At 47.2% G+C, this 65,190-nt stretch overlaps 1 protein-coding gene across 1 annotated transcript; it reads left to right on the top strand.

Moving 5' to 3' along the window:
- The first annotated feature begins 39,286 nt into the window (after positions 1-39,286).
- On the top strand, positions 39,287-58,512 carry Nrros (negative regulator of reactive oxygen species). The gene is made up of 3 exons (XM_052740483.1): positions 39,287-39,511; positions 53,680-53,800; positions 56,299-58,512. Exons 2-3 carry the CDS (start codon positions 53,693-53,695, stop codon positions 58,267-58,269), a joined length of 2,079 nt encoding a protein of 692 aa, XP_052596443.1. The 5' UTR covers positions 39,287-39,511; positions 53,680-53,692; the 3' UTR covers positions 58,270-58,512.
- Positions 58,513-65,190: the final 6,678 nt, after the last annotated feature.

The following is a 65,190-nucleotide window of genomic DNA, read 5'->3' as shown; positions in this document are numbered from 1 at the left end:
CAATTGGAAGGCACGAGTGAGAGCTATCAGCTCAGCCTGTTGGTTGGTGGTGTGTGTGGGTAATGCCTGTGCCTCTACTATCTCAGTATCTGACACTATGGCATAACCCGCTTTCCGGGTCCCTTCATATAAGAAGGAGCTGCCATCTGTGTACCAAGTATAAGTAGCCTGAGGCAATGTGCCCTCCTGTATGTGTGAAGGGTGAGGTAGCAGCTCTTCTAAAGTTTCAGTGCAGGAATGAGAAGGAGAATAGTCAGCGTTAGGTTGAGGAAGGAGGCTTGAAATATTGAGAGGTGGACAGGTCCGGAAAGTAAGGGTCGCATCCTCTAGTAATGCCACCTGGAGAGAAAGAACTCGGGAAGGAGGTAAAGTTTGTAAGCCTTTATAAGTTAAAAGATGGGACAGATTATGGTGAGAGAAAACAGTAATAGATGACCCAAAACTTAGCTTCTTTGATTCCCGAATAAGGAGCTCTGCAGCTGCTAAGGCACGGATGCAAGGTGCCCAGCCTTGACTGGTAAGGTCTAGCTTCTTTGACAGATAGGCTACAGGTGCAAAGGAGGGTCCCAGCTGATGCCCTAGAGTTCCCAGGGCAAATCCCTCTTTCTCTGCTACATAGAGGGAAAAGGGACGGGTTAAGTCTGGGAGATGGAGCGCTGGAGCCTGAAGAAGAGCCTGCTGGAGCCTTTGGAAAGGTTTAGTGACAGGATGAAGGAGGGGCTTGTGCGGTGAGCCCTGAGCTGCCTCGTATAAGGGGCGAGCAAGGAGAGAAAAAGATGGAACCCAGGACCGTACAAAACCCGCTATTCCTAGGAAAGACAGAATCTCCTGTTTAGTAGAAGGGACTGTGAGGGACTGGATTAGACGCTTTCTGTCTACAGTAATAGCCTTGTGAGTTGGAGTAATGGATAGGCCTAAATAGGTGACCTGGGGAGTTGACAGCTGAACTTTAGAAGGAGATACCCTGTAACCCCGGCTGGATAAGAAATTTAGGAGAGCAGAGGTGTTAGTTTGGCTAACCTGTAAGGATGGGCTACAGAGTAAAATATCATCTACATACTGTATTAGTTTAGAGCCAGGGAGAGACAGAGAAAGCAGGTCAGAGGCCAGAGCCTGACCAAACAGGTGTGGACTGTCTCTGAATCCCTGTGGCAGAACAGTCCAGGTCAGCTGTGTGGACCGGTGGGTGTCAGGGTCAGTCCAGGTAAAAGCAAAGATATTTTGAGACTGAGGACTGAGAGGGATAGAAAAGAAGGCGTCTTTGAGATCTAGAACTGAGAAGTGAGAGGTTCCTGAAGGGATAGTGGACAGGAGAGTATACGGGTTAGGCACTACAGGATGGAGAGGGACCACTGCAGAGTTAATGAGCCGGAGGTCTTGAACCAGGCGGTAGGTTCCGTTAGACTTTTTAACTGCAAGAATGGGAGTGTTAAAAGGTGAAGAGGTTAGGCGAAGCAGCTTTTTCCTGAGAAGGTCAGAAATGATAGGCTTAAGTCCTCTCAGGCTCTGGAGTGAGAGAGGATACTGAGCTTGGGTGATATACCTTGCAGGATCTTGTAGCTGGATAATAACAGGCTGATGGTGTCTAGCAATAGAAGGGTTCTGGGTATCCCAGACTTTTGGGTCTACCTGAGAGGCTGGTAGGGGAAAAGAATTGTTAGAGTCAGAAGAGTGAATGGCTAGAAGTAAAAGTAAAGGAGCTGCTGGCGCGTCTGGGATGGAGCGAATGTGTGGAGCGAAAGAAATGGACGCTCCTACCTTAGCTAGAAGATCCCTCCCCATTAAAGGTACAGGGCAGCTTGGCACCACTAAGAACGTGTGTGTGAGAGGGATGCCTCTGAAAATGCAATTGAGTGGTGGTGTCTGATGAGGTAGATAAGGCTGTCCCCCAACCCCGACAATAGGGAGACGAGCAGGAGAGGTGGGCCCCCAAAACTCTCTCAGGACAGAGTAGGTAGCTCCGGTGTCCAAAAGGAACGAGATGGGGCGCCCATTGACCTTTATAGTTACCCTAGGTTCCCTGTGTGAGATGGGAGTGGCCGGGGCGGAAACCGGGCAGCGTCAGTCCTCGCTGTAAGCCAAGCCTACAAAGTCAGCTGAAGGGTGGTCTTCATCTGGCGTTCCTACGTCACTTGGGACGTTAGGACAGTCAGCTGACCAGTGACCCTTTTGGTAACAGTTTGGACAAGGCTTTGTTGATGCCCTTCGTGGGCCGGCGGTGCAAGCCCGGGCCCAATGGCCTTCTCTCCCACATTTGAAACAGGGACCAGACGGCTTTCGGGGAGCCGGTCGGACAGTGCTTGCCAGCATCTGGCAGCTCCTTTTATGGGCTTTTTCATCTCTCCCATGGTACACCTTAAATGCTATCGCCAGCATATCTGCCTGTGGAGTTAGAGGGCCGTTCTCCAAACGTTTAAGTTTATCCCTAATGTCAGGGAAGCTCTGTGAGACAAAGTGGGTCATTAGCAGCTGCCTGCCCTCAGGGCTCTCTGGGTCTAAGCTAGTGAACTGAAGTAGAGCCTTGGTGAGCCGCTCTAGAAAATGAGACGGATTTTCATCTTTATCTTGAATAACCATTTTTAGTTTCTCATAGTTTACTGGTTTTAGGGCAGCCTTACGGAGACCTGTCAGGAGACAGGTAATAAACCTATCTCTGGCTAGACAGCCACCCTGGGTGTTATAATCCCAGTGTGGCTCTCGGTCAGGAACCGCCTCAGCTCCTGGAGGGTGTGAGAGGTTAGTTTGATGAATTTCGTCTGCATGAATCCTAGCCTGCTCCCAAACCCGCCTGCGCTCCTCAGGAAGTAAGTTATTAGAAAGTATCATGAATATATCATGAAAGGTGAGACTATAAGATTGAGTTATATATTGAAACTGTTTAATAAAGGCAGCAGAATTAGAAGTATAAGAACCCAGCTTACTTTCTATCTGAGAGAGTTCTGCTAGAGAGAATGGAACATGAACTTTAATCAGTCCATCCACACCAGCCACCTCTCGCAAAGGGAGAACAGTGGAAGGTTTTGGATGGCTGGAATCCGGCAGTTTAGCAGCCCGAGAGCGGGTGGTAGGAGGAGTGAAGTTTGGAGCTAGGGCAGGGCCTTTGGAACCGGCCGCTGCCGAGGAAGGAGCAGCTTTAGAATAAGAATCTGGAAGGGGAGCGGAAGGAACGGTTTTCTAGGAGTTGGAGCTGGAGGTCGAATAGGTGGAGGTTCGTTAGCAGGATCTAGAGTCAGAGATTCCGGAGTCAGAGAATCCTCCAGTTTAGGCATAGCTAAGAGCATATGAGCAGGAGAGAAGGAATTCAGAAGAGACAGTTTAGCACTGAGAAAGAAAAATGCTATAACATAGGGCAACTCTTTCCATCTGCCTGAGCGCTGACAGTAATTAGATAACTCCCGTAAAATATCGGGATCTAAGGAGCCGCTCGGCGGCCATTTTGTTGTTTTCTAAAGAATACTTTGGCCATTTTTTAGAACATAGACGAGTTAGCTTAGGAATCTTTATGTAAGGCATTAAACTGAGAGGTTTTAAAGCTTCAACAAGACAGCCTAACGGAGAGGAAGGACTAACAGGGTTGGAAGCCTTGTTTCCCATGTCTGCAGCGGAGAGGCAGAAAAAAATAAAAAAGAAAAAAAACAAACGTGATCCGGAGCCAAGGCCCCAGGCGTCCCCAAGGCCAAGGACGGATCCCGGGCACAAGCCGCTCCTTGGCTCGTCAGCCACAGAAGCGGGGGCCCCTGCCACGTGAGGAAAGGATTCCCCGGGAATCCAGACAGCATCTGCCGCTTAGTCAAGTCGGATGAACGTGTCGGCCCCACGTGGCCCCCAGGACGCACCCATCGGCGGTGGTCCCAACGCGAGAAATATCTCAGGCTGCAGACGTGGGAGAGGGCTAGAAATCTGAGGCCTGCGATAGGGGCCGACCGTAGTCAATGAAGACCGTGGTCGGGGGTTCCCCGGTCTCAAGAATACTGGTGAGGCGCCGGATGATCAACGGTCATTCTCACAGATTCAGGAAACCGTTTACACTGGCCGAAAATGGGGGGACTCACCAATCGGAGAAAGCGGTGTTGCATGGAATTTTTGCGGTCAGGCGAAATGGAGAGCGGTCTGTCGCGTACGGAGCAGAGTGTTGCAGTCCCCGGCTTACGGGTTTCCAGGCGCCAGGCGCCGGGCGCCCGGAAGCGCCCGCTCGGTTTCGGCACCAAAAATGTTAGTTTTTCGACTGCGTTGTGTGCTTACCCTGCAAGGAAATGCCACGAAACACGACAGAATCCGCTAACAAGAGTTTTATTAAAGGGACAGAGAGTGAGCAGGCCTGCAGGAAACACGTGTATGGAGAGGAAGAAGGAACCGGGAACATGGCGCCTGATTTTAAAGGCTGGGCGTGGACAGATCAGCGTCACTACTACACGCAAGCGCGTAGATCACATGGCCACGTTGCACGCTTACGTGGCTAGTGGGACGTCATGGATCTTGGTCCCGCGAGATGCCCTGACCCGGAAATGGCTATCTGGACCTGGACCTAGCCAGGCGGAAGTATCCGCCAGGCATAGGCAGACACGCCTGACCGTGGGGGCTTGTTGTAAACCTTTCACATGATAATATATATAATCGACCCCAAAAATTCTACCAGGGAACTCCTACAGCTGATAAGCACCTTCAGGGAAGTGACTGGATACAAGATTAACTAAAAAAAAATCAGTAGCCCTCCTATATACAAATGGCAAACAGGCTGAGAAAGAAATCAGGGACCCAACAGTCTTCACAATAATATAATATATAAAGAGAGAGACAGGTGACTCCATGGTTAAGAGCACTGACTCATGTTTCAAAGGACCTAGGTTCAATATATAATATAATAATGGAATTTTCCCAGGGGCCTGCCCTGAGAAGATTCCTCCCAGAGTCCTGGGGAAGATCCTATGTCTGTCATGGGGTTATCTGAGGGAAGAGAATCTATGTACACCATGCTCTTTTGTTTGTTTACTTTATTTCTCTAAGACAAAATTCTATCTATACAGCTTCAGTTCTGTCTTGACATTCAATTCCTCTCTGTACCTACTTTTTCTGTTTTCTCATAGTTCTAACTAAGCTCCTATGTTTTTGACCTCATCTTCGTCCTCTGTTCATTCACCCTCCATCTTTCCTTCCTTGCTCCTTGCCCCTGGCCCTGAGAAACTCTGCCTTCTTCTCTTCTCTCCAGTCATGCAGCTCAGTCTACAATCTACAGAAACTCTCCTTGTTCTCTTTTCCCTGTCTGCCTCTGGAATCTGCTCCAGTCCTTACTGCACCTGGTTATGCAAAAGGCCCTATTGTCCTGAGTCAATCTCTCTGCAATGCTACTAGGCCTGAAGGCAAGGGATGGTCTGAGCTTCATTTGCACAAGAAACAAAGCTATGTATCTGCAGCCCACCTGTCTCCTACGCCCTGCAGGGGTGTTAGTTACCTAGTGGATCAGCAGTAGATCTGAGAAGCTAAACTATTTGCCAAATGGCCTAGTAGTATATGGGCGCACAAGAATTTCATAGCAGAAGATAGCTGATATATATTAATAAGCTAAATAACACCAAATATTCCTTGGTAAATGGCTTCCTCTTGAAGGACAGCTTGGTTGATCAAGGTATAGCTTATTATATACAGCTGAATAGAATATATTCTTGTGGCTCGCTGCAATACATAATATATAAATAATATAAAGTATCTTGGGGTAACTCTAACCAAGCAAGTAAAAGACCCATATGGCAATAACTTCAAGTTTTTGAAGAAGGAAATTGAAGAAGATATCAGAAAATATAAAGATCTCCCATGCTCATGAATTGGTAAGATTAACATAGCAAAAATGGCAATCTTACCAAAAGCAATCTACAGATTCAATGCAGTCCCCTTCAAAATCCCAACACAATTCTTCACAGACCCTGAAAGACCAATATTCAACATCACATGGAAAAACAAAAAACAATCCTGAATAATAAAAGAACTTCTGGATGTATCACCATCCCTGATTTCAAGCTGTACTACAGAACTATAGTAATAAAAACCCTGTGGTGCTGGAATAAAAACAGACATATTGATCAATGGAATCAAATCAAAGACCCAGACATAAATCCAGTACCCTATGGACACCTGAATTTTGATAAAGAAGCCAGAAATACACAACAGGAAAAAAAAGACTCTTCAACAAATGTTGCTGGTCTAACTGGATGTCTGCGTGTCGAAGAAAGCAAATAGATCCATATTTATCACCCTGCACAAAACTCAATTCCAAGTAGATCAAAGACCTAAACAAAAAAACAGATAACTGAACCTGATAAAAGAGAAAGTGGGGAATAACTTTGAACACATTGATACAGGAGACAACTTCCTGAACAGAACACCAATAATGCAGATATTAAGATCAATAATAAATGGGACTTCATGAAAAGCCTCTATAAGGCAAAGGACATGGTCAATAGACAAAAATGGCAGCCTACAAATGGGAAAAGATTTTCAACAGTTCCACATCTGACAGAGAACTAATATCCAAAATATATAAAGAACTCAATAAATGAGATACCAACAAACTAAATAATCCAATAAAAATGGGGTACAGATCTAAATAGAGAATCCCCAATAGCAGAATCTCAATGGCTGAGAAACACTTAAATGTTCAACATCCTTCGCCATCAGGGAAATGCAAATCAAAATGACTCTGAGATTCCACCTTACATCTGTTAGAATGGTTAAGATCAAAAACACAAGTGACAGCTCATGCTGGTGAGGATGTGGAGTAAGGGGAACACTCCTCCATAGGAATGCAAACTTGTACAGCCACTTTGGAAATCAGTATGGTGGTTTCTCAGAAAATTGGGATTCAATCTACCTCAAGGCCCAGCTATACCACTCTTGGGCATATACCCAAAGGATGCTCAATCATACCACAAAGACACATGCTCAATTATGTTCATAGCAGCTTTATTCATAATAGCCAGAAACTGAAAACAACCTACATGCCCCTCAATCAAAGAATGGATTAAGAAAAAGTGGTACATTTATTTACACAATGGAGTATTACTTAGCTGTTAAAAACAACAGCATTGCTGGGTGGTGGTGCATGTCTTTAATCCCAGTACTCAGGAGGCAGAACCAGGTGGATCTCTGTGAGTTCAAAGCCAGTCTAGTCTACAGAGCGAGAGCCAGGACAGGCACCAAAACTACACAGAGAAACCCTGTCTCAAAACAACAACAAAACAAAACAAAACAAAAAAAAACCAAAACAAAAAAGCAAAAAAACAATGGCATCATGAAATTTGCATGAAAATGATGGAACTAAGAAAAAAAAAAAATCATCCTGAGTGAGGTAACCCAGATCCAGAAAGACAAACATGGTATGTACTCACTTATAAGTGATATTAGCTATAAAATAAAGGGTAACTATGCTACAATCCACAGACCCAGAGGGTTCTTGGGGGGACACCCAAACTCCCTGGGAAGGGGAAATAGAATAGATTTCACTGTGGGGGGATAGGGGGTGGGAACAGGAGGGATCAGGTGATCAGGTGTAGCAGGGGAATACTGGGAGAAATGACCGGAATTAGGGGCATTTCCTGGGTGAGGTAGAAACCTAGTGCAGTGGAAACTCCATGGAATCTACAAGAATAACCCTAGCAAAGACTCCTAATAATGGGGGACACAGAGCCTGAACATGACATCTTCTGTAACCAGGCAAGGCCTCAAGTGGACACCATCAAGCCACAAAACCTTTGACCTAGTGTGTCCTGCCTGCAGAGTGTCCTGGAATTGGACCTAGAAGAATTGTTATCAAAGAGATTTATTTCATCTAGCAACCGATGGGAGCAGATGCAGAGTCTCAAACCCGAACATTAGGCAGAGCTTGGGGAGTCCTGCCAAGGAGGGGGAGGAGGGATGGAGGAACCAGAGGGGTCAGGGACATCATGATAACTTGATAACACAGCTCACAGAATCAACTGACCAGAACCCCTGGGGGCTCGCAGAGATCAGGGAGTCTGTATGGGTCTGACCTAGGTCCTCTGCATATATGTTATGGTTATGTAGCTTGGTGTTCTTGTAAGACTCCTAACAGTGGGAGCAGGGGCATCTCTGACTCTGGTCTGCTTGTGGGACCCCTTTCCTCCTGCGGGGTTGCCTTGTCCAGCCTTGATGTGGTGGTTTGTGCCTGGTCTTATTGTAGCTTGTTATACTGTGTTTGGTTGATGTCCCTGGGAGGTCTGCTCTTTTCTGAGGGGAAGCAAAGGTGGGGATGGATCTGAGGAGAGGGGTGGTAGGAGAGTCTGGAGGAAGGGAAGGGGAGGGGAAACTGCAGTTGGGATGTAATACGTGAAAAAAAAAGAAAAAACTAGCCAGGAAAAAAGTGAACAACACCACCACCAAAAACAAAACAAAACCAGGCAGAGGGGGCACACCTTTAATCCCAGCACTTGGGAGGCAGAGGCAGGGGGATCTCTATGAGTTTGAGGCCAGCCTGGTCTACAGAGAGAGTTCCAGGACAGCCAGGCCTACATAGAGAAACCCTGTCTCGAAAAACCAAACCAACCAACCAAACAACCGACCAAACAAAAACACCCACACCCACACCAAAACCAAACCAAACCAAACCACAAAAATTTACCTGTTCTGGCTAGGCATAGTGGTGTGTGATTTTTTAATTCCAGCACTCGGGAGGCAGAGGCAGGGGGATCTCTATGAGTTTGAGGCTAGCCTGGTCTACAAACGGAGTTCCAAGACAACCAGGGCTACACAGTGAAACTGTTCTTTTTTCATTTTTGTTCAGTTTTGTTTCATTCGTGTGTTTTGTAATATATATATGTGCATATACATATATACATATATATTACTATTAATAGATTTGTAAGTGTGGGTAGGAGAGAACACACACTAGAGCGACTGTGGGAAGAGAGGAGGCAGAGCGTGGGCTCTGTGAAGAGTACAGTTGGAAGCACAGCCCATGCCAGGAGGGAGAGTGGGAAGCAAGGACCCACAAGCTAACACGGGGGGAGGGGCTAAGTCCGGAGTCTCTGGGATAAGAGAAAGGAAAGGATCACTGAAGGACCTGAACGCCACTCTCTTAGCCATGGAATCTTCGCAAACCTTCCTGGCGAACTGTACCACTGCATTTGGGGAGGGGAGTACACTTGGGACGTACCCAAGGCGTGAGGCAGGCAGCCTTTAAGCCTCCACCTCAGGAGGCTCCCTGCCCCCGATTCTCTCTTGCTCTTCCCTTTTCACAAGCTTGTATTGATCACTAGCCAGAGGTTTTAGACGTTTCCAGAACAGATTTATTTTGGTCTCTGGCTATATTTAAATACTGTTTTACTGCCTGCCTCCTACAGTTCCTGCCTGGATGTGGAAAGAGGCAGCCCTCCAAAGGGGGTCCTGCAGGGCTCGTCCAGCAGGGGGCAGCAGCAACACACTTCAGGATGGGGTAGGTTGGGGTGCCAGGGGTAACCCGCAGGGAGGAGCTTGCAGGAGGAAACTCATGAAGTGGGGAAGGCTGACTGTTCCTCAGCTCCACTTCCCAGTCAGACCCACACCCTGTGGTGAGTTCTGCCCACATGTTTTCTGCAGAGCTGAGGAGTCTTCTGAAAGGATCGACTCGACCCTTTTGAGAACCCGACTTTCTGTGCTTCGGTTTTTTTTTTTTTTTTTTTTTTTTTTTTTTTTTTTTTTAAAGGTTTATTTATTTATTATGTATACAATATTCTGTCTGCATATGTTCTTGCAGGCCAGAAGATGGCACCAGATCTCATTATAGATGGTTGTAAGCCACCATGTGGTTGCTGGGAATTGAACTCATGACCTCTGGAAGAGTAGTCAGTGCTCTTAACCGCTGAGCCATCTCTCCAGCCCCTGTGCTTCGGTTTTTACCTAATACATTATCATCTGCTTCAGCCAGAAAGTTCTGGTTTCTCTCTCGCTGCTCCTCTTCCCTTCTGCAGTAGTTTCTTTTTCCTCTTGCTATAAGATGACGTGGCAAAAGTAACCTAAGGGAGAGGGTTCACAGCACGGATTTCAGCACCTCGGGAGCCTGAGGGCAGCGGTCACATTCATCCCCAGTCAAGAGGCAGAGACAAGGAACGCGCACACAAGCTGGTGATCTGCTCACTGTCTCCACCTGATAGAGTCCAGGATTCCCTTCCTGGGGAATGACACTGCCCACAGTGGGCAGGAATTCCCTTTCCATTAACTCAATCCAGATAATTTCCCAAAGTCATGCCCAGAGGCCCATTTCCCAGGGGAATTCTGGGTTCTGTCAAGTTGACAAGACTAACCATGACATCTTTCATTTCTGACATTTTTTTTCCTCTCACTGTCAGGATTGTGGGTCAATCCATGTGACCTTGCAATCACCGTGGAACTCAGAGACACAGCATGAACTAGAAGGCTGTTTGCCCTGACCCATCACATTTACCTCCAAGATTACAGTCATCTGGAAGGCAAGGGCTCCTCCAGTTTCTCATGTCTGTGCTCCTCTCTCAATTGCTGGCTCTTCTGTTGACAGGGCAGGGCATGGACTCTGCCTGCAATCATGCATGTAGCTTTGCACACACATGGACGCCACAGGGAAGGTGCCTGGGAACAGGACATGCATGATTAGGGATCAAAACAGAGTGGCGATGAAGAGTTCTGTAAAAGTCCCCAGAGAATCTGATCGTAGGCCCTTCTGTTCTTCTCCAAAACCCACAGGCACAACACCCTAAATAACCTCTCCACAGCGACGTCACAGTGGAGGCAGTGTGCAGAACGTCTCTCTACTGATTGCCTAAGTCAGTCACGTGCCTAGTTTTACCTGCTGGATTTCAGGTGAGTCGCTTGTCCTTTCTGAACCTCTGCTGTCTGGTCTGTGAACGGGTAGTAATGACACATTTCACAACCACCTCACGTGATTGAGGTACTAGAGTGAGTAAGGTAATGATGGGAGAGAGTTTCACACATAATGGAGTGCTTCAAAACATTTTCTACAAGGTTTATATGTGTGTGTGTGTGTGTGTGTGTGTGTGTGTGTGTGTGTGTGTGTGTCTTCATGAACGTATGTGCACTTGTGTATTGAAAGGGAATGGTATCGATTAGGACACCCCAAGACCAAGTTCTCAGCACAAAGATTTATTTGCCCCACAGGGACAGAGGGCAGGGAATGAGAGACAAAGACAGGAGACAGAGGACGAGGGAGAAGAGAAGGGAACAGGGAGAGGAGGGAAGGGTATTCGTCCTGGGGTGGAGGGTGGGGGGTGGGGGCAGCAATGACAAAGGTCTGCCTCTGGATAGAGAGAAGACAGACATGACCCACAGGAAAATGGCAGTTTATAAAGGTACAAGGGGAAGCCCTGTGTTAGGATGAGGAGTTTAATTTTAACTGGGCATGTTAATTAGGGCAGCCAAGGAGGGCTTTTCATAGCTGGACCTTGGTAGTCAGCCTCAGGAGGAGGAAGTGGCCAAATAAGGGAATAGATCTTGGTGGCTAGTCTTAGGAATGCAATCTAATGTTTTTTAGCAAGGCAGAGGGAATGGGGGAGAAGAGCAAGGCCCGCCAGAGCCATGTTTGCCATGCTCGGGCTGGCTAGAGTCCCTTCATGTATGTGAGGTATAAAAGCCAGAGAGGGTGTTGGACCCTAGGATCTAAGTCTCAGGTATTTGCAGGATAGTCACTAGGCATGTTACATGGCTCCTGAGAACTGGACTCCCATGCTTACGATGTCCAAGCAAGTGTTCTTAAGCACTGAGCCATCTCTCTGGCTCTTTAAAATAATCATTTATCCTTAAGAGCACACTGGCTTCTGTTTCATTGAACTAAGCCCTGAAATCAGATGTTAGGAAAAACTGGATCCTTGCTAGTTGGGGGGTCTACCAAAATCAAGACAGGAATGACAGGGTAGAATTATTTCTGGACATTTGGCTTCTAGCTCTTTCTTTTCTTGGGGCCGTGGCAGACTAACAGGGAGACCTACTTTTAAAACTGGATTTGGAATGATTGGACCAAAGGGACACTGGTTTTAGACTATTTCTGAGGGGCTCTCTGAGGCTGCATCTAAACCGCCCGGGATGGCTAAGACGGATATGGGATATAGTCTGTTTGCTTGCAAATTTCCAGGGAGATTCCACTTCATCCCTGGCAATGCAGGACGAAGAATGTTTTATAGGGAGCTGTTCTTTATTATTTGATGTTTAGCTTTCTAGTGCAATTGAAGGCTGCGAGTGTTTTGAGGGTAAGAAAAAAAGCTATTCATCTTTATATCCTGTCCAGCACAAAGTGGCCCTGGGGTCCCATTTCTTGTCCTGACTGCATTGTTCTTTCCTCTCTGGAACTCGGAAATATGCTGGCCGGGGTTCTTTGTCCGATTTACAGGCAGCATTTGCAGAGTTCAAAACAACCCTTGCTTTAATTAGGCTTGCAATTCCTCTCCTGTTAAATTCCCCTGTGGTCCATGTGGGATGGGATAGGGCAGGAAGCTTTGACATGGAACACCTGCTTCTGCTTCAGGGCCATCGCTGTTCCCTGCGGTGCCTGGTTCCACGCCCCCATCCCGTCCTTATCAAGTGAAATCAGACACTGGGGAGGAAGCAGGCCAAGAAGCTGGGGCCCTTCAGGGAAACCAGGAAGCACCGAATGAACTCGGAGCGCAGCTGGGTCAGGGGCCACCTCCCTTTCTGCCTCTCCATCATTTTCTCGGCACCTCTGGATCCACCGTCCTAGCCTAGCCTAGGGGTTGGCATCTGGGGCTGCAAAGCGCTTTAGGGGTCTTCAAGGCCTATTCCTTGCTCCAGTTCCCTCCTGACCACGCTTTTCGCTGCAGTTGACATTCCCAGGGCTGGGATTTTGCCGCTTCCCCAGAAGATCAACAACATTTGATTTTGTTGCCCCGCAGTCTGCCTCTGTGGGTCCAAGAGGACCCCTCTGCCCCATGGGACAGTCCTGGAGACCTTTGTTTCTAGTTCATCCCTGGGAACAGCCCTGCAAGGCAGGACTTTCTCAGAAACTTACAAACCGAAAAGGGAGTCAGGAAGGAAAAGAGAACAACGCAGTGATGGCCTTCCTCCTTGGGGTCTGAGCGGTAGCGTAACCTTGGCGTTTAGCACATCCGTAGCTGCCCCGCCGCATTCTTCTGTGTGCCAGGTGTGCTGTGGGACAAGCGGTCACTCCTACCTTAATACCCTTTTGTTTGTCATAGTCTCCTTGTGTGGCTCCAGCTGACCTGGAAGCCACTATGTAGCCCAGGTGGACTAGAACTCCCAATCAGATCCTCCTGCCTCAGTCTCCAGAGTGCTGGGAATGACAGGTGTGTACCATCATCCTACGCTCATTTTCTTGCTTTTTGTTGAAACTTTAAAAGTCTGTTTAAAGGCATTGCGATCATAGTGACAAATATTAAACATTTCAGTATACACAATGTAGAGCATATCACCTTGAACATAAAAACGTAAGTGAACAAGATTAACGATAATTCTCTAACACTGATACCTCATCTATATTCAAACATCTACAGTTGTTCCCCAAGTCTTCTCTGCTGCTGTTTTGTCCCAAGCCAGAGTCTGATCCAACACTTAAGGGCTCTTCTGTGTAGGACCGGGAGGAGTGGAGGAAAGGCCTCATTTCCTCCTGCTGCCGGAAGGCCAGCCTTTCTGTCCTATGCAGGTCTGGGGTCAATAGCAATCTGCTTTGCTCAGAGTCTGCTGGGGAATATTATTTTAAGGTGTGTTATTTTTGTTTATGTTGCATTTGTTTAACTCTGTGAAGCTGTGTTACTGTGCCTGTCTAAAACACCTGATGGTCTAATAAAGACCTGAACAGCCAATAGCAAGGTAGGAGAGAGAAATGGGCAGGGCTGGCAGACAGAGAGGATATATAGAAGGCGATGTCTGGGAGAAAAAAGAAGTAGCTAGAGAAGGAGGTGGACTCCAGGGGCCAGCCACCCAGCTACACAGCAAGCCACGGAGTAAGAGTAATAGAACTGTAGGTATGTTGGGTAGTGTCTGAGGAGAACAAAGTGATGGAGATGTGGGGACTGAGCACATGGGACCTGAGCAGGCATCTTCAGATGGATAGCATTCACACCTGACCACAGGATAGAATATTAGTCTGGAGCTCACACCTTGAATCTGGACACACACTGGATTTTTCACTGATGCTCAATGGTGAACCCCGGGGCCTTTGCACATGCTAGACAAGCTCCAGCTCTGGTCCTTGGCTTTATTTGTTTGTTTTGTTTTGGGTTTTTTTTTTTGGGGGGGGGATTCTTTGTGTATCTTTGGAGCCTGTCTTGGTACTTGCTCTGTAGACTAGGCTGACCTTGAACTCATAGAGATCAGCCTGCCTCTGCCTCCCAGCTGCAGGGATTAAAGGCGTGCACCACCACCACCTGGCATGACCCTTGCCTTTTCAAGACAAGACCTCACTATATAGCTCAGGCTGGCTTTGAACTCACTTTGGTGCCGCAGCTGTTCTTGAATTCCTGCCTCCTGCTTCACCTCCTGAATACTGAGATAGAAGGGGTAGACCATCACCATGCCCAGTTTAGAGACTAAAAACAACTAATTTTCAGGTTTATTTATTTTATTTTATGTGTATGGGTGTTTTGTCTGCATGCGTGTATGTGCACCATGTGCATGCCTGGTGCCCCTGGAGGTCAAAAGGGGGCCTCAGATCTCCTGGAACTAGAGGTACAGATGGTTATGAACCACCATGTCAACGAAAAACAATTGCTTCCAATGAAAAAGATTCCATATGACTAAAAATAAAAAAAATTAATAAAATTGTAAATAATGTCCAGATGTGGTATGGCACGTCTTTAATTCCAGCACTTGGAGGTGAGGCAGGCAGATCCCTCGGTAAGCTAGGGACTAGCCTGATCTATCTATATAGTAAGTTCCAGGCTAGCCAGGGCTACATAGTGAGACCCTGTCAAAGGAAAAAAGAAAGTAAGAAATATCTCAAGTGTTATGGAAAGACAATGAGAAATTAAATTTTCTTAAAAGGGAGTTTGTTCCAGAAAATACAGTTCTGATATAAATAATTAATGCTGGCATAATTCGTCTGAAATGCCTGTGGTATTGGGATATTGGGCCTGTCATCACAGTACCTGGGAGGTGGGAGCTGGAAGATGTTGAGCTAGCTCAAGGGCAGCCTGAGCTACACAACAAGGCTCTGTTTCAAAGATGGAGAGGGACCAAGACCCTCCTCAAGGACAAAAGTGACAGGAATTGAAATGTCCAGCCCGCTCCCCTGACCAGGAGGAGGCTGTGTCACACAAGGAGTGATACATGCTTTATTAACTTTCCAATTAGGTCTGGGCTGCATGAACACAAGGCTTACGGTTCCTGGAATTGAGTTTCCTCAGTTTGGAAAATTACAGTGTCTGCCTCCAGAACTCTACCTGCTCCTTAGACAATGCCTGAGGACCACGCCACTTCCCCCCCAATCTACACCCCCCCCCCACACACACACACACATTGAAGCATAATTTACTCGGTCAGCTCTCTGGAGTCTACACAGGGGCCCCACAGCAATGTGTTGCAGTCTTTTTTCCCATCTTGGGTTGACTTTTCCTCTGGGCAACTCAGTTCTCAGAACAGTCTTTCCCTTTGACAGAGAAAATGGAAGCGAAGTACACATCCTGCAGTTCTGCTTTCTGTCAGCGCCAACAGGACAGCACCAACCACAAGCAGCCCATCCCTTTCTGGCCTTACAAAGCTCCTCCCAGGCCCCTTCCTGTGTGGCTTTCACTTTCCCAGAGGACTAGTGCGCTCCTTCCCCTCACCTTCCTTTGTGGTTGCTCTCCCTTGTCCAGCCTGGCCTCACTTTCTCCCACAGCCAGAGAAACGGCTGAAGCCAAGATGCTTCTTCAAGCCCTTCCCTTTGGAAACTGCACTTGAAATCTCACAGGTCAAGAGAATGTTCTTTAGCCGTTACAGGGATTGAGCTCAGTGGTGGACATCTTGCTTGGATTGTGCAAGGCCCTGAGTTGGGGCCGGGCGGTGGTGGCGCACGCCTTTAATCCCAGCACTCGGGAGGCAGAGCCAGGCGGATCTCTGTGAGTTCGAGGCCAGCCTGGGCTACCAAGTGAGTCCCAGGAAAGGCACAAAGCTACACAGAGAAACCCTGTCTCGAAAAACCAAAAAAAAAAAAAAAAAAAAAAGGCCCTGAGTTGGGCCCCTCGTGGTCTGACAACCTCCTACCCCGTCAAAGTTATGAAAATCTTTGGCTTTCTTCCAATGTGGTATTTCCTCAAGCTGCAGTGTGTTCTTTTCATTTTAAAAGGATTTATTTATTTGTCTGTATATGTGTGTGCCAAAGTCTGCTTGTGTGGACCCCATGCATGCAGGTGCCTGCAGAGAGTAGAGGGTGATGGATTCCCTGAAGTTACAGATAGTTGTGAGCCGCCATGCGGATGCTGGGAACTGAACCCAGGTTCTCTGCAAGAACAGAAAGTGCTCTTCACTGTTAAAAGCCATCTCTCTGTCCCCTAATTTAATCGTCTCTGTTTTCTGAAACAGAATCTCATACAGCAGTTTGGGCACAATACAGCCAAAGATAGCTTGAACTTCTGATCTTTTTGCCTCCCCTGTCAGAACTCTAGCAAGCACATCTAACTGTCACACACTTGAAGGCACAGCTGCTTTCTCCCAACCTCCCTGTCACTTCCACTCTGCCACCCAATTCCTCCTTCCGGCCAAAATTAGGTGCAGAGTGGCAGTTCCCCTCATCACTTCCCCTGGCTCTCTGGAAGATGAAATTGTCAGTCAGCATTAATAATAGCCAAGATCTCCCGAGCTCTTGGTGTGTGAGAGGCACCTTTCCCACAGGATGTGTAGGCAAACGGAAGCCAAGCACTTTGCTGAAGTTCATCCATGGCAGGTAGTGGAGCTCTGGCATTACAGCCGGGCTCTGACGGCAGAGCCCAAACATAGGCTCCTGTTCTGACTACCTATCAGAGTCTGGATAGACCAGGGGAGTAGGGGTCTGCAGATACCAGGTCCAGCAGAGTGTCATCTACATGAAGCAAGAAGGAAATCTGGTTCAACGAGACCCAAAAGCTGGTGTTGGTTCAAACCTCTGGAGTCTGGCCCCAGGCAGTTTACTTTGGGCATATTTTTTCCAAATAGAAAAAGGTTTCCTCATGTTAATTAACTCAGTCTTGTGTGTACAACGAAGCTGAAGGTGTGATTAGACTGAGTATCTGTGGCCTCTTCCTTGCAGGGAGGTTCTATTGACTGAGAAACAATGCTCAACGGTCTAGGGAGAAAGAGTCTGGGATAAGACGTAAGAGTCTGGGGGAGTCAGGTGTGGCCTGGCCCTACAGATAGCTAGGTCACCAGGCTACTAACTACATCCATTCCCAGCCTTCTGGGCGAGAAACGGGTATACACCTCTCCCTTGGAAGAGACAGCCCTGTGTGTTTAACATTCCTGGTTCCCCTAGCGCTGATCTGGGAGCACAAGGCTCTCGTGGCCTCCACAGCAGACTTGCAGCAGTTTGAGAAGTCAAGCTCTGCCTTGGGTACCACTCTGCCTTGGCTACTTTTGCCACGGCATGGAGAGGTGGAGGAGTTTGTGCTTCATGTCCTGAGCTTCTGGTTCTGGGATCTCTATTAATCCCCCCTGAATCTCTGTAATACCTCTTTTCTGGTATTTCTCCTGCCACTCTTGGCTGCCTCTTTTCCTCATCATCCTTCTCTTTCTCCTCCTCTCCCTCCTCCTTTTTAATCAAGCTTCATTTTGACCAACATTTATTGTTCTTTTACAAACTACCAAAGTTTTTTTTTTTTTGTTTAGAAACTGCTTTTAACTAGCTTTCCAACAGTAACTCAGAAAGTATCAACATACTCTCTCTATAAAAGCACCCAGCAGCCACGCTCCCCTCCCAATCTGCCAGTCAGTTTCTCTACTAGAAAGGAAGGGTCGGGCAGCCTTGAGAGGCTCGCAGACGCTCTACTGTGGTGGTGGGTAGATTACCTGCACTGCTCCAGTTTTGGGCTCAGAGAACTGCAGCCCAGCCTCACTGCACGACCTTCCCTCTGCCTCCCAAGAGCTGGCATTACAGGCATGTATCACCATTCCTCCTCAGCACACTTAACTTTCGATCCTTGTGACTCGGGTGCCCCTCTGTTCCTCCCAGGAGTGCCTTGGTTACTCTCCTGGAGTCCTCATCCTGCGAGTTCACACTGAGGCCCCAGAGTGTTAGGTCCCTCTGCTGTGCATACCTCTGGAGACTAAATTAGTGGTGAGTTCCAAAGACAAAGCCTGTGCTGTGGAGCCTCCTCTAAAAGGTTGTGTGTTTTCCTCCCCAAATGTAGGTGTTTGTGCAATGCCACACTACTAGGTTTCTTTGGTTGTTTTTGGTTCTTGGAGACAGGGTTTCTTTGTGTAGCCCTGGCTGTCCTGACACTCACCCTATAGACCAGGCTAGCCTGGAACTCAGAAATCCGCCTGCCTCTGCCTCCTGAGTGCTGGGATTAAAGGTGTGTGCCACCACCATCCGGATTTATTTTTTTTAATTGTGTGTGTGTGTGTGTGTGTGTGTGTGTGTGTGTGTGTGTGTGTGCGCGTGTGTGTGTGTGCGTGCTCACACATGCTTCTGCTTCTAGTAGCAACTCAGAGTACACTGAACTTCAGGCCAAGTAACCAAAACCCCAATGGTCATGATACAAACAGCTAATGGCCACTGAGTTACCAGGGTTGACAGTGGCCACATTTAATTTTCTTAATGACTCTGTGAAGTATGTTCCACTATCAGATGCCTTATATATGTAGACTGAAGCACCAAAAAGCCAACGGGACAGAGCCATGCTCCAGTCTACACAAACCTGTCAGTTCCCCCAACAAACTTTCTGTTATTATTTTCAAATAGTCCACGTGGTTGATGCATTTAGGTAGAAAACACTATTTCATGAAAATAGTCTGAAATTTACTATTATCAAACTGAGTCTGACAACTATCATAAACCCAATACTCTTTTCTTATTAATAATTCTAATGATCATGTTCAGAGTTACAGTGATACAGAATTGTAATTTCAGAATGGCTTTAATGATGTCTGTAACCCAAACTACAAATGTGCCTGTCTCATAATCAATTATGAATCGATTCTGTTCATTCTTTTTTTTTTTCTTTTTATTATTTACCCAGACATGTGTATGTGTCCTATCCAACCTCCTGCTATATCTCACATGTGTGCTGGGACTTGAACCCAGGTCCTCTGGAAGAGCAGCAGGTGCTCTTAACCACTAAGCCATTTCTCCAGCCCCCGATTCTGTTCATTCTTCTTTTTTTGAGTCTGCTCAATGCAGACTGGTAAATGCATTTATTGTCTACTGATGTTTCTGCTGACATTTTGGGCATGCTTTGAACATGTCAGTTCTTCCGATATTATTATTCAGTCTGAGATAATACTGAACTTCTAGGTGTTTCCAGGCCTTACTTGCCCTCCCTAACATATCCCTCAGGAAACATCTAAGCACATCAGACGAGACTCTCTTGGAGGGGAATTCTCTCATCTGCTCAAGTGACTTGATTTCCTCTGGAGCAAGCTGACTGTCATTTTTGATGTTTGCTATCTGGACTACAGCACTGGATTCCCCGGGGGTTCCAGGGCACCCACAGAGCTGCAGGCAATGTGCTTTTGCTCTGGGAAGACTGGCAGCTATCACTACTTCTTGGTTACTTCAGGAGGAAGCTTATTTTGAAGTCCATATCCCAGGACGGTCTCCCTTCCCATCTCTCTTCTGAACCCATCGTTCTGGCTTTGGGCGATTTTTAGTCAGCTGTTCCACACGAGTCAGGGTTCCTGGTTCCAAGCAGCAGATGATTGGCTACAACGGCAGGAGAGGAACTTACTGGAAGGGCCGTGGGGAGACAGCAGTATGACGGCTCGAGATCCAGATGAGGAAGCGGGCAGCATCGCAGGGAGGTGGGCAGCCATGAGCACACCCTAGTCCTCACACCCACGGAGCAGCTGGTTAGAAGCCTTGGTCACTGTGGCTGCTGAACACTGCCTCTGGTACTGCTGTCACTGTGGGAGAGATCAGAGGTCTCCGCCGCTGGCAGCATCCTCACTGTGAGCTCCAGACCTGTGGGTTTTGCATGGCTCACAGCCAGGGACACAGCCTGGATTATAGAACCACCCTTTAATTCTCTGATTTCCTAGGGGCATGGCTCTTTCTTGAGACTATGTAATGAAGTGTTTCCCTAAACGATAAAGGAGTCTGGGTGTTGTCAAAATCCCAGCAAATAATGACTATTATAGACACCAACTCCAGGAATATAACCCCCTCTTCTCCAAGGGAAGAAGGGAATAGCTTCTTCTCAAAGGGATAAATGTCCCTTTCTTCTTAACAAAGAATATCCAACACTAGGGAGGCAGAGGCAGGTGGATATCTGTGAGTTCCAGGCAACCTGGTCCATAGAGTGAGTTCCAGGACAGCCAGAGCTACACAGAGAAACCCTCTCTCTCTTTTTTTTTTTTTTGGTTTTTCGAGACAGGGTTTCTCTGTGTAGCTTTGCGCCTTTCCTGGAACTCACTTGGTAGCCCAGGCTGGCCTCGAACTCACAGAGATCCGCCTGGCTCTGCCTCCCTAGTGCTGGGATTAAAGGCGTGCGCCACCACCGCCCGGCTGAGAAACCCTCTCTTGAAAAACAATTCAACAACATAATAATTTTCTGGACATTTCTGATCTATAACAATGTGTAATTAATTTATGGAATCAAATTATACTACCTTATAAGTATTTAATATCTATTCCATTATATAATCATATTCATATATCAATACTAAAATAGCTATTTTCTTAATGTAAAATAATAAAATTGAAATATTAATGATCCCCTTAGCAACCATCTCCAACACAGGACTGTATCTGAAATAAATCTATAGCATCGAAATCTTCAAAACATAGTGTTGAAAAACATGTAAACATGTTAAAGGGATAGTCCAATAGCGGTAAATATTTTTTACTTTAAGAGGCCCAAGCCAGGGCTGGAGAGATGGTTCGGTGGTTAAGAGCACTTAAGAGCACTCTGTTCTTCCAGAGGACCCAGGTTCAATTCCCAGCACCCACATGGCAGCTAACAACTGTCTGTAACTCCAATATCTGATACCCTCACACAGACATACATGCAGGCAAAATACCAATGCATATAAAATAAAAATAAATAAATTTAAAAAAAGAGGCCCAAGCCAAAAAAGACCACCACATTCAAAGACTCTCTCAAGTACTTCCTATGCATCTCTCTATCCATCTTCTGGACTCCCTCTGGACTCCCTCTGAGTCTCTGTGACTACTTTCTGTCAACTAGTTGCTGAATCCACTTCCTGACCCAAGGTTGATTCTATTTGATTGACATGGTCTCAGGTTCACAGTGTGATTGAATATCCTGAAACATTTCCCCCTTTTTGTTCAAATAAAAAAAGAAAGGTTCTAATACAGTAAAACTATCTACAAAGAACAATTATCAAGTAAAATTACATTCACAATGTCCATTTGTATTTGGCAACTTTGGAGAAGGTGCTCTATTATCTGTCTTACCTTGGTAAGTCCAAAGTTGTGTACCTAAATCACTTTTTTTTTTTTTTGAGACAGGGTTTCTCTGTGTAGCCCTGACTGTCCTGAAACTCACTCTGTGACCAGAATGGCCTGGAATTCACAAGAATCTACCTGCCTCTGCCTCCCAAATGCTGAGATTATAGGAGTGCACCACCACCACCTGGCCCTAAATCACTTTCTATCATAACTTGTATTACCAACCTAAAAGTATCTTTTTAGATCTTAAAACTTTTTTTAAACAACTTAAGCTTTTATGTCTCTCAACATTTACAAACTTTACATCTTTTTTTGTGAGTTTCTTTTTTTTAATTTGGTAACAAAGAAAACAGTAAAACTATAACTATCTAGTCTTCAACCCCATCAGAGACCTCAGAAAGATAAAATATTACCTGAGTAAACAGGAAGTACAGAACAAGCAACATCCAAAAACTCTAGAAATGACAGAGACAGCTGGCTGCCTGGACAGTCACCCAATATTCCTCTGCATCACTGGGGCATCTGTCTTCAGCCTACAGGCTCAGAATATCTAACAGACTTTTCTGTGAAGCAGGAATTTGGAAGGACTAATCCTACCTTGTCTTGGGAAAGTTCAGCAATTGACTTCCTTTGTGTCCTGCTTGTCCAATTTGTACAGCATACTGTCAGCAGTCAAGGCAAGGGCAGTTTCTTGCTCAAGGGCTAACTTTGCCACAAAGAAAACAAACTCCATATGAAGGATCTTTCTTTTTCTTTTTCTTTTTCTTTTCTTTTCTTTTCTTTTTTTTTTTTTTTTTTTTTTTTTTTTTTTTTTGAGACAGGGTTTCTCTGTGTAGTTTTGGTGCCTGTCATGGAACTCGCTTTGGAGACCAGGCTAGCCTTGAACTCACAGAGATCCGCCTGGCTCTGCCTCCTGAGTGCTGGGATTAAAGGCGTGTACCACCACTGCCCAGCTTATATGGAGGATCTTTGATGCCCATCATCTTTTTTTTTTTTTTTTTTAATGGATTGGTGCTACCAGGAGCAGATGTGTCTCACTGTTATAAAAAAACCTTGTGTTATTAAAATATCTCAAATGTCATATTCTGTAGATCTCTGAAGTGTTTGAATACCACCTATCTCTAAAATACATGAGTCTAAATAAAGCTTATTTCTGTCTACATCTAAACCTTTACTACAAGTTTGGTTGTTATCTTAATTATCCTAAACAGTTTGAAATAGTAGTTTTCAAGGACTAGGATTTTATGTTACAATTTTAAATGAGTTGCACAGGTACAATGATGTAACAAAAATAACCTTAAATTTGCATTAATATACAAAAATCCATACCAATGTAAAATATTTGAGACTAGCAGTTGCTTTTTAGTTTAAAAGCAGATTCAATAACCTACCCTTTTTTCCTATCCTCCCCCCTTTTTTTTGGATAAGAGAAGATAGAGGAAAGGAAAAGCAAGAAGGAAGGAAATCCCTTAATCTAACCTACTTTGTTTAGTTTCCTCCCTGACCATAACAACTTGCAACTAACCCCCCTAAATGATGACAAACATCCATAACCCACTGAATGACCAAAAAAAACACCCACTCCACTTCTTGGGAATGTGGGCATCATGTTCTTAAAATTACTTCCTATTGTCTGGGGGCGCCAACATTTTTAGGGGACCCTGAGAAAATCAGGATAATGGTTAAGTCCTGGGAGAGCTAGCTGTATCATTTGTTGTCCAGTCTGTGTGTGAAGGGAAAGTGCAGGGCTTATCTGAAATCCTGGCTGGAGGAGTCTGAGGCTGGACCTTGTTAGCTAACCGCTTTGAAGTTGTCCTGAACAGTTTGTAGCCTGAAGCTGATCTTTGGGTGGTATTTGTCAGCTTAGTGGCCCTTACCACAATCCAGGTAGAAGCATCATTGCAGGGCCTCATCCTTTTCTTGGAGACCTCAAAGGTTACTCCTAGGAACAGTCATGATTCACTGCAGAAAACTTAAACATTTTCAGTGTCATATGAAGCAGATCTCCAAGAGGCTAAAGGACCACAATCTGTTAAATACGTCCAGAGTACACAAACTTAGTTCCTAGTTACCTGCTTCAGACTCAAAACCTGAAAATATGTACAGGAAGGTGGAGGAAGTTTATTTCTAGAAATAGTACTTTATATGACCACTAATACCATGACAGGAAGTTTACATAATTTTATAGATTTTGAGATAATATTTATACCTTAAGAAAAGTTTTAAAGAGTCAATGAAAACTAAAGGATGATGAGATGATGTTCACACTCAACATACATAATTAAAAATTCTTAAAAACTTCAAAAAATAGATTCTCTTGATAACTGGAAGTTATCAGTTTAACTGTTAACTTTTTATTAAGATTAAAAAAATCTTCTTTAATCCCAGCATTTGGGAGGCAGAGCCAGGTGGATCTCTGTGAGTTTGAGACCAGCCTGGTCTACAGAGAGAGAGATCTAGGACAGGCACCAAAACTACACAGAGAAACCCCATCTCAAAAAAAAAATTAAGATTAAAAAATATTTAGACAGGGGCTGGAAAGATTGTTTATCATTAAGAGCACTGGCTGCTCTTCCAAAGAACCCAGGTTCCCAGCACCCACATGGCAGCTCACAACTGTCTGTAATTTCCAGTTCCAGGGGACCTAACACTTTTACACAGACATACATGCAGGCAATAGATGAATGCACATGAAATAACAATAAATTATTTTTTTTAAATCTTTTTTTTACATGTCTTATCATCAAGACAGGGGAGGGGTACGTGGGATTCTGCTCTTTCTATGTGCTTGTTTATTTTTGGTGTTTTGATGAACTGTAACTCACATATAACGGAAGTCATACATTAAGGTGTCTGAGGCAATGTTCTTCTTAGCACATCCACTGAGTGGTGAAACCATCACTACTTGGGAACGTTTCCATCATCCCACCAGGAAACCCCATGATCATTTGCAGCTGCTCCTCTTTTTGCCAAGCTAAATCTAGGTGACCACAGAGCTTTCTGTTTCTGTTCGCCTATTCTGGGTTTTTCATACACAAAATGAAACCAGAAAGTATGCAGTCTTCTCTCACTAGATGGAGTGGTTTAAAGTTGTCCATTTGCAGTGTGCCTCAGGATGACATTCTTTCTGTGTGTTTATGTGCATGGTGTATGTGGATGTGTTTCCACATGTGTGTAGAGCTCAGGGGTTGATGTTCAGTGTCTTCTTCAGAGGCTCTCCACTTGATATTTTGAGATGACCGAATGGTCTTTCACTGAACGTGGAGCTCACTGATTCAACCAGGTTGGTCAGTGCATCAGACACCTCCGGTCTCCACCTCCCTAGCATTGGAATTCCAGCTGAGCTTTCGTAGTACCCTGCTCTGACCTGGGTGCCTCATGCCTGCACAGCCACACTCTGACCCACTGAGCCACCTCACCAACCCCCGCTCTATCCTTTTCATGGTAAGCGGTTAGCCCATCAAATGATCTACAATTGGCCCTGTGCATTTAAGGAGTCCACATCCACAGATTCAACCACCACTCATAGATAGAAAATACATTTTTATTATTTTTATAAACATTTAGTTATGAGGCCAGGGAGCTGGCTCACTGGGTCAAAATATTACTGCACAATCCTGATGACCTGAGTTTGATCCCTGGAACCCATGTAAAGTTGGAAGGAGAGAAGGGACTCCACATGGTAGTCCTCTGACCTCCACACTCACACATACTACCATATATGCCATACATACCCCCATATATATATATAGAGAGAGAGAGAGAGAGAGAGAGAGAGAGAGAGAGAGAGAAATAAAAGCACAGACATACAGCCCTCCCAAAACTATTTAATTAAAATTTTTAGGCAGTATACAAAGTAATGGGTGTCACTATGACAGCGTGCGTGTATGTGTGTGTGTAATTGTACTTTGTTCTTATTCCCCCCTCCTCACCCCCCTCTTGCTAGTCTTGTCCTCCTCCCCATCAGTCCTTCTGCTTTCATATCACGTTTCCTATCGCCCTTTCTGGCCCCTCGCCCTTTAGACTTCACCCTCCCCCTCACAGTCCCTTTTATGCTTCAAGCTACACACACACACACACACACACACACACACACACACACACACACTTAAATCTACATAAGAGTGAACATGTGATATTTGTCTTTCTGATTCTGAATTATTTTGCTAATATGATCTTCCCATTCCATCCATTTCTTATGTTATAATTTCTTCCTTTATTGCTCAGTAGACTTCCATTGTGTGTATATCACTCAAAATTCTACTCATCTGTTGATGTGCCTCGAGCTGGTTCCATATCTCGGCTATTGTTAATAGGCAGCAAGAATCATGGATGAGCAAGTATCTCTGGGATGTGTGGACTTAGGTTCTTTTGAGTGTATACCCAGAAGTGGTGTATCTGGGTAGTGGTAAGGCTGGTAGTTCTATATTTAGTCTTTTGAGGAACCTCCACACTGATTTCCAGAGTGGCTGCACCAGTTTACATCCCGACCAGCTGTGTATAACGGTTCCTCTTTCCCCATGCCCTACTAGCGTGGGTACATGCCTACAATCCTGGCCCTTGGGAGGTCCAGGCAAGAGGACTAGAAGTACAAGGTCATGCTCAGCAGCACGGCAAGTGTGAGGCCAGCCTGGAATACAGTGTCTAAAGCAAAACAAAATAAGAAAGAGCCGGGCGGTGGTGGCGCACGCCTTTAATCCCAGCACTCGGGAGGCAGAGGCAGGCGGATCTCTGTGAGTTCGAGGCCAGCCTGGGCTACCAAGTGAGTTCCAGGAAAGGCGCAAAGCTACTCAGAGAAACCCTGTCTCGAAAAACCAAAAATAAATAAATAAATAAATAAAAATAAGAAAGAAATCATGCCTGACAAAGGATAAGGATACAAATGTATGAAAATGCCATTATGAAACCCATCATGTTGCATACTAACCTAAAAATAAATTAAATATCTATTGAGTAAGGTTAGATTTTTTCCTGCCATATCCGTAAATAATATGGTATAACAACCATTCACACACGCACATGTATCAGGCATAGCAGAGGTATTAGGGAATGGTTTACAGTACATGGGAGGGGCTGGTGAGCTGGCTCAGTGGGTAAGGGGTTTGCTGCTAAGCCGGACAACCTGAGTTTGATCCCCAGGACCCAAACAGTCGGAGGAGATACTGACTTTGCAAGTTGTCTTCCAACCTACAAACATGCCTAAACACATGTGTGTGCACACATAAATGATAAATGTAATTATAAAAAAAAAAACAAGTACATGGGAGGATGTTCGTAGGTTACTTGCAAATACAACACCATTTAAAAATTTTAAAATTACATTTAGTTGTTGTGTATGTGAGTTGAATGTGGGCCTGCTTGCCGTGGTGGATGCACAGGGGTCAGAGGACAACTCGCAGGAGTCAGTTCTTTCCTGCCATGCTGGCCACTACAGAACCATCTTACATAAGGAATAAAATGATTCCAAGGATGCTGATGCCTTGGAGTCAATCCTCCCACGGTCCCATGTTTCACCCACTGATCAGCAATGGCCATTTGTCTCCATTTTCATGAATGTTGCAATGAACCTGCATATATTTTGGTCACCCAGAAACAGAACTGGCAAGCACTGATAAGTCTTAGGCTGTTTCCCAAAGCCTCCACACCCTCACACATTCCCACCAGCAGCACGTCAGGACCCGATCTCTCCACGTCTTACTGATACTGTGAGTTTTCCGTTCTATCCACCTCAGTGGACATCAAGGCATGTCTTGATTTGTATTTCCCTGGTGAACGTGAACATTTTTGTGTGTGTGCTTATCGGCTGTTAGTAGATCTCTGAGAAAATGTGTGTTCAGAACCTTTGCCCGTGTTTGGATTATCTCTCTTCCTCCCTCCCATCGTCCTGAAACCAGGGTCTGGTGCACATGGTAGGCAATTACTCCATCCCTGAGCTACACCTCTAGCCTCGGAATTCCCTACTGAGTGAATCTGATGTATCTAGAGGAACTGTCTTTTTAGGAGTATCTCTTGAAGTTCATAGTGATGCAAAGGTTCTCAATGAGGACTGACTTTAGGACACAGTGCTGTCAAGAACAAGAAAGTAGGTTGATGGGCTGCGGAGACTGCTCATTGGTTAAAAGAGTTTGTACTGCTCTTCCAGAAGACCAGAGCTGGTTCCCAGCACCCACGTCCAGCAGCTCAGAACCACCTGTAAGCTGGGACCCAGTGCTCCAGCCTCTGTAGGCATCTGCACTCAAATGCACATACCCCTCCCTATACACAATTAAAAATAACAAAATCTTTTTAAAAATATTTACTTTTATTTCATTTGCATTGGTGTTTTGCCTACATGTATGTCTGTGTGAGAGTGCTGGATCCCCTGGAACCTGAGTTACAGACAGTTGAGAGATGCCATGTGGGTGCTGGGAAATTGAACCCAGGTCCTATGGAAGAGCAGTCAATGCTCTTAACCACTGAGCCATCTCTCCAGCTCCCCCAAAATAATAAAATCTTTTAAAAGCAGGTAGAAGACTACATTATCATATCTCTGTGTGTCCTTTTCTTCTGCTATTGACCCTTATCCTCACAATTCAAAATGGACATGATTGCTCTAGGGCAGTGGTTCTCAGCTTTCCTAATGCTGTGACCCTTTAATCCAGTTCCTCATGCTGTGGAACCCTAACATTATTTCGTTGCTACATCATAACTGCAATATTGCTACTGTTATGAATCTTTATGTAAATATCTGATATGCAAGATATCTGACATTCGACCCCCATGAGTCCATTCGACTCCCTGTGGAGTCATGACCCATAGGTTGAGAACCACTGCTCCAGAGAGGACAGGGCTGGGGGGACCACTCAGCTTCTCCCAAGCACAAGACATCTTGTTTTGAGAGTTCGGTGCTAGAATCTGGGCAACTGGTGAGTTTTAGGGGAAATCAGGGGCATTTTATGCAAGTAGAGGTAGCTGGAGTAGAGGGGATGATCACTACACTTGGGGCAAGTGTTGGGGAGACATTTGTGGACTCCTCAAGAAAGTAATGGGAAAGACTGATAGAAAAGACCAGGAGAGCAACAGGCGAGCTTGGGAAAGAGAGAGAACCTGGAAGAAGGGAGAGGGAGTGGGGGTGCAGCGGCATCTGAGCACCTGTCTTCGGGATGGCAATGGGAATCGTATCTCTGATGGGTGTGCTCTTGTAAATACTGTGTGAAGCATGGAGAGGAAAAGCACCTTTCTTAGTGGTTGAGGGGTCTGACTTTAGCTTTTGAGCTCAGAGCGAAGCTGGTAAATGCTTCTGGGGTTCATCTTCCTCTGGTTTGTTGGTGTGAGAAAAAAAAAAAAAAGCTTCGCCGGTTCCGCCTCAGTGGCCCCTCTCCTCTACCGACCCCACCCTGCTCCCCGCTTGTGGCTAAACTGCCCAACTGCCAATTGAAACCCACATTTCCCGGCATGCCTTGCACCACTCAGAAGTCTCAGTTCCTTCCATTCACCCTGCACTTCAGCTGAAAGGAGCTTTAGTCAGTCACTTGCATTCACCACAAGGCAATGCACTCTCTCTCCCCTGGCTTCTGCCTCCACCTCCCCTGGTCCTGGGAGAAACTGCGAGCACTCCACAGTAAACCACACTTGAGCAGCAAGAGCCTGCCCACTGCACTGGCCCACATCACCGGGAAGCAGTGCCAGGCTCTCCTTCCTCAGAGAGCTCCGCAGGGTCTCCTCTGTGGGGTCCTGACCTTGAGTGCAGAGCTTCTGGTGATAGGCGGGGGAGGCGGGGGAACTTGAGCTGGGGGCCTCTGTGGCAGTTGCACCTTGGCCCCACTGCCAGGGCTCTTCTGGGCTGCCAAGAACTTCCTCTTAGCTCGTGCATTTCCTCACAACTCCGGAAGCTACAGCTGACCCTCCACCCCCACCCCCAGGCCTGCATCCCTCCCTATTCTAGGAATTCACCTCCCTTTTTGTTCATTTGGCCCGTGGGTATGCCCTTCCCTGGGCTGAGGCCAGGGGCGGGTGTGTGTGTGTGTGTGTGTGTGTGTGTGTGTACGATTCTGAACTCCAAACAGCTCTGAAAACCAAAGGGCTGTTTGGGTTTCCTAGACTTAGGTGGCAAAAAGCTTTTTGTTCACTTTGTGTATTGCCCGGTGATTGTGAATTTCACACTTGTTACCAAAAATATCACTGGGTTGATTTGGCATCGTGGCCCTGGATGGAGGAATCTTGCAATCAACGGTGTCGTGGCTGTAAACGATGAGACACTGTGATCTTTGGCACTCTTCTGGTCCCCAGAAAATAGAATGAGGGATTTGGACCTGCGCTAAGGTGCCACACAAAGGACTGAATAGTTACAGGCATCCATGTGACAGAAAGCTGTCGGTGGAGCTGTGGACAGAAGACAACCCAACTGCTGCAAATTATACATTACAACGCAAATTTACAAGAAGCTTGCAGAATGATACAAATGATACATATATTACTATAAATAATTTTATATCATTGCACGTGCATAGGGAAAACTTGAAAGGCAATATAATGATAACAATAAATAGCTTAATAGGCTTTTTCTTATTTTTGCCTTTCTTTAGCAGTCAGAATACATGTGGGGTATGTGTGTATGTGTGTGTGTGTGTGTGTGTGTATTTTGGGTTTTCAAGACAGAGTTTCTCTGTGTAGTCTTGGCTGTAGACCAGACTGGCCTTGAACTCACAGAGATCCACCTGCCTCTGCCTCCCGAGTGCTGGGATTAAAGGTGTGCGCCACCACGACCCGGCTTTAAAATTTTACTTTTTATGTGTATGAATACTCTGCTTTCATATGTGTATATGTATATGTGTATGTGTGTGTGTGTGTGTGTGTGTGTGTGTGTGTGTGTGTGTGTGTATGCATGTGAACCACACATGTGCCTGATGCCCATGGAGGTTGGAGGAGGGTGTCAAATCCCCTGGAATTGAGTTATGGACAGTTACGAGCTGCTGTGAGGGTGCTGGGAACTGAACGAAGGGAATCTGCAAGAGCAGTAAGTGCTCTTAACCACCGAGTCACTACTCCAGTCCCCAAATAATTTTTATAAAAACGCAGTCAATATTACAGTGGTGGGGCTGGAGAGACGGTTCAGTGGTTAAGAGCACCTGCTGCTCTTGCAGAGGTCCTGAGTTTGGCTCCCAGCACCCACATGGTGGCTCACAGCCATCTGTAACTCCAGCTCCATGGGATCTAACACCTCTGACCCCCACAGACACCCACATTCATGTGCATAGAGCCACAGGCAGACACCTGCATCTACACATAATTTAAAGTAAACCTTTGAAAAACTCAAACCTAGTTGGTACTTACACTTTCTACTATGCGACCTTGAGCGAGTCACTCAACCCACCAGCCTGAGCCCATGTGCTCTTCCGTAACCTGGGACTACTGGTACCTCTGAGCCGAGTCGCTGAGGGATAGCATACAATGTATGTACCTGGATGAAAACAGCTGTGACGCTGGGCTCCATGTCAGTCTGCTGTCTTCTCTACCAGGTCTGGGTTGTCTGCTGTCACCATTCAATAGTGCAGACTGAGAGTCCCCACGGGACACCTGTCTCTCCCCACCCCCGTTTATTTAGTGTGAGTGAGTGTGTGGGACACACAGGTGACAGTCAGAGGATAACTTGGGGACTTGGTTCTCCACCACAAGGATCCTGGGGGTTGAACTCAGGTTGTCAGGCATGGCAGCGAGCATCTCTACCAGCTGAGGTGTCTCCTCAGCCCTCACCTCTGTCTTTCCAGATGTGTCTTTGTTGATGCTCAACAGGAGTTTCAGGTTTCTTTTCTCTGCCCAGATTACATCACCATATGCAGATGATTTTTCACTTTGTCAAAGCTAAACCATATTTTATGGACACTAGGTCCCACCTCTGCTCATCTTCAACTGATCTGTTTTGTCAAGGAAACAGGTGCATTGTGGGACAATTTATATATGATATTTATGTAGTCATTTCCCACTTTTAAAGATTTATTTTATTATTTACAAGTAAATGTGTGTTTGTGTGTGTGTGTGTGTATACATACCAGTGCCAGCTTGTGTGTATGTGAGTGCATGTGAGTGTATATGCTGCCGAGGCCAGAAGAGGGCACCAGATCTCCTGGAGCTGGAGTTAGAGGCAGTTTTGAGCCACCTGATGTGCATGCTGGGAATGAAACTCAGGTCCTCTGGAAGAGCGATTGTCCTTTCCTGTTTTCACCCCAATACCCCAATTTACTAATTGAACAACACATGCAACTTGGCTCCTGACTTTACCACTCTATTGAAACTTCTGAGTATAATCATTTATTCACTCACTAAATCATGTCCACAGAAATTCATGAGCACCTGACATGTGCCATGCTCTGTTGTCAGCCTTGTGGTACAGCAGTGAGTTTACAGGTGCTGTTTTCCTTAGGAGCACATCATCTAGTTGGTGACTGAGATAAATTAATTAGTAAAATATAATTAGTGAGTAATTATATAAAAGTATTGTGCAGTGACATAAGTAAATGTACTGTGAGGAAAAAGCAAAGTTGGGAAAAAGAAAGTGACAGTGAGTTGGTATTTAAGTGGTGTGATTAGAGATTCCCTCTTTGAAGATGAGACACCCAAAATGAATTTAAGACATGAGCTGTTAGGTATATGGTACATAGGTGTAGGTGGACTCTTCTGTTCCACCAGCCAGTTCCCAAATAGGCACACAGAGATTTATTGCTAATTATAATTGCTCGGTCAATAGCTTAGGCTTGTTACTAACTAGCTCTTACTTTTTTAAAGATTTTTTTTTAAGATTTACTTATTTGTTTGTTTATTTATTTATTATGTATACAGCATATATGACTGCAGGCCAGAAGAGGGCACCAGATCTCATTACAGGTGGTTGTGAACCACCATGTGGTTTCTGGGAATTGAACTCAGGACCTCTGGAAAAGCAGTCAGTGCTCTTGACCTCTGAGCCATCTCTCCAGCCCAGCTCTTACATTTTTAAATTAACCCATTTCTGTTCCTTTACTTGCTGCCATGTGGCTCATGGCTAGTTACCTCATTTTGTACATGTCCCGCTTTCTCTGTGTCTGGCTGGTGACTCCTCAGACTCTGTGCTTCTTCTTCCCAGCATCCTCCTAGTCTGGCTCTCTTGCCCAATCTCTTCCTGCCCAGCTATAGGCCAGTCAGCTCTTTATTAACCAATGAGAGTAACACATATTTACAGTGTACAAAGATTGTTCCACAGCACACAGGGGCCTAAGAACATTCTAGGCCTAGGCAGGAAAAAAGGTGAAAGCCCCAAGGCATAATTCTTTAAAAATTTTTATTTTAGCTAGGTAGCAGTGGTGCATGCCTTTAATCCCAGCGCATGGGAGGCAGAAGCAGGTGGATCTCTGTGAGTTCAAGACTAGCCTGATCTATAGAGCGAGTTCCAGAACAGCCAGAGCTACATGCAGGCAAAACGCTCACACACATAAACAAACCTAAAAATATTTTTAAAAGGAAAAGTCCTCTTGAGTTACCAATGAATGGCTTCCCAAGTCCTTAACCTCTCCAAACACTGTGGAGGAAATGACAGCAGCCTGCATTTGGTTAAGGAACATTTGCACTGCTCCTACAAGGTCCTTAGGCTAAGGAAACATAAACACAACCAAATCATAGTGGCAGCATTTGGAGCTCAGGGTTCCTAGGGATGTGAGAACCATAGTAGATGACTACGATTCCCCTTCAGCATTGAACAGAGGCATGGAGAGGCCTCTTCTTTCCCATAGTTTGCCCCTTCTGGCCTTATTTAAACTTTCCCTCATCTTGTCAGTCTGAGCCACACAAAGTCCAGCTCATAAGATCCAGCTCAGATATTCCGGAAGGGTCTGTCTTCCATAGTTATGCTGTCTCCCTCCCTCAAAGCCCCAACACCCAACTCCTGTCCATCATGATGGTCCGCTGTGAGGCCTCACCTAACTGCCTCCTTCATTATCTTTGCACAACATTTGATCTTTGGTTAATGCTGATACCATCAGCGTTTCCCAAACAGGAAGAGGTGGTGTGCCCATAGAGAAAAGTCACCGCAGTTAGTGACTGAGAAGACCAGGAACAAGAGGAGATGGCTTCAGGGTTTGAGACCAACCTTGTGGTGATATTGTGTTCCCAAGGAACACAATATCGTGCACCCTAATAAATTTATCTGGGGTCAGAGAACAGAACAGCCACTAGACAGATATAGAGGCCATAAAATGGTGGCAATCACACCTTTAATCCTAGCCTTCTGGAGGCAGAGATCCATCTGGATCTCTGTTAAGTTCAAAGTCACACTGGAAACAGCCAGGCATGGTGACTCACGCCTTTAATCCCAGGAAGTGATGGCAGGAAGCAGAAAGGTACATAAGGTGTGAGGACCAGGAACTAGAGTGGTTAAGCTTTTAGGCTTTTAGCAGCAGTTCAGCTGAGATTCATTCTGGATGAGGACTCAGAGGCTTCCAGTCTGAGGAAACAGGATCAACTGAGGAATTGGCGAGGTGAGGTGGCTGTGGCTTGTTCTGTTTCTCTGATCTTCCAGCATTCACCCCAATACCTGGCTCAGGTTTGTTTTTATTAATAAGGCTGTCTGTGTTTCGTGTTACACAACCTCATTCTCCAGCTGGCTAGAGAAGAGTAACCCTCTGGGATGGACCCTGTGGTAATGGTGTCCCTCATCCTCCCGAAACCCCGGGGTCTTTACGCTAACCTCAAACCTTCCCAAAGTTGGCATCATGCAGTACCAGTGCGGGTGGTGACCTCGCCTCTTTCTGGTTTGGATTTTTGGTTCTTCAACTTTTTATTCCAAATGAGGGAAATGAAACTACCGAAGAGTCTCCTGCAGCAGCCAGTTGACGTGGGGCAAGAGGACAATTCCCAGTGAAGGCCTCAAAGGAAATCCCCTCCCTGTCATGTGCGGAGGCTGGAAGAAGTAGAGCATGCATCAACCCACTGCTTGGCCAGGCCCAGACACCAAGATGAAAGGCCAGGATAGGAAGGTTGCCCTATCTGTGGTGAGGGGAAGAGAACCCATGGCAGGTAGAAAATGCCAGAGGTGAAGCAAATGGACAGTCTCTGGACCCCAGGTGACCTTCTAGGCCTAATTCTTGCCACTCCATGGCTGGGTCACAAGCACTGTCTCCTCTTTCCCATGGACACCTCCGCAGGAGGAGGAAGCTGGGCCTTTTTCTCCCACCTGCTCCTACCCAGATGTGTGACCCTTCAGTCTCCTGACCCTGGACCTGAAGAGTATCTGGTTATCGGTAAACAAAACCAGTGCCTTTTGATTTCTGTGGGAGACTGAGTGGCCCACAATTGACAAGCTATTAGGAAGCTTAGTTTAAGAAATAGAAATAGGCCGGGCGGTGGTGGCGCACGCCTTTAATCCCAGCACTCGGGAGGCAGAGCCAGGCGGATATCTGTGAGTTCGAGGCCAGCCTGGACTACCAAGTGAGTTCCAGGAAAGGCGCAAAGCTACACAGAGAAACCCTGTCTCGAAAAACAAAAAAAAAAAAAAAAAAAAAAAAAGAAATAGAAATAGAACCAGAGGTGGTGGCAGTCACCTTTAAAGTCACCTTTAATTCCAACATTTGGCAGACAGAGGCAGGAGGATAGCTTTGAGTTTGAGGCCAGCCTGGTCTACATAGTGAGTTTCAGGATAGCCAGGGTTATGTAGAAAGACTTTGTCTCAAATTAAAAAAAAAAAAAAAGAAAGAAAGAAAGAAAAGAAGCTAGGCAGTAGTGGCACACACCTTTAATCCTCACACTAGGGAGGCAAAGGCAGGTGGATCTCTGAGTTTGAGGCCAGCCTGAACTACTGAAAGAGACCCACAGAGAAATCCTGTCTCAAAAAAAGGAAACTTGTTTTAGTTATTTGTCTATTGCTGTGACAAAACACCATGGCCAAGGCCAATTATAAAAGACAGGGTTTAATTGGGCATGTAGTTTCAGAGGGTTAGAGTCCATGATGGCAGAGCAAAGGCTTGGAGGCAGAAACATCTCGGAGCTTACACCTTATGGCTTGAGTCTTTTGAAGCCTCAAAGCCCGCCCCTAGTAACATACTTCCTCCAGCAAAGCTACACCTCCTAATCCTTCACAAACAGCAGCCAACTAGAGACCAAGCATTATACAAGACTCTTCCTGGGGAGACGCAACACACACATCTACTCACTCCAGAAAGGGAGCCCACGACAGACCAAAGTATGGATACCATCAAAGCCCAACTCGGTGAACCACGAGTTGTTTTAGGGTGTCGTCTTAGCTGATGTTCTATTGCTGTCAAAGAGACACTGGGACCAACGTAACTCTTACAAAAGAAGGCATTCAACTGGGGGATTACTTATAATTTCAGAGGTCAGTCTATTATCATCATGACAGGAAGCATGGCAAGCTGGAGAAGTAGCTAAGAGCTATATCCTGATCCGAAGGCAAGCAGGCAGGCAGAGAGACTCTGGGCCTGGCATAGCCTGGTGTAGACTTTTGAAACCTCAAAGCCCACCCCCAATGACACACTTCTTTCAATAAGGCCACACCTACTCCAACAAGGCCACAACTCCTAACCCTTTTAATCCTTCTCAGTTCCACATCCTGGTGATTAAGCGTTCAAATATATGAGTCTGTAGGGGCCATTTTCATTCAAACCACTGCAAGCCACAAACCACTGCAGGAATATGGGTGAGGGGTTTCTTACAGGAGCAGAAATGACTCAAAGACAAGCGTGTCACCAAAGACCACCCCAGAATGGGTAACAGCTCACAAACGCTGGGAACCTGGAGCATACAGCATGGCCTGCATGCAGGCAGCTCCACAGGTGGGACAGTGTCCTTTCCAAGTGCCTCAGTTGGTCTAACCTTCTTCCGGGCAGCTCAGCTGGTTTCTGCTCCTCCCAGGCAGCTGGTCTAGTCTGAGAGTGACCCTCGGGAGTCTTTATTGCTTACTCTGGTAGGGAGCAGCCTAGTGAATCTGGTCAGTTTCAGGGACCTCCTGAAACTGTTTTGAGCGGCTTACTTTCTGGTTTAAGGAGCTTCCCTGCAGGATAGAGTACTTTGCTCTCAGAGGAAGCTGCCTCACAACACCAAGTGTTCAAATGTAAGAGCCTATGGGGGTCACGCTCATCTAACCATCACAACCCGACAACAACCCTCAGAAGTCAATAACTGGAGAATCATGGACAAGATAGATAGATTGATTGATTGCCAATCTCGCTCTCTTCTTTCCTTTCCCCCTTTCTTCTTTGAACAAATGTTTACCGAGCCTCTTTATGCACACTAGCCTGTATGGTTTTTGGTATAGCAAGTGGTTGTTACCCTCAAAACTTGACAGTGTGACTGGGGAAACAAGACCTAATTCCAAACAGATAAATCACAACATAAGCTCTGTCGTGAGGCTGGAGGGAGCTGTATACAATGTGTACAGAAGAAGAGGTTTCTGAGGCAGGGAAAAGCTTCCTGAAGGAAGGAGCCCCAGCCATGCCTTTAGACGCTTGCCTCAGACCACACAGGAGTGTACAAGCACTGTTTGACAGTGTGAGGGTTAATATTGACCGTCAGCTTGACAGGATCCAGCAGAAGAGACACACTTCATGCTTGTGAAGGATTAACTCGATTAGATGGGGGTGGGAAGACCTGCCCGAGCTGTGAATGGCACCATTCACGTTCACCATTCAATGGGTCCTCTGCTGGGTAAAATGAAGAAATCGGGGTGAGCACTAACATTCGCCTTCCTCTTTCTTCCTGACTACAGGTGCAATGTGACCCACACTGTCCTCGGCTCATACCGCCATGACTTCCGCACTATGATGGAGCTTGGAACTGTGAACCCAAATACCTTTCGTTCTTTAAATTGCTTGGGTCAGATATCGCCATGGCAACAAGACAAGATGCTAATAATCTAACACACAGCCTGCACTGTTCAACAGGAGCCAGACCAAACCCCATAGGCCAAGAAAGAGGCACACAGCTCTGCTGAGAGGGGTATGCCTGGCCAGTGGCAGCGGGACCACTCTGGGTTGTGTTGGAGACCAAGGACTGTGATCTCTGGGCTGTGGGAGGGAGCCTAGAGCATCCAGATGAGCAGGAGAATCCTGGCTGGACACTCAGACTTTCAGCCCTGCTGGCATGAGAAGTGTCCTGTTTTCAGCTTTACCTTAGTGTCCCCTGCAAGTCTTTGGGTCCTTCTGCTGCTACTATAGGAGAGAGCAATCTGTGCTATTTTCCAGCTGATTGCCTTGGTTCTCCACAAACTTTAAGACCTCCAGTTTTTAAGTTTCCTTGAAAGAAATCTTGCAGAGAACTCCAATGTATAAAGCATATACAAGTAGATGACTTGGGGGTGGGGGGCACATGTAAAACTCCAGTGCTCAGGAAGGGACCGTAGGAAGATCAAGTCAGGGCCTGCTATGACTATGTAGTGACTTCCAGGCCAACCTAGACTAAAATGAATCCCTGTCTTAAAAGAAAAGTAGCCAGGCGGTGGTGGCACATACCACCCAGCACTTGGGAGGCAAAGGCAGGCAGATCTCTGTGAGTTCAAAGCCAGCCTGATCTACAAAGGGAGTTAGTTCCAGGACAGCCAGGGTTGCACACAGGGAAACCTTGTCTCGAAAGAGAGAGAGAGAGAGAGAGAGAGAGAGAGAGAGAGAGAGAGAGAGAGAGAGAGAGAGAGAAGTGGATATGGATGTTAGAACTCAGACATTAATGATTCTTAAACCAGCTGAATCTGGATTTAAAATTGGTCAGGTAAAGGGTACAATGGTAAGTCATAAAAACCCTAAGGAAGGAATGAACGGGTCCCACACATTTTTAGGACCGTGCCCCATGAAGGATAGGTTAGAGTCTGACTTGGAGATGAACAAGGTTTAGTTTTGTGTTGGCCATCTCCTGCTAGGCATGGGGCCTGCCCTTAAGTGTGGTTTGTATACCCAGTGAGACACCCTTGGAGAAACTAACTTTTCCTTTGTGAGTGGTTGGGGATGGGCGCGCATGTCCACTTCTCCATCTCAGCCCTGAGACCAGGTGTGGGTTGGATCTGCGCAAGCCCTAGGCACACTGCTACCACTGGCAGAGAACTTTCTACAGAGCAAATCAAACAACCGACCCATACTCAATAGAGCCGAGAAGTTCACGGTACTGACAGTCTACAGTGCAAGCTCCATTAAAAACAAACCCTTTCCCCTCTGTGTCTTCCTATGTCCTTGCTTACTTGTTTGCGGCAGGGCAGCATGAGCCCCAGGGCAGCCCCAAACTTGCTGTTTAGGACAGGACAATCTTACACTCTGGTCCTCTTGCCTCAGCCTCTCCAGGGTTGGTATTACACGTGTGTGCCACCATGGCCAACTTTCTTTTCCATTTATTTACTTAATTAAAAAAAAAAAAAGCACGGTGCCCATAAAAAATGATTCATAAAGACTAGCTGAGTAGATAAAAACAAAGATTAATGGGTGGACAACCCTTCTAAATGGTGGACTCGTCCCCTTGTCCCATTAAACAAAGTTGCGTTGCCCTTCACCAAATTCTATCCCAACTTGATCCTCGGACAGAAGCGTGGAGAAGATGTCCTGGGATCACCGACCACAAGCCAGGCTCCCGTGCTCACCCACCCAGGAGGGGAGCTTAGCGATCCTGACGTCTTCGCAGGCTGCACCTGCGTGGTGACAGCCCTGCAGGTCCTCCAGGGGTCGTGTGCCGCCCGCGTCCTTGTCCCACCCCACCCCGCGCGCCCCCCGCGGTGGCAGTTCCTTCTAAGACACTCGCTGAGTGCTGAGTCGCTCGCTGAGCGGCGGCGAGCTCTCCATGTGACTTCAGTTTCCGTCCTCTGTTCCTTCCGCAAGTGCTAAAATAATCTGATGCCCCAGAGCGAGTAGGCAGCGCGGCAGCGGCAACTGCTGTCCAGGAGGCCGGGGCCCCCCGGAGACGATGCTCCCCGCGGAGTCGCCTGGGCTTGCGGGAGCCGGGAGTATTTCGTGCGTGGGCTCACCGCCGGGCACCGCCAGGCTCCTCGAGGTGAGCGCGAGCTGGGAAAGAGTTGGGTGGTGGGAGGTCAGGCAGCGCCCCTGCCCCCGCGCCCGCGCCCCCGCGCACGCACATGGTGAAGTTGGGTTTGCGGGTATCCAGACTCCCCCGCCTCGGGCTGGGTTTGGGGGCTACAACCTCTGGTGTAGGTGGAAGTCCCTCCCTCCCTCAGGAACTCTTCGAGCTGAGAGAGGGGGTGTGATGTGGGCTTCAGAACCCGCTGTGGTTTGATTCCTGCCCTCTGCAGGGAGACTGTGAACGGGTCAGTGAGTGTTGTGAGCCGTGCTTTCTCATCGGTACAAAGGTTAACGCTCCTTGCCTGGTCCGAGTGACCGGACATAAAGAGACAACGCTGTGAACACTCAACTCAGCGTGCGGGTGTTTGCATCGGCTCTCTTTCCCCCTGACATAGACATAGGCACGGAGACTCATCTACAGTCACAAGGACTTAACGGGATCTTCCCAGGGTCAGCTGCGTGTGTTCATCCAAAAGACGGCAAAAGCCCTTCTCCTAGTCTTTGTCCCGGGTAAAATCTACTAGGATGTTACTCTGATCCACAGCTATCGGAATATCAGAGGGAGGCAAGAGCCAGGCTCTTCTGACTCCCGTTCAGTGCTCTGCTGTAGTTGTCTTGGCCTCTCCAGGCACAGACACACACCCATGTCCTCACAAACACCCGGGAGCTGGGCAGGAAGAAGCATTACCCTCAGAGCGGTGGCTGGCTCCACGTTGCTCTACGGAGATGAACACGTGCCCCACTGTGACTAGGATTGGAGCAGACTAAGGCAGGCTTTCCAGGGTCCCTTTTTGCTACTGACTGTGAGACACAGACTATTTCCAACGCTGCAGGTGTTTGAGGCCTTTCTAGCCTGGGGACACCCCCGTAGGCTGTTTATGTGGGCCTCAGAGTTCCTAGATAGGGTTATAAATTCGTGGGCCCCAGGAAAATAACCTCAACACCTGCCTTTAGGTTAAAAACCAAACTAAACAGCCTCACAGAGAAGGTGCCTTCATTTGATGGGTCCCTCCAGGGAGCTCTGTGGACTTGCACACACACTCCACCTGGCTGTCCTGGAATTCACTACCATGTTTCTTCAGCCACCATCCTAATGCCACAGGAGCATCCTAGAGAGAGCAGGCTCCCAGTGTCTTTGTCCTGAGGGCTGTGTGAGGAACATGTGCACTGGTCCATCTGTCCCTGGTCTTCTAGACTTGAAAAAAGACCCGGTACAGACCACAGGCTGCCTTCTGGCTGTATGTAGTGCACATCCCACCATGGAGTGGAGGCCAGACTCCTCTGTGGATAGCTGATAGCTCAGTTTATGCTTCATCCGTGTGATAACCACATAGATCAGGAGAGAGTGGGTTTGCAACCAACACCGAAGGGGATTGGTCATCTTTCCTGGGACCTGTTTGTAGCACAGTCACAAGTGTCACTGACTTCTGCTCACACGTCATTTCAGTGACAAATTTGTCATATGTATATGTCTCTGCCCTTGGTGGAATTTATTATTTACTCCTTTCCCTCCAAACCACTCTCTTCAGCCTGATTGCTGAGGGAAGGCTCTGTGTGCAACCTGATGGGTTAAGCCAATGGCTTCTGAAAGCTTGGAGGGGCAAAGAAGAAACCAAAAAAGGGCCGTGACACTCTGAGATCATGATGCCTCCTGGATAGCGGTAAACCTGATTTCAAGGATCTAGAAGATAGGATTGTTTTCACTGCTTATTTATTTATTATTTTGGTGGCATGGGGGGAATCAAACCCCGGTATTCGCACATGCTAGATAAGACTCTGCCAATGAGGTACACAACCTCGCCAGCCCTAGACAGGATTATTTAAACTACAGATAACAAAGCCCAACTGAAAGCGGCTTCATCACAAAAAGAGGATTTGTTATGTCATATAACTGAAAAAGTCTAAAGGCAGTTACTTCAGGCATGACTAGATCCAGGTCTCCAAAATACCACCAAGAATCTGTCTGTCCTCATCCAGCTTTGCTCTCTTCCTGGGCAGGTCCTGGAGACAGAGACAAAGGCTACCTTCAGCTTCCAAGCTAATCCCCACCGCCGGGCCATGTGAAACAGGAGAAAAGGTCTTTCCCCTTAGTGGTATTGTCCTTGGATCGATACTGTGTCTAATATAAGTAAGTCACTCTGATTAGGGACACAGAAGGTTGAAACAGGGACAGCCTTCTTTCTTCATAGTCCCCAGAGTGAGGGGTTGGGATCAGACCCAAAGAAAGAAACAAAACCCCAAAGAAACAAAAAACTGGACTTCTTAAGAAAGCATGGGATAGCAGAAGAGTGAAATGTACTGGATGCTACTGAATTGTGTGCCTAAAAATGGTTCCGGTAATCCATTCTATGTGAAAAAACGGAGGGGGGCGGAGAGAGAGAGAGTATGTGTGTGTGCTTCCCCCAAAAGCAACCCAGCAGAGCAACCCAGAAGCAGGAGAAATGAATGTGGGCAGATAGAACTTTCCAGGATCAGCAGAATCAGGCACTGAGAGCAGTGTGTGTCTTCGGTGTGAGACTTCAGCCCCAGCAGAGGACACACAGGAGGAAGTAGGGAACTTTACCCTCTTTGTCACCAGTGAGGTGGGCATGAAGAGCAGGACTGGGAGCAGCGATGGGCTCAGCGTGGCCACAAAGCTCTGTGAGGTCCCCGGGGACTCCCCTCCTTCAGCCCCAGCCCCCACATTTACCACAATCAGGCACTGCACTTGGCTGGCGCCCAGCTCGACTGCCTGCTCCTACCTCTAAGAAAGATAACCATCGGGGAGGGGATTTCTCCTCAGGAGACAGCATTTGGGGCTCTGACTTTGCACACTGCCCCTTCTCAGTGAGCCCTGGATATCTGAGGTAGACCCTAGTCTCTCATGGCTTCCCTTGTCTCCCTTGGGTGCCAAGACTGTCCTTCAGATTACAGAGTCAAAGGTGAATAGCTCTCTCCCTGCCCTGACTGGGGCCACCTTTTTCAACTTCAGTCAAGCAATGGTCCCTTGAAAGTTGAAGGGCACTCGAAACTTCCACATGGGACTGCCCTAATGACCTTTCTCTTGCTCTGGTTATTGGCTCCTTCTTCTGGTTCTTAAATTGAAGCTTCTGTTTTAGCTATTAATCTTGGCTTGTTTCTTTCTAATCCCCAGGGCTTCAAGGTCATTTAGCTCACCCCTCCCCCGAAGGCCACCCTGCCACCACAAGAACACTAATCAGAATATCAAAGACAGCATGGCATTGATCTCTGACCAATCAGAATAGATGCTGTAGTTAGAAATAGGATCCTAAGGGTCAGATGTCACCTCTTTGGCTGCTGAATTACAGTGGTTGAGAGTTCTAAGGGAGAGGCCAGTTATCTGGGATAGAGGCTCCTGGCTACTCACCAACAAATAGGTATCTACTTGTGCACCCCAGCTGAGCACTTAAATGACAAATAAAACACCTTCCCAGCAGGAGTGCCTCCAGCACCTTCTTCCTGGACTGAACTCAGCTCTACATGACCTGAGTCACTATGAGTTGACGCTGGCCTTTTTGAACTGTGGATTTCTTTTTGGTTTTTCGAGACGGTGTTTCTCCATGTAGTTTTGGTGCCTGTCCTGGATCCTGCTCTGTAGGACCAGGCTGACCTCAAACTCACAGAGATCTGCCTGGCTCTGGCTCCCGAGTGCTGGGTCTAAAGGCGTGCGCCACTGCCGCCCAACTAAACTCTGGATTTCTGAAAAATGGAAATCATAAGCAATGTCTTGAGCAGATATCTGTATGGTGATGTTCAAATGCAGCATCATTATTCACAATGACCAAAAGATGTCCATCCACTGATGAGTGAATAAACGAGCTTTCAAAAGGGAATCCTGACGTATGCCGTGCCATGGATGGACCTTGAAAGGAAAGCATATGTGATGTGAATAAGCAAGACACAAAAGAAAAACTATGACACGATTTTCTTTAGAACAGGCAATCCCCAGAGGAAAATCCGTGGTCACCACTGTGCCAGAGAAGGGACCATGGGGAGTGACTTCAAATGACAAGGGCTGATGGGAAGGTTAAGGTGGTGGACCACGGGATGGTTACCTAACAGTGTGAATGTACTTAATGCCACTGAATTATGTTCAAGAGAGCTAAAGTGGTAAATTACATGCATATGTTACCACAATAAAAAAAAAAAAAAAAGAAGGAAATCACCTCTAGTGCATAGTGCTGTTGCTGGTGTTAAATAGTGAATCAGGGGCTGTCTGTAGGAGCCTTTGCAAGTTCAGGCGTTAATATTACGAACTGAACACATTAAGTTACAACCCAATTCTCTTGGCTTTATACAATAATTTTTTGTTTGTTTGTTTTTGTTTTTCAAGACAGGGTTTCTCTGTGTTGCTTTGGTGCCTGTCCTGGATCTCACTCTGTAGCCCAGGCTGGCCTCAAACTCACAGAGATCCACCTGGCTCTGCCTCCTGAATGCTGGGATTAAAGGCATGTGCCACCACCACCTGGCTTGCAACAATTTTTTAGGAGTCCATTATTTAGGAAGGTAACTTTTTTTTTTTTTTTTTTTTTTTTTTTTAAAGATAGAATCTCACTATATAACCCAGGCTGGTCTTCAATTCTCCATCCTCCTGCCTCCGTGTTCTGAGTATTGGGATTACACTCATGTACCAACATGCCTAATTTAGAAAGGAAATTAGAAAAAAAAATCATATCCCTCTCATTTCCCCATGAATTCAAAATAAACTCTTCCTCTCCTCCTCCTCCTCTTCTTCTTCAATTTATTTTGAGAGAGGGTTTCTCTGTATAGCTCTGGCTGTCCTCGAACTTGCTCCGTAGACCAGGCTGGCCTTGAATTTAGAGATTTGCCTGCCTCTATTTCCCCAGTACTGGGATTAAAGGTGTGTGTCACCACCACCAGACATCAACAGGAGGATTTTAATTTTCTTTTTAAGTTTGTTTTGGGGACAGGACCTCACACTGCAGCCCAGACTGGCCTGGAATTTATGTAGCCCCTGTGGGTCTCAAACTCATGACCATCATCATGCTTCAGCCTCCTCAGTGTTGGTCATAGAGGTTTTTGAAATTTTGTGTTTATTTTCCTAATGGGCCTGAGCAGAGGCCAGAAGATGTTATTGGATCCCCTGGGACTGGAGTTAACAGTAGTTGTGAGCTGCCATGTGGGTGCTGAGACTTGAACTCAGGTCCTCTGTAGGAGCAGCCAGCTCTTAACTACTGAGCCACCTCTCCAGCTCCCTCACAGCAATGTTTAAAGAGTTAAATTGTTTTAGATGCACTCTGAAGTATTTGGGGAGAGAAGTACTGATGGCCATAGTCTGTGTTTGTTTATTCGTTTGGTGTTGATGGCTGAACCCAGGTCCTTGTGCATTAGAGGTCTGTGCTCTTCCGCTGATCTGCCTCTCACTCTGTGTACATTTTGTTCTGAGGACAGGTCATGAAATTGCACAGACTGGCCTCAAATTCACCATCTTCCTCCCTCAGCCTCCTAAATGTTAGGATTACAGGCATGTACCACCATGCCCAGCTATTGGTATTCTTTTCTAAATAGTTATTTAATTTTACCTGTGTTGTATGTGTATGCATGTGTGTATATGTGCACCACATGCATGCAGGAACCCACCATGTCAGAAGAGGGCATCAGATCCTGTGGAACTGTAGTTACAGGCAGCTGAGAGCTGCAATATGGGCACTGGGAACTGAACCCACCTCTTTTGCAAGAGCAACAAGTGCTCTTAACCAGTGAGCCATCTCTCTAGTCCCCATCTATTTGTGCTGGCTTTTTGTTTTGTTTTGTTTTAAGATCTATTTTTATTGCTTTTTAATTGTGTGTGGGTGTGCGTGTGCTCGTGTGGGTGCCTGTGGGGGCCAGAGCCATTGAATCCTCTGGAGTTGCAGATGTTGTGAGCCTCCAGATGTGGGTGTGAGAAACCAAATGTTGGTTCTCCAGAAGAGCAGACATGCTTTTAATGGCTGAGCCATCTCTCCAGCTCCTTGTAATCTATTTGTAAGCACAATAAAAAATAAGATGAAGTGAAGGATAAGTAAAAAGCATGATAAAAAATAATTACAGTAAAGTGTTATGAGTGGAATGTAGGTGGTGGGTATACAGTGGTCACTGACCGCAGGTTTTTTTCAATTTGGCTGTATGCTAAAGTTTTTTCTTCATATGTAAATGTTGGAGGAAAGTTGTTATTAATAATTAATAACTACTCAAATTGCTTCTCATAAACATAAATAATAAAAAAGAGAGAAACTGCAATATCCTATCATAGCATGTGGGCTATCAGGTTATTCTTCAACTAGACTGTTAGGTTCTGAACAGGAGGAAGGTACATGGAGGAGAAATAGGAATTTGGTAAAAGACGACCACAGAAAGGGTCTTTCCTGCAGAGGAAACAGCTTGTGAAATGTGTGATTCAGTCGAGGACTGCATGCATCCCAGGGTGGTTGGGGTTTGTGGTATTGGGGTTGAGCTGATGCGGAACTCACAGGCTTGCGTTTGAATGGAGGCTCCACGCTCACCAGGCATTCGGCCACACCTCTGTGTGCCTCCGGTCCCACAGGGATGTGGCATTTCTACTGATCTGGGCAACTGTGAGGGGTCCCCGCAAGTTGTTGCTCTGTTGTGCCTTCTCAAAGAAGCCGTGCTGGAGAGGAGGTGTTTTCATCCCCACTCCAGGATAAAATGAGCCGCGGTTCATCTCTGTGGTGTGCACAGTGACCCACGGACTCAGGGTAGTCAGTCACCTCCTCCGGGAAGCCCAAGACTCCAGGCATCCCCCTTGATTGGGGGATGGGATAGTTCCTTCATCCTTTCCCACACTGACCCCATTTGCACAGAAGACCTCCCCTTCCCATTGGTTCACAGGATACCTGGCTTCACCAAGGCATGTGTCTGCCCTCTGGGTGGGAGGAGAGGAGACTGCTGAAGGCTGTGGAGGTACTTGTGGTGGTCCCTGATTCCGTGAAACCCTTGGCATTTCTTTATGGAGACAAAGCTTTCGCTTGCATGTTCTTTACTTCTGTCTTGACCCAGCCTTTTGATGTGTTACTGTCACCTGTGGCCATTACTGGAGAGGATCCAGCTGTGGGTCTAGGCCGTACCCTAGTCCAAGTGCCCCTCCTTTACACAGTCCTTTCCTAGTTCCTCTTGAAGAAGCATGGTGGCTGGCCCTTACTCTTGCAGAAATCACTGGTGGGGGGATCTGTGAAAGGAACTGAGAAACTAATGCAATACACGTTGGGTGACTGAAGAGATTATTTTCTCATATACAGAGGGGATCCTGGGAACCCACTGCCAGCCACAGTGAGACACGTAAGAGCCAGTTGTTATTTCTCAGTGGGAACACATTGGCAGTTTTGAAGATCTGTGGCTAGATGCATTCTGTGGCTGTGGACTGGATAAAGTAAGCTGACCTCCGTGGGTTTGGATGGACTGGCCCTGACCATATGGGCAGTTGATTTACTTACCTATGGCCCTGGGGAAACGGAGTCTGAGTAGGTAGTAAGCGCTAGAAAGAGGTCAGTGAAGGTAAGTGCTGCTGTGGCCCTTAAGCCTCCTTTCGAATAGAGGCTAGGGTAGAGGCTGGCCAGACCTGGTGCTCAGGAGACATCCTGACATCGGTATTAGCTCTCCCCAGGCCGGCTGCCCATGCCACTCTATCCATGTGGGAGGCCAGCTCCCACCTTTTACAGGGTTCCTATAAGGAGGAGAGAGGAATAAGGAATTTGTAGATAGAAAGGTAGTGGAGAGGAGACAGACAGAAACACAGGACAGCTTCGGGAGGACCTGGGTCAAAATCCACCGGCCCCTTCTGTCTCTTCAAAAGGGCTTTTTATAACAATGTCAAGGGGTGGGACAAAAGAGCCCCCCTGCTAGATCAAAGCACAGTGTACAGCCCAAGTGCCGACCCTTCCACACACCTTGTAACCACCATGTGGTCAAGCAATCCCCTTATGCAGCCCTGCCGCGTGTAAAGCAAGCTCAGATCTCACTAGGAAACCTCTGTGGGCCTCCACATATCCATTTGTTAGGATTTCCAGCTATAAAACAGTGCCGAATGGTCCTTTGGGAAATGGTGCTGGTTAGTTTTTGGTCAGAAGGAACCTCACTTAAAAATGCTTTCATCAGACTGTCTGGGGGACATTGTTTTGATCGATGATTGATGTGGGAGGGCCCAGCTCTCTGGGGATAGTGAGGGGCATATGGTCCTGGATGCCATAAGAAAACAAGTTACAAGGTGAGGAAGCAAGCCAGCAAGCAGCACTCCTCCACAGCTTCTGCTTGAGCTCCTGCCTCCAGGTTCCTGACTAAGTTCCTGCCATGACTTCCTTCAGCTGTAAACGGAAATAAGCCCTTTCCTCCCTGAGTTGCTTTTGACTATGGGGTCTCTCACAGAAATGCTGAGTTTCTTAGTTAGAAACCTAGCCAGAACAGAAATGCTACTTTTTCTCAAAAAGGTAACCAACTACAAAATTGGAATTAAAATTTATTTGCTAGAGGGGTCATGGGAGACAAACCTTTATACTTCATGCAGAGTCTCAGTACTATGTTCAAGGGGCAGTAGTCCAGTGATTTCCAATGCTTCAATTCCTTACCTGTTTGTCCAACCTGTGTCCCAGAGACCAGCATGATGGGCCCTGGTAGGTTAATCACCCGCTTTTGAGGATGTTATCCTACCCTAGATGTGTGTGAGCACAGGCTGATTGACAGCTCATGAGGTGCTATCAGGCTGCTCCTAATCCAGTAACACCTGCAACACCTCTAGTCTCGTTTTGCTGGAGAAGAAACTTTTCGGATCGGAATCATTGAATTACAAAGAATGCATACATTGAAGGCCTTTGATCCACTGAGTAAAGTTGTCTTTCAGGGGGGAAAGGTGTATTTTTATCTCATATTCTTTATTTTTTTTAACTTTGAAAAATTTCAAGTTATAGAACAGTTTAATGAAAGCATGATAACTTTTAAAAAGCACACTGTTAAATTGACCAATCGGTTGACCAGTTGAGGTAGCACTTTGCTTTTACCCTGACTAACCCATTGGATGTGGGATTTTTATATATATAACTGATGGTCGATAATACCGTCTTTGCTTGCTTTTTGATGGGGAGCTCAGTCTGTACCCCAGGAACTCATGGCAGCCTTCCTGTCTCAACCTTGTGGGGTTATAAATGTGAATCACTACACCGGGCAAGACTTTGACCCTTGAAGGGTCCAAGTCAGTTGCTTTGTAGGGCAGTACAGCTTGGATCTATGGGGTTTTTGTATTGACTGGATTCGGGGCATGCACTCTCTCGCCGGGGGCTGTGAGAACAGAGTGTTGCGCTTCTGATGTACCACATCTGGAGCTCAGAGCTCAGGGCTCACATTGGGAGTTGTTAGGTTTGAACTTTCCTGAAGGTTGGAGTCCCACGAATCTGGTGCTAAGAATCAAAGCCAGCCAACCTGCTTGCCTGGAGCTTTCCACAGTGGGTGCTTCCCTGGCACCCGGGCCGTTTGATGTAGTCACGTTGGAGATGCTAATGTCCTTTATTCTGTAGTCTGTGACCAGCTGCCCTCCCCTTTCTTCCAAGATCCCAGGGGGCGGTCGCCCTTTACCTTCACACAGAGGCAGACTTCCTTTCCCTCAGAGCCCCTCTCTGGCACATAGTCGCTCTGTGTATTCATGGGTGCTACCTTCACACGCTGACCCTGTATACCTGCTTCTGATGATCCCCGTGCCCCCAATCCATAAACACTTGTCTCTAATACAAAATACCTCTGCCGGCTGCCTGCCTCCTTCTCCACAAAGCCTCTTTCTTTAAGGCTTCTTTGGCTTTTCTGATCATTTGAGGAGAAAGTTAATTATGTGGTAATGCATGTATGACACTTGATAATAGTTCCTTCAGCAAAGACCTTGCAGCCCGTTGTCTGGCAGCCGCTGGCATGGTAGTAACAGCTGGAGAGGTGGAGAGGTGAAGAACCGCATCCCAGCAGAAGGCTCCTGGGATTTTTCCGGAGATAAGATAGCAGTGCTGTTTATCTTGGACCCTGTGGTGCAGTGTCTCTCAGGAGTGTTCTGTAGATACGTAGTCTAGAAGAGTGTTTCCAAACTGAAGGTTACTTTGTTACTCTTTCTCAATGGTTTCAGGCCTCTATTTTCTTATAGGACTGGGGCTTGTACCCAGGACCTCCCACGCTTCTCTGGTGCGCTCTACATCCTGGCCCAAGAACACTAGCCGTTTTCAGTTTTCATTTTGAGAGTCTCAAAAAGTTGACCAGGTTGACCTCAAACCTGTGATCCTTCTGCCTCAGCAGGAACCATCACCTCTCATTCTGTATTTTCGTCGAACATAGCTTCAAGGCCATGTTCATTTGCATCGGTAGTTCAGAAAGGAAACAGAGGTCACCTGGACTATTTCAAATGGGAAATGTCGTGCAGGAGACAGACAGGAAACGATGGAAGAGGCTAAGAGGCAAACAAATACTAGCCTCTTGCCATGCAGGAATCTGTGCCCTAGGCAGGAGGGAGGAAGGAGGGGTGGTGGTCCCTGAGTCTGGGGACACCAGGAAAATCTCAAGGGGAAAGGGAAAGGGAGAGATATTTTGGATTCTCCGTTCTCCTGCCTTCTAACATGCCAGCTGTGCTCCCAACATGCTGTGGGCCAGCTGCCACTGGGGCTTGTGGACCCTTCAGAGCCTGCCATAGTGAGCAGAGCAAGGCAAGATGAGGTCATCACTCGAGGATGGATAGCTTTTTACCAGTCATCACCCCCGGATCACCCTATTCTTTTCTTTAAAACTCAGCCGGGCGTTGGTGGCGCACGCCTTTAATCCCAGCACTCGGGAGGCAGAGCCAGGCGGATCTCTGTGAGTTCGAGGCCAGCCTGGTCTCCAAAGCGAGTTCCAGGAAAAGGCGCAAAGCTACACAGAGAAACCCTGTCTCGAAAAAACAAAAACAAAAACAAAAACAAAACAAAAAACAAAAAAAAACTCCCCCCGACAAAAAAAGGAAAAATAAATTTATTTTTAGTTATATGTATGTGTGGGTATGACCACATACACATGTGTGTGTGTTGGAGGGGGTGCCCTTTGAGGCCAGAGGTGTTGGATCTCCTGGAGCTGGAGTTGTAAGAGGTTGTAAGCCACATGACATGGGTACTGGGAATCACACTCGGGTCCTCTGCCAAAGCAGTAAACAGGGTTCACTGCTGAGCCATGTCTCCAGCCCCTTGCCTCATTTTTTTTTTTTTTTTTTTTTTTTGGTTTTTCGAGACAGGATTTCCCTGTGTACCTTTGCGCCTTTCCTGGAACTCACATGGTAGCCCAGGCTGGCCTCGAACTCACAGAGATCCGCCTGCCTCTGCCTCCCAAGTGCTGGGATTAAAGGCGTGCGCCACCACTGCCCGGCTCATTCTTGATTCTTAATATAGACTTTTTAATCCAGCCTTTCTGAATAGATTATTCAGATATTGGTATATCGATGCCATCATCCCTCTAGCCATAGTATTAACTCTTTTTTTTTTCTGTACTATCCTAGAGATGATACATAAGAACAACAACCACTCGAGCTGCTCAGTGCTATTTGGAATTCATAAATAATAATTAGGTTGTTAGCGGCTCTCACAGTTAACGAAGCACCTTCACATACAGCAGCCTGAACGGCTCTCATAAAAGTCTACGAGGGGTTATTATTGCTCCCGTTTTATGGGAGGATTACCCAAGTCTTGGAGACGCTATACAAATTATGGAGAGTGGAGGCAGCATTTAAACTCTGGACTGTCCAGGTTCCAAACTCTATAATCTTTCCATGACATTCTGTTACTTAATGCCAGATGTTGCCCTTGTGGGCATGGCAAGATTTTTTTTTTTTTCCTCTGAGCTAGTTGGCTGAGGAGAGAATACCTTTAAATTTTGCAACCATTTTGGTGTCTCACAAATTAAAATTACAGTGGGTGTAGTGGCCCAGGCTTACCTAGCATGCCAGTCTGAAGTGTTGTGAGCCCCTAGAGAGCTGTACCCTTGTTCTTCACACATCGAAATTTAGTTTGTCAGTGTTCGGTGTACAGCTGCGTGGAGCAGCCCACGCATGACAGGAAGTGGAGAAAAAAAAAAAGACTTACTGTATAGACAATTCCCATTTCCCCATCTCCTCCATGAGCTGCAGGACACTCGGTGAGAGGAGAATGTGAGTGAACAGTTTCTTCGTGTCCTTGGCATTTACTAATCTGGCAGCCTTACCCCAGGATGGGCGGGGATCCCAAAGTTTCAGGGGTGCTTGTGTGTGTGTGGGGGAGAGTGCTGGAGGATGCTGAGGACAGGAGTCCAGATGGCTCTGCGTGTGCCATCTGTGCCCTGTGTCGGCCGTGAGGTAATAATTCCTGCACAGGTGCAGGGAAGGGAAGAGGGCCTTGGAAAGGATTCCCAGAGGCTGTCAAGGGCTGATCCCACCCCGGTTGTTTGTGTGGCGCAGAGGGCCGGCCTGGCCTCCAGTGAAAGCTGAGGTTGATATGTGTGGTTTTTTTTCTGATAGTCTGTTTTTACCAGTGAACATTCAGATCTGATCAGGATGTGAAGTTACCCTTCGGGATGGGTAAGCACACTAGAAGATGAGCAGAGAGGTCTGAGGGTGGCATGGAAGATGAGCAGAGAGGTCTGAGGGTGGCATGGAAGATGAGGAGGTTCGTGGCAGCCTGGTGCTGCTGGCCCAGGGAGAGGCTGAAGAGCTGCCCTGTGGTCCTTCTTGCGGGTATCCAGGCAAGGAAGGAGCAGATGGAACTCTGGACCAGGTGCTTGCTTCCTGTGGGGGCAGAGGAGGGCAGGGATGCCCCTGCGCTGTCAGATCTCACACTTGGAGGGTTGTCCATGAAATTACATCTACGGGGGTGGGGTGGGGGACGACTCCCTAGTTACCCACCCTGGAGCTCAGAAAGGGGACCTGGGTTGCTGTCAGTCCAGTCCATTTGGAACCCTGGAGAGGCCAGTGTTATCCCGGGACCGCTGTTCCCCCGACTTTTGTGCAGGTGATGCTGTCACCTCCTCATCGGAGACTTCTGTTGATGGCTGTATCACTTCCAGCCTCCCATGACCACTGGTCTTTCTGCATTGGCCAGACAAGAGGGCTATAACTGCACTTCAGAACTTTTTTTTTTTTTTTTTTTTTTTGGTTTTTCGAGACAGGGTTTCTCTGTGTAGCTTTGCGCCTTTCCTGGGACTCACTTGGTAGCCCAGGCTGGCCTCGAACTCACAGAGATCCGCCTGGCTCTGCCTCCCGAGTGCTGGGATTAAAGGCGTGCGCCACCCCCGCCCGGCCCAGAACTTTTTAATCTATCCAAAGATTGCTTTTGCATTTTCTCAAGGTTTTTTTTTCCTTGTCCAGGTGAAAATCTGAACATCCTTTTTTGAAGGGCCATATTTAAATAAGAACCAATGTGATGGACATATTTCTGAAAGCCTTCTTTCTTTTTCTTTTCTTTCTTTTTTTAAATTGTTGTTGTTGTTTTCTGAGGCACAGTTTCTCTGTGTAGCCCTGGCTGTCCTGGAACTCACTCTGTAGACCAGGCTGGCCTTGAACTCAGAGATCTGCCTGCCTCTGTCACCTGAGTGCTGGGATTGATGGCGTGGTCCACCACTGTCTGGCCTGAAAGCCTTCTTTCAACAAGATAATTAATATGTCTAAGTCCAGAGGCTACAGTCAGTGTTTCTATCCTGGTGTATCCTTCCTTTGCCCATTTATTTATTTATTTATTTATTTATTTATTTATTTATTTATTCATTCATTCATTCATTCATTCATTCATTCATTCATTCATGGCATGTACCTCAAGCTCATGCATGCATCAGGCAGAAATGAGCTTCATAGAGGAAAACTGCAGAATGGCAAAGCACAGGAAACCGTCAGTGACCTCAGGCCTGGTATTCAACCAAGTCCTTTGCATCGCCTGTCCTGCCCCTTTGGGGTTTCAGAGGTCAGTCACCTGCCCATTGAATGGCAGAGGCAAAATGAAAATGAGTTCTTGCCCATAGGGTCAGCGAAAGGTCGAAGGCGCTGGCTGAACAGAGAGACTTGAATAATTTGTGGTTTTCTACCTCCGTGTAGTTGTGGGTCCTTCTGCCCGTGCTGAACAACCGGCCCTCTCGGCTAACCTGTCTTTCTCAATTTGTCCTGGTCTCTGTCCACAGTGCTGTGCTTGAGATGGAGTTCCTGCCCTTTTGGCTCTGCCTGGGTTTTCCCTTCTTGGTTGTGGAATGGAGGCACGGAGGAGGGGCGGCCGCTGCAGCTTCCCAAGGAGGCTGCAAGGTGGTGAGTTTCTCCTTGGTTGCGATCTCTCTTTTGCCCCTATCTGCATGGGGCTTGCTTGGTCTGCTTGGAAAGCTCATGATTTGTCAGTCGAAGAGAGCATGAAGTGAATGGATCTGATTCAGTGTGTACCTGCCTAGTGCAGTGTGCTTACTGCTCTTCAGCAGGAGATTTTCAAGAGGGCACTTGGGAAGGACCAGGAAGTTCCTGCCCCACCTTTTCATGTGTACTGATGACAAGAGGCCCCAGGAAAAGGCCTACATCAGCCACCAACAGCAGGAATACCTGACTAATGAGCTCCACTAATGCTACCAGAGTCACTGAGGGAGACACACCAACCCTGGAGAAGTCCTGCCTGCGAGTTCATGTGTGAGCCAACACAGATGCTTCAGCGGCCCTGCAGAGAGCGAGCTACCCAAACCATACTGCAGAGTGATGCTCACGACCAAGCTTAAGCTTCTGAAGGTCCATGGGCGGGGTGTCCTGAGCCTTCGTGATCATCTTTTGAAGACTTCCTGTCTGCACGTGAAGATAGATTTAGGTCATCGTTGAGCTCAGTTCTAGAAAATTGCCTGTACCTGAAGGATATCAAACATCTGCTTGAGAAACACATGCCTAATAAGCGTTCCTCAAGCCCAAGAATGGGAAAGACAAATTGGAAGCCAGGGTTACAGGATTACTTACATTCAAGAATTTTTTTTCAGTGTATTTGGTGACAGGGGAAGAAAGTGTTCTTAAAGTTGATTAATCTTAAAAAGCACTGCTTACCTGGAGACCCTGAAGCCGCTGTCTGCCAATTTCTTCATCTATAAAACAGAAGCAATACTAATGATATCTGCTGATCATGATGGCACACACCTGTCAACCCAGTACTCAGGAGGTAGAGGCAGGAGGGTCAAGAGTTCAAGGCCAGTCTCAGTTACATTTCAAGTTCAAGACCAGTCTAGGCTACATGAGACCTATCAATAATAATAATGATGATAATAACAATAATAATTTCTATCAATGATATCATGAGACTGGGCTGTTTTGGTGATTGATTTATAACAAGCGCTCACTATGAGGATGCTTGATATACAGTGAGTACCATGTGTTTTTGCCAGTTATCATGAATACGTTATTATCAGTGTCAGCCCAGTTACACGTGACTGCCACCATTCCCTTACAGAGGCAACAAGTGATTTAACATCACAGTAGCTATTTGGGGGCCACCAGGCATGGGAAGAGAAGGGAATAAAGTGTGAGATCTTCAGCCACTTTTCAGGGCTCAGTCTGGATTCTCTGCCTGGTGGGAAGTGGTAGAGACTTGACCATCAAGGAAGTCAAAGAACAGATTTCCTTTGACTCTTAGGACTTGAGGAGTCTGGAAGCTCAGGCACTGCTCTTCATTACATTAGCTGTTCCACCTTGGCATAGAATGGGCATGTAAAGTTTCTTGTGTGCTCCGGTGACCACATGGTCCTTGGCAACACTTTGGTGGGAATTACGAAGGTCTGAACCCCCTTGGACTACAGCAGCTGTGGAGGAACAGGGTCCATCACAGGCTGAGGAAAGCCACTAAGTGTGGTGGTCTCCAGAGAGGCCACAGGAAAATACAGAGCTAATGTCGGTCTCAGTGCCGAGATTGCATTTGGAAAAATGTCAGTTCTCCACACATTAATGCAATCATTAAATGCAGTAGGCTTTGGGAGGGGGAGCGGAGGAAGGAAGGAGCCTGGCAAGTTCATTCTAATGTCTATGCTGAAATTAAAAAAAAAAAACCACCTCAAGTGCTCAACAATGAGCATCTTAATTAATTAGCGCACACTGGTAATTACAACTGGTACGCCAACACTTATTAGCCATAATAAATGTGATAATCAGCAATCACACTCAGAAAAAAACCTTATGAGCCCAATTACAAGTAATGGACTCATAATGGTTAGCGACTTTCATCTGAGGGAGAAGCTGAGATTATCTGAGTTTCTTTTTTTCTGCTTTTGATGCAGGGTCTCTCTAAATAGTCCTGTCTGGCCTGGAACTCGCTCTGTAGACCAGGCTGGCCTCAAACTCATGAAGACCCACCTGCCTCTGCCTCCTGGGTACTGGGTGCTGCCACCACGCCCGGTTACTTTTCAGTTTTTTATATTTCAATATAGCATCAGTTTTTTAGTTATTATGTTTTATTTTAATAACCAGATGAAGAATTTGAGACTGTAAGAGGTTAGTTCCTCTCTCAGGGTCAAATCAGCATACTGCAGAGTGGAAGTCCGGCCTTGAGTGCTAGCTCCAAACCCGGGTGCCGTCCCTTCCTGGGGTCTTTTCTCTTTGTCCTCGGAGACTGAGCTACTCCGTATTCACTTGTAAGTGAGATGCGCCTTGACTCACCGACCAGCCTATAGGAAGCGATGACATTGCTCTTCCTAACAATTTTTTTTCCTGGACACTTAACTAACATCAGGCTAGCTAACTGCTTTTGCAAACTACATTTCTGTGCCTCAATTCCGTGTTTTTGGACCTAGGTGGATGGAGTCGCTGACTGCCGGGGGCAGAACCTTGCTTCGGTGCCCAGAAGCCTCCCATCGCATCCCTGGATGCTCATTCTGGATGCCAACCCTCTCAGGGTCCTGTGGAATCATTCCCTCCGGGCCTACCCACGCCTGGAGAGCCTCAGTCTGCACAGCTGCCACCTGGACCGTATCGGCCACTACGCCTTCCAAGGGCAGGGCCACTTACGCAGCCTGGGCCTGGCAGACAACCGCCTCTCCGAGAACTACAAGGAGACAGCGGCAGCCCTCCACACCCTGTTAGGACTCCGGAGCCTGGACTTGTCCGGAAACTCCCTGACGGAAGACATGGCAGCCCTCATGCTTCAGAACCTCTCCTCGCTGGAGGCTGTGTCTTTGGCAAGGAATGCCCTCATGAGGCTCGATGAGTCTGTCTTTGAGGGCCTGGAGCACCTCAGGGAGCTGGATTTGCAGAGAAACTACATCTTTGAGATTGAGGGTGGTGCTTTCGACGGCCTGACTGAACTGAGGCGTCTCAACCTTGCCTACAACAACCTCCCGTGCATTGTGGACTTCAGCCTCCCGCAGTTGCGGTTCCTCAACGTCAGTTACAACATCCTGGAGTGGTTCCTGGCAGCCAGGGAGGAGGCGGCCTTTGAACTGGAGATCCTGGACCTGTCTCACAACCAGCTGCTCTTTTTCCCTCTCCTGCCCCAGTGCGGCAAGCTGCACACCCTCCTGCTACGGGACAACAACATGGGTTTCTACAGGGACCTCTATAACACCTCCTCACCGCAGGAGATGGTAGCCCAGTTCCTTCTTGTGGAGGGCAACGTGACCAACATCACCACGGTCAACCTCTGGGAAGAGTTTGCCTCCAGCGACCTGTCAGCCCTTCGCTTCCTGGACATGAGCCAAAACCAGTTCTGGCACCTGCCGGATGGCTTCCTGAAGAAAACCCCAGCCCTTTCCCACCTGAACCTCAACCAAAATTGCCTGAAGATGCTCCACATTCGGGAGCACGAGCCCCCCGGGGCGCTCACTGAGCTGGATCTGAGCCACAACCAGCTGGCAGAGCTGCGCCTCGCTCCGGGGCTCACCGACTGCCTCAGGAACCTCCAAGTGTTCAACCTGAGCTCCAACCAGCTCCTGGGAGTCCCCACTGGCCTTTTCGACCACGCCAGCAACATCACTACAATTGACATGAGCCACAATCAGATCTCACTCTGTCCCCGGACGGTGCCCTTAGACTGGCCGGGGCCCTCCAGGTGCGTGGATTTCAGAAACATGGCCTCCTTGAGGAGCCTTTCTCTGGAGGGCTGTGGCCTGAAGGCATTACAAGACTGCCCATTCCAGGGTACCTCCCTCACTCATTTAGACCTGTCTGGCAACTGGGGGGTTCTGAATGGAAGCATCAGCCCTCTCTGGGCTGTTGCCCCCACGTTACAGGTCCTGGCGCTCAGGAATGTGGGCCTCAGTTCCGGCCCGGCAGAGATGGACTTCTCTAGGTTTGGGAATCTGAGGGAGCTGGATCTTTCCGGAAATTCCTTGACCAGCTTCCCAAGGTTCAGCGGCAGCCTGGCCCTTCGGACTCTTGACCTCCGCAGAAACTTCCTCACGGCCCTTCCCCAGAGGGCTGTGTCTGAGCAGCCGCTGAGGAGTCTGCAGGCCATCTACCTCAGCCAGAACCCTTACGACTGCTGTGGGGTGGAGGGATGGGGGGCCCTGCAGCACTTCAAGACCGTTGCAGACTTGGCCATGGTCACGTGCAACCTCTCTTCCAGGATCGTCCGAGTGGTCGAGCTGCCCGAAGGTGTGCCTCGGGACTGTAAGTGGGGGCAGGTGGACACCGGCCTGTTCTACCTCGTCCTCATTCTGCCCAGCTGCCTCACCCTGCTGGTGGCCTGCACCATCATCTTCCTCACTTTTAAGAAGCCTTTGCTTCAGGTCATCAAGAGCCGATGTCACTGGTCATCCATATACTGACCTACGTGCCGAGGCTGGAAATTTGATCTGTGCGCGGAAGGATGCTTTTCTGTGACGGGTCTTCACATCTGCAGTGGCTGGGTGTGACGCATCGAAGGTTAAATTAAAATTTAAAAAATGCCCGTCTTCAGTCCCATTAAATTCTTCTCCCACCCTTGTGATTTATCCTCATCATCCTGGTGAAATATTTATTAAGTGACATTCTGTTAGAATAAAGGGCGCAGCTCATAAATATTTTTTTTTTTTTAAATCAAATGCATCGTGTGTAATGTCCTCTGATGGGTTCCTTTGGGTTATTTTTCAATGACCTTTCTTTGGTGACAGCCATGGAGGCAAAGGGTGACAGTCTGATGCTACTTGACAATAAATACATCTGCCACTGCATGTCCCGGGAGGGTGAGAACCAGCATCCTAGAAATGTATCCCAAGGTACTGCTGGAGGGTGTGGCCCCAGATGTGAACTCCCTGCTCTGCTGATGGCCGATAGCCACTGCAGTGAGAAAGGGCCAGCGGCAGGGCCCTTCCCAAGGGCTCTGGGTTCACATCTGGAGTCTCTAGTGGGCAGACATGATGCTTCCATGGACCAGCTAAGAGAATGGTAGCGCAGCCTGATTTCCCTGTTTGGGACCCAAAAGCCGTGCTTACTCTGAGGCAAAGCAGAGGAATGCCAGACAGGAAGGAAGCCGGAGCCTGCTACCTGTGGATCCTCCCAGTCCACACCAGTCACAGTAGTAACGTTCAGCACCGGTTCCTGAAGTCCTTTCTCCCTGCATTCTTCCAAGAAAAGCAGACTAAGCATTCTTCCAAGATAAGCAGACTATTCCTGTGCCGCTCACTCCCTGGGGGACAACGTGAAGTCACAGTCCCTATTCTTTGGGTAAGAGTGAGTTCACACAGTTGTTGCTTCTCATCTCCACTTTCTGAGTCATAAAAGAATTATACTAAGTGGAGAGGGCAGCTGAGGGGACAGAAACTGATTTCTGTTACCGTGTAGACTAATGTCGGGCAGAGCTGTCAAGGCAAATCAAAGAGAAAATGGTCTTAACTTGGCAAGGCGGAAGTTTCCCCTGAATGTTCTATGCAGCCTTCCCAGTAAATCATATTCCATGGCCTCAGTGGCGACCCCTAGAGTCCGTTAGATTAATCACCATATTCCATGGCCTCAGGGGCGACCCCTAGAAGCCATTAGATTTTGCCCTTATCGTCACCCATCTTTCCTATCAGTGACACATCCTGCGTAACCCTTGCCAAGTACTTCCTGGGTTCCTGACGCTGCCTTGAAGCCTCTGCCCTGTCCCGCCAGGAGAGCCCTCTCAGCCGCTGCTCGGAAACCCGGGCTCACACAATCTCCCCGTTAATAAGACCCATTCCCTGGGGTCCTGCTGTTTTCCAGAGCCATGACCAGCTAGTTAGACAAAGTAACTCAGCCAGGCGGCGGTGGTGGCGCACGCCTTCAGTCCCTGCGCTCTGGAGGCAGAGGCAGGTGGATCTCTGAGTTCAAAGCCACACTGGTCTACAGAATGAGTTCCAGGACAGCCAAGGCTACACAGAAAAACCCTGTTTGGGGCGGGGGGGGGGGGGGGGGGGGGGATTTGACAAAGGAACTTATCTGTGGCTGGTCTTGAGTTAGTATGCCAGTCTTGTGTCAGTGGGGTGCTTTGAGTATCTCACACAAAAAAAGGTTGATTCTACCTGATTAAAGCATCATGGGAATTTAAGCAAAAGGATCTTGGGAGGTTCTGAACACTCTGGGGAGGCTGAGGCTCCACCTTGGGGAGTGGGTGGGAACAGAGGGTGACATGTCACCATTAGGACCACAGTCTAAACCGTGCCGGAAACGACGATATTGAGAATGTGACTGCAACCAGCCGTGGATCACAGTTCACAGCTCCTAGGGCCACAGTCATCGTTGCTGACACGAGCGACTGCTCCCTACATTCTCTCTCCTGTGCCACCAGCTGATGCACGGCCTGGAGCCGGTGCATGGTAAACTGACCATAGGTTCCGTGACCCTGCCTGGCCGACCACAGGATGGGCCTCTAGGTGAGATGTTTTTTAAAAAAAGGAGGGGAAGGAGGCGCTGTGCTTCGGCAGATGCTCAGATCAGACAGAGTCTCCAAACATGGGAAAGAAAAAAGATGCTGAAAAAACCAAAAGCCAAAAAGCATCATGCCTTTTTAGGCAATCATGCACATTTTAGCAGAAGACTTCTAAAAGCAGGTTCTCAGCATAAATGATTTACTCAAAAGATGGAAACTTCAAGAGGAATTTCAGTTCACTGGGGAGATATTTGGGGTCTATGAGGCCCTTGGAAGCTCCTCGAGTTATACCATGTAACCAATGTCCTTAGGACCCATCTTATCAGGACTGCAGAGAACTCAGGACAGAGCCCTATCCTGCTGCTGTCCATGGCTTCAGAAGGTTGTGGCTGTCCTGCTAGTTTGGTCTGTCACTAGTGTCTGAAGGCTTCTTTCAAAGGGGTGAAAAGTTTGGTTAGGGCAGGTGGATTTTTTTTAAGTTTTTTTTTTTTTTTTTTTGACAAAGTTTCTCTGTGTAGTTTTGGTGCCTGCCCTGGATCTCGCTCTGTAGACCAGGCTGGCCTCGAACTCACAGAGATCTGCCTGGCTCTGCCTCCCAAGTGCTGGGGTTAAAGATGTGTGCCACCACTGTCCAGCTCTGTCTCTAGTCTTGATCTGTGGTTTCTTCCAACAAATTCTGTACCTTTGCCCTCCCTGATTTCCCCACCCACCTCTTCCCTAAGAGTACACTGTAACACATTCTCTCAGGACACTGGAGAGGGGAGAGCCACACAGCCTGCTGCCAGAGTTCTCTGGTGGGACCCAAATGTCTGTTTGCCTGAGATCTCTTCTATAGCCAGACTGTGGGTAGGAAATTGCCACATGCCGGAATACTCAGATGAGAGAACATTGAGAATCAAAGGATAATGGGAGGCTTGTTTGTTGGCACGAGTCACGGGCGCTCAGATTTTGACAATCTAGTCACGAAGCAAAAGCTTGAGGTCTTCCTAGAAATGCAAAGCGAGTTGTTGGAGATCATCGGAGTTTTAATAGTCCCCAGTTTCCAGGAATTGAATGACCTTCGGTCTGATTCGGTCTGGTCATCATTTAGCCATTCGTGGTCTGCTTTTGTTTACTTAGTGTGTCCGATAATTTCCTCTGCCGTACCAGATCGGGGTAGTCCACCCTACCTGGGAGGCAATTTGGCTAAATAGGAGCCTCAGCAGATTTGAGGGGGGACAGTGTGTGTGTGTGTGTGTGTGTGTGTGTGTGTGTGTGTGTGATTTTGTTTCCCTGATTTCTCTTTGTGGTTTGTCTTAAGCCGACTGCACCTATCAGCCAGAGGTCACACTTCTCTCAGGGTGGTCTGTTAAATCTCTGTCTTGGGGTCTGGGCCCCACTGGCTCCAACGGTCCCTACCCTCTGGGTTTAGGGATGGGTAGCAGTTCTGTGTCACCAGACCCACGTCAGTGCCTTGTCCTTTAAGGGGTGCCTTTCCCTAATGGCTGCTTTGTAGTACCTCGGGGCTTTGTTCTCCCTCGAATGTACTCTCTGGTTCCTTTGGGGACCCTGGGTGGTAAAGTCCCTTATTTAGTAATACTAGCTTGGAAACCCTAGTGTTTGCATCAAAAAGCCACAGGATACTGAGAACACAGCCAGAGCCGGGAAGGCCAGCCCTGAAAAAGGTGTCCCGCGGACTCAGTATGGGTGGACTGGAGGAAGGCAGTGGCTATAAATAGCTGGCATATCTCACTATATTACAAATTGATTTAGACTTTGCCCAAATTACCATGGAAGATATTTCTAACCCAAAGAGTGTGGGTGTTGTGACAGCTAAGGGAAGGGGCAGTGGAGCTAGGGAGAAGGTGTTATTACAAAATACTCCTGCCAGGCCGTGGTGACACACATCTTTAATCCCAGCCCTCGGGAGGCAGAGGCAGGCTGATCTCTGGGAGTTCGAGCCAGCCTGGGCTACAGAGTGAGATCCAGGACAGCCAAAGCTACACAGAGAAACCCTGTCTCAGTAAAAAAAGAAAGAGAGAGAGAGAGAGAAAGGGAGGAGAGGGAGGGGAGGGGTGGGAAGGGAAGGGAAGGAAAGGGAAGGGAAGGGAGGAGAGGAGAAGAGAAGAGAAGAGAAGAGAAGAGAAGAGAAGAGAAGAGAAGAGAAGAGAAGAGAAGAGAAGAGAAGAGAAAAGAAAAGAAAAGAAAAGAAAAAAGAAAAAGAGAATACTCCCTGGAGCTTGATGGTATATGTGAGTGAGGGGCTGAGTAAAGAGACCTCCCAAATGGCCGCAGTTTCATTGTGAATAAGAGAGAACATCCAGAGGCAACTGGAATTGTCCAGAGCCAAGAGGAAAAGCCGCAGACTGGACATGGCCAGGGCTAGGGCAGCAGGGTGTGGAAAGCCATGCAGGTTATGAGGAGGATTGGCAGTTGGGGGAGAGGGCCTGTGAACTGGAGCAGCCTGGGAGTTTAGGGAAGAGGAGGAGGTGAGAAGGACAAGGATGCTATTGAGGGGCCTTTGAAATGTCTAACAGGTACTTGTGAACAGGGACTGAGGGGCCTGGTGGCCAGCATGGGCTTTGATATGCAACCATAGGTGTATGTCAACGAAGAGTCATATGTCCCTTTTGCCAGAGGCAAGGAAAATGACTCCGTATGGTGGACAGAAAACCCTGAGGTTTTCTCGAATTCCTGGGGAATGCTGACTTTTATTCAACTACCAGAAATCGTTCTATAATCCAGTCTGAGCTAAGCCAAGGCTGTCCTGTGCACTTCCTGGGACCTAACAGTGGCCTGGTGGTTAAGAGCACCTGTTGTTCTTGCGGAGGACCAAGGTTCAGTTTCCAGCACCCATGCTGGGCAGCTCACAACCATCTTTATCCAGGGGACTTAATGTCCCTAGCCTCTGTGGATGGACACACACACACACACACACACACACACACACACACACACACACACACTAAAATAAAACAGAACACTCCCACATCACATTTTCTCTCCTGCATGGACGAGAGAAGGGGGACTAAAGGTCTAACAGGAGGAAGGGGGGAGCACAAGAGTGATGGAGCAAAAAGAACATCAGAGTGTGACTGTATTTGGAGCCAAAATATTTATCTACAGAAAAAGAGAAAGTAAAAAACATAAAAGTGATTTTTTTAAAGTGCATTTTCTTTTTAATAAGGACAATACTATTGCCCACAGCAACTTGACTCCATGGTGGGCGTGGCCCTGCCTGTTTCAAGGTGCTCCCTGTGGGCTTTCAGCATAGAGATTCTGCTGTTCCATGGAGTTAGAGATGATCATGTTGTTGGAATGCAGCCGGAAATTCAGGACAAAACTAAACAGGATACTGCAGTGTCCTGGCATTAACTTTAGAAATCCCCACTTGTCATCTCCTCCTCCATCGTCTCCAACAATTTCCAAACGTTTCCTTTGTGCTAATGTTTTAGATAATTTCACTTAATTTGAAGAAAACCCTGGGCTGAGAGCAGTTAAGGTTTGCTGAAGGTCATATAGAATTAAGGTCAAGATGGTATCAGTGTAGGCAACCTCAGTGCCTTGCCTGTCTTTATCAGGTAGATCAAACCGTTAGCCCTGCATGGTTAGTGGTCCCTGAAAAACACACGTTTACTGATTAAATGGCAGATTGGTTCTTATGGGGCAGAGGTAAGGAGGCTCAGAATTGTACTTGTCACCGACTGCACAACATGGAGACAGCCTGGAGGTCATTCACAGCCAGTCAGTCTCACTTGGTTCTTTATTTTTTTGTTTGAGAAGGTGGTCCCATGCAACCCAGGTTGGCTTCAAACCCACCTTGAATCTCCCCTTCTCCTGTCTCCTAAGTGCTGGGATCACGGCACCATGACACCATGATCAGCATGGGCTTCCTCCATTAAAAAAAAAAAAAAAATTAATGTGTGTGTGTGTGTGTGTGTGTGTGAGAGAGAGAGAGAGAGAGAGAGAGAGAGAGAGAGAGAGAGAGAGTGGGAGGGAGAGAGATGCACATGCATGCCAGGGAACTTGTAAAGTTGGTCTTCTCCTGTCACAGGCCCCGGGTTTGAACTCAGGCTGTCAAGTTTGTTGGCAAGCACCGTTACCCACAAGCTGAATCAGTTTTCAGTGGAGTTAAAGGTGGCCTGAGTGTTGCTGCAGCCCAAACTGTGGTGCAACCCCATGGACCTCTGAAGATCTTGGGGGTGGGTTGGGGCCAGGATGGGAGAGGGCATAGAGGGGGTGGGTGGGCAGAGAGGGTCATGCTTTCTAGAGGGTGTGTGCGTTTCTCTTTCCGGCTGATGTTTTCAATGTGGTGAGCACATCCCTTTGACGGAAAGCCTGGAGAGGAAGCCCGGCACTTCCTGTTCTTACCAATGCTGCAAAAAAAAAAACGCAAACAAGAAGTGAAGAAAAATGGGGAAAGGGAAGAAATGGGAAGCTCTTGCTAGGTCAGGATGCCTCAGGATGCCGGATTCCAGAAGAACCCAGCTGGCTTTTGTGCTGGAAATGCCCAGGAAGAGGCACCATTCCCATGCCAGATGCTCAGATCAATCAGGACCCAGGAAATAATTTCTCCACATGAAAAGAGCACCTTGAGAAGCATCTGAATGGACAGGACAGTTGAAGATCTTGAAAGGGATGAAGAGATTCATAGAGGGTGAGCTGCCAAAGAAATACACGAAGCCCAAACGCTGCCCTTGACTTTTTCCATTCCAGCCCCTGCAATGTTGGAAAGAATCATTTTAATCATTTAATAAGATCATTTTAATCATTTAATACAAAACTCTGCTTTTTGCCCTTGGGAGGAACATCTTTGTTTCCACAAGCTGTTTCATAGGATTTAGCAGGAACAGCTTTTTAAACAGCATCCTGGTTTCTGGACGGAAGTCCACAGGCGCTGCTG

The sequence above is a fragment of the Peromyscus californicus genome, unplaced genomic scaffold (assembly GCF_007827085.1).
Source record: "Peromyscus californicus insignis strain IS unplaced genomic scaffold, ASM782708v3 Scaffold_16__1_contigs__length_79575227, whole genome shotgun sequence".
NCBI classification, from domain to species: domain Eukaryota; kingdom Metazoa; phylum Chordata; class Mammalia; order Rodentia; family Cricetidae; genus Peromyscus; species Peromyscus californicus.
This window is presented reverse-complemented; position numbering and strand designations above follow the sequence as displayed.

Bases quoted from the DNA above. Each gene is read 5' to 3' on its own strand.
- Nrros (XM_052740483.1), top strand. From the start codon at position 53,693: ATGGAGTTCCTGCCCTTTTGGCTCTGCCTGGGTTTTCCCTTCTTGGTT. The intron at 53,801-56,298 runs GTGAGTTTCTCC...TTTTGGACCTAG, and splicing joins CCCAAGGAGGCTGCAAGGTG to GTGGATGGAGTCGCTGACTG.